Source organism: Nuphar pumila, chromosome 15 (genome assembly GCF_984573655.1).
Source record: "Nuphar pumila chromosome 15, dmNupPumi1.hap1.1, whole genome shotgun sequence".
Taxonomy (NCBI): domain Eukaryota; kingdom Viridiplantae; phylum Streptophyta; class Magnoliopsida; order Nymphaeales; family Nymphaeaceae; genus Nuphar; species Nuphar pumila.
In genome coordinates this window covers 18,771,420-18,832,367 of record NC_143263.1, presented here as the reverse complement: position 1 = coordinate 18,832,367, position 60,948 = coordinate 18,771,420, and the positions used below count along the sequence as shown (strand labels likewise).

General features: G+C 37.5%; 1 protein-coding gene across 1 annotated transcript; it reads left to right on the top strand.

Moving 5' to 3' along the window:
• Window positions 1-16,679: 16,679 nt before the first annotated feature.
• Window positions 16,680-33,806, top strand: LOC149814702 (subtilisin-like protease SBT5.6). Its single transcript, XM_089989626.1, has 10 exons — window positions 16,680-16,825; window positions 17,089-17,183; window positions 17,278-17,375; window positions 17,774-17,950; window positions 19,037-19,148; window positions 22,241-22,805; window positions 24,026-24,126; window positions 24,793-25,150; window positions 31,794-32,007; window positions 32,871-33,806. The coding sequence occupies exons 1-10, from the start codon at window positions 16,697-16,699 to the stop codon at window positions 33,407-33,409; spliced, it is 2,388 nt and encodes a 795-aa protein (XP_089845752.1). The 5' UTR covers window positions 16,680-16,696; the 3' UTR covers window positions 33,410-33,806.
• The last annotated feature ends 27,142 nt before the right edge of the window (window positions 33,807-60,948 follow it).

Below are 60,948 nucleotides of genomic sequence, written 5' to 3'. Positions count from 1 at the left end.
TTTCTTGACCAAATCACTGACTAGTATTTTGGTTAAACAATGGTTCTGGGGCTTCAATCCTCGTATAATTTACATGGCTTTATTCCTTCTGACATGAAAGCTCACAATTGCACCAACTTTGCTACTAAGAGATGAATGATATTGTAAAAAATGCTGGGAAGGGGTTATTGTGTGAAACATGACCAAGTTCATGAAATTCCTCAAAGTTTGAGGAAACTTGAGCCCATGAACTTGGTTACTTTCCACATGATTTCATATGTACCATAAATCCAAGAAATAAACTGAACTCTCTCTCTCTCTCTCTCTCTCTCTCTCTCTCTCTCTCTCTCATGCATGTATAGTGCAAGTGCCCACGCACAAACACACACACATGCACTGACACAAAGATGGTCCCCAATGCATTGTATGTAGGGGTGTCAGCGGGTCGGGTTTGGTTCTGACCCAGGTGGAACTAGACCTGGCCCTGATTTTCGGGTATGGTATCAGGTCCGGATCTGGGTCTGGATTTAATCAGACCACCATAAGAGAAACCATAGTAGGACCTGATAAGAACTACATGAACCAAACCCAAGCCATACCCAGTAAATTAATATTTTTTTATCATTTTTACATTGAAAAATTGCGGGTCTCGGGTTGGGCCTGGGTCAGGTATAAAATTTCACAAACTATACCTGGCTCCACCTATTAATTGGATCTTCAGGTTCGGACCCGGTCTTAATCAGGTCTTCTTATTTATCATCATACCTGGACCCTGTAGGGTTTGGTACGGTCGGGCCGACCCATTGACACCCCTAATTGTAAGTCTTAAGACAAAACAAATGACTTGCAAGCAAGTTTCTACTCTGTTACTTGTCACCTTGCCCTTTTCTTCTTTCTTTGCTTGCTGCTGCTACATTTCCTTCTGTCCTTAATATTAATCTAATTCTTTTCTTTTTTTTAAAAAAAGAAAAAAAACAAGGACACTTGCAAGTTAGAAGTGCACTTTAACCTGCAAATACATAGTCAAGTGCTGCTTTTTCCGTTCTGAAAGTTTGGGGCATCACAACAGATTAAAGTAGTTTGGTCATCTTTTCGCAGAATAAAAGAAAGTCGCTTGGTCATTGGATAGGTAAAGGCTGAAGCGGAAGGGACGCCTTTACAAAGGGGAGAGGTTCATAAAGTTCATGCTTGCACCTAAGATTCCTGGTCCAAAGGCTGACGGTAGGGCCTTGCCCTAAAAAGATAAAGACTGCCCTTTGACCAAGGAAATCCTCTCTCTCAAAAGTTGGCAAACGTGCGCAGTTGACCCACATGCTCATCTTCATCATTATCATTATGCTTAATATTACCACATTCTAGGCTCTATTCTCTTGGAAATCTACTAGAGTAAGTTCTAACTTTACTATGCCTAGGCTGTTAGGGAATCAAATCATTGCTACGTGTTCAAGCCAATGTCACAAATCAGCCTCGAGAAAGTCTCGGTGATCTTTTTTTTACAGGAAATATCAGCCAGAGACTATATATATATATATATATATATATATATATATATATATATATATATATATATATATATATATATATATATATAAAAGGAAACTGGAATATGTAAACCAACAAAATATATATGTAAACTAGTATGAACGGAGATTTTTATAAGGTTTTTTGCAAATCTAACCCTGCAAATGAATTCGGCGTGGTCCATTTGCATGAAATCGATTATTGGATCATTGTAATCGAATAAAAAAATGTGATTTTGTATGCTTAAAGTATTTACAAAAATTTTAAGTTATTGATTTTCAAGCCTTTAAAGATCCTTCTTGTACATTGGATGATCTAAGAGTCTGTTTCTATAAAACCAAGCATTTAGATTGCATTTGTACATTGAAATTTTAAAAAAAATAAAAAAAGTATGAAAATCTTAGTGCATACTAGTTTATATGTTTTGTTGGTTTACATATTCTAGTTACCTATATATATATATATATATATATATATATATATATATATATATATATATATATATATATATATATATATATATATATATATATATATATATATATATATATATATATATATATATATATATATATCATCATCATTGTTTATGCAGAAACACTTTTAGCGGCGACTTTTGTCGCTGCTAAAGGTATGGGACCTTTAGCGGTGACTTATCATTGCTAAAAGTTTTATTGCAGATTAAAAGATGTTGAGCGTCCATCTCGCCGCTCCTGTTGCGCTCCTAGTGATTGCGTTGCTACCACCCACTCTCTCTCTCTCTCTCTCTCTCTCTCTCTCTCTATATATATATATATATATATATATATATATATATATATAGAGAGAGAGAGAGAGAGAGAGAGAGAGAGAGAGAGAGAGCTGAACATATTAGGCCCCATTTCTTGTTCTCTGTCCCATAGGTTTTAAGTGTTTTATGATAGATCTGAACCATTAGATGTATTCAACATGCTTAATTTAGTGGGAATCATGACGAAAAACACATTTTTTTAGCTGGAAAAAACTGATACCTTCCTAGCCATTGATTTTGGATCACCGAAAAAACTTGTATACAGGTCAGATTCCAGAGATCCAAGAGCCAATTCCCACTAAACAAAACCTATACTTTAAACTACGATTTTTGAAGGGGCCTAACGAGACCTAACAAAAAACAGTGGCCTAAGGAACACATTACTCTCTCTCTCTCTCTCTCTCTCTCTCTCTATATATATATATATATATATATATATATATATATATGAGAACAGAACAACCCTCTTTTCTCATTTTGCCCTAGGCCCCATAGTTTGAAGTGTTTTATGATAGATCTGAACCATTAGATATGTTTAGCATGCTCGATTTAGTGAGAATTGACTCGTGGATCATGTTTTTTCGGTGAAAAAATATATTTTTATGAGTTAGGAAAAATGATGCCTTCATAGTCATTGAATTTGAATCACCCAAAAGACCTTTGTACAGCCGGTTTCCACTAAACAAAACCTATAGATCACATCTACAACTCTTTGGATTGCGCAGCTACACCCTACTCTCTTCTCTCTCTCTTTATATATATATATATATATATATATATATATATATATATATATATATATATATATATATATATATATATATATATATATATATATATATATATATATATATATATATATATATATTTGGTATACTCTCGTGAGTTGTGATTGGAATTCATAAGCAAAGGTTGTTTTAACTAAATATAAACTCATGAACGTGTTAATTAAGCATGGTCAAAATAGTAAGAATTGACTCTTGGATTGTATTTTTCTAGGGAAAAATACGATTTTTGAGGATTTAAAATTTGGTGCATTACACATCGTTAATTATGTAACCTCTAAAAAGTCTAATATACATCAGAAAAATATGATCGAAGATTTGTTTGCTACTAAAATCAAACCTTTAGATCACATCTGGAGGATCAGATGTGCAATAAAAAAACATTAGTTTTTAAACAAAGGGTTCCTTACCCATGATGGTAGCAAACATTACACCTAATCTATACATATAGAATGGCGTAACATCGAACTCGCATAGAGTTCGACATTACGTCGGAGGCGCATGCATGTACTTTCATATAAAATAGGGCATTTAGCAGCGGTTGCGACCACCGCTAAATTCATCTTTCCCACCGAGGCATTTAGTGGTGATCAAAGACCACCGCTAAATGCCTGTATATACAACAATTGAATGCCCCAGCGCACCCAATTTTTTTTTATGAAAGGGTGTCTGTGGTTACACCCTACCATATATATATATATATATATATATATATATATATATATATATATATATATATATATATATATATATATATAATATAGGAAAACTAGAATATTTTTACCAACCAAATATATTTGATGGTATGAAATGAGATTTTCATGTGTTTTTTGCAAATCTAACCATGCGGATGCATTTGACGGATCGACTGTTGGATCATTGTAATGGGATCAAAAAATGCAATTTTTATGATTAAATATTTATGAAAATTCTAAGTCATTGATTTTCAACCCTTAAAAGATCCTTATTATACATCTTAATCGGATGATCGAAGAGTCTCATGTTTCTATAAAACCAAGCGTTTAGATCACATCCGTACAGTGAATATTTTGAAAAAAAGTAAAAAAAAATTATGAAAGTCTTGGTTTATGCCAATAAACATATTTGGTTGGTAAACATATTTCAGATCTCTCTCTCTCTCTCTCTCTCTCTCTCTCTCTCTCTATATATATATATATATATATATATATATATATATATATATATATATATATATATGTGAGTGTGTGAATAATGTGTTCCTTAGCCCCCCTTTTTCATTAGGTCTCTTCAAAAATCATAGTTTTGAGTAGTTTTCTTACGTCTAACACCATAGATATGATCTATAGGTTTTGCTTAGTAGAAACAAACTTTTGGATCGTCGGAATCTGACCTGTATACAGGTTTTTCCAGTGATCCAAAATCAATGGCTATGATGGTACCAGCTTTTCCAGGTCATAAAATCATTTTTTTCATAAAAAAAACATGATCCAAGAGTCAATTTCCACTAAATCGATCATGTTGAACACATCTAACGGTTCAGATCTATCATAAAACACTTAAAAGCTATACAACAGACGAGAAATGAGGCCCAATATGTTTAGTTCTCTCTCTCTTATATATATATGTGTGTGTGTGTGTAAATATACAAATTGTTCTTAAAATGTTATTATGGTGATAAAATAACAACTTTTTCAGAATATGGAAATATTTCCTAAATAATTTCATTTTTAGGATCATATTAGTTTCTCAACGTATGTTGTTAAAATCGTGGTATTTCAAATTGTTGCCAATAGTTGTTATAGGTATTCTAATTTTGTTGAAAGAGTTATAAGTATTCTAATTAAGGTCACTAATTTCATTAGGGTTTCCTTCTCGTAACTTTGGTCATTGTGGGTAGTGTATCCAGTTTTCTCATCATGAACTTATGACTGCTTACCGTTTGTTTGGTAATATAAACACCAGAATTCTTGTGGACCAAAAGGTAGCCAATATAATAGAATCAGCTTTTCAATTGGAAAAGGGGATAAGATGGAGAACTTTTACACACATTTTCACGCATGGAGCATTTAAGACAGTGTCCAAAGAATATCATGAAAGTGATGCCAAATATGGGTCATTTCAACGATAGGACACGTGCAGGTTGACATCTTGGACTTAACCATCATAATGCATCTAGGCTAGGGACAAGCTAGACAGATTTGTACTCTGCAGCTTCACTAACTTAAAATGAATACTATATAACCTGTCCAAGATTAAGCCAACCCTAAATTGCAAATGACTCACTAGTTTTTTATGACATTGCATCTCAATTTTAATGGGTGAGTTATGCCACTAGGGAGCATGTTGGAAACTCAAAGCGTCGACTCTTGGTGCCGTGCGTTTAAGTATATATATCAAATGCTAGCAAGTTTTTGCTTAAAAGGCCTCCACGAGAAGACTTCATATCATTTGATAAATTTAGCAGTTAAAAAATTTCCCTTAATCAAAGAAAATGGGTATGCGTCTTTTTTTCCCATTTTTTCTATTCATCAAGTGGCAGTTCCCCTAGAGTATTTAACCGTGCTATGTATTCTAGACAATTAGCTGCTGGATAAAAGGCAGCTCTAGATAATACGATAATCAAGACAAACACAAGCATCCTTTCTTTCAAAAAAGGAAAAAACTGACAAACATAAGCAGCATTTGCTCGCCACATGCATGCCTCTGCTCTTAAGATTGAGCTGTGTTGAAGCTCTAGTATGAACCTTAGCCTAAGCAAAAGCACCCTCAGTGACATTCCTGAAATCCATATTTGACTAGCTAGGAATGGCCCGTTCCCAGGAGTCAACAATGCCTGACTATAGCAGGAGGAAACAAAGGAGGCACCTGATTTAAAATCTTTCTAGCGAAGCGAATTAAGAGTGATCAGCAATCGATATCTGCAATCTTTTAACAGCGATAACAAAGCAAATGTATCCTCCAATTCCATTAATCTAGGTTGATAGTCTTCCACCGAAATACTAAGAGCTGTGCTCAATCAACATTGATGAAAATTTCAACCTCCATTGATTTTGATTACTGTCTGTGCTAAATGGCAGCAGAAGCGATGGTGAGAGATGAAAGTGAGAGAGAAGATGACACCAACATGTACGTGGTTCGATCAAGTCTACATCCACGAAGGACCCTTGTGGAAACTTTACTGATAATACACAACAAGCCTTTTCCTCATACATATATAGCACAACTGAATCTTTTCCAATTTGATTGAATGGCCAAAAAATATGACTCTGCTCTCATAAGAAGGTGGATCATGATGAAAGAGTAAGGAGATAAGTGTGGATGTAGGATGATCGCCTTGGTGTGCATGAGCTGGCAGGATAAGATAGGGAAAGGCATGTAATTATTTCCAACTCCCTTTCAAGTAGGAGTGAAGATTATGATCAAGCCTAACTTGCTGAGAGTTTCCCAAAACTAATTCCCGGGTACAAGATATCTGCTTCTACTGTAGGGTGTGCATGTTTGTTTTAATTGAACCTTTTCTCATATGTAGTGACAATCGATCTCCTTATTGTTTCATTCTTTCATGAAAGACGGAGTTAGTGGCTAGTGAATAGCCACCTCATTATCACAATACATTCTCATATGAGTAAAAACATGAAGTTTGATTTCTGTAAGAATAGCTTCCTAGTTGTTGATGCAATGGCTCTGTATTCAACACTTACACTCGATTTGACAATTTCAATCCGTATCTTGATTTTCTACAAAATGAAGCTTTCTCCTGCAAACATGCAATATCCAGAAGTTGATCTTCTATTCGTTTGAGATTTCGACTCATTAGACATCGAAATATTCAACAATTTGGGTGTGTCCATTTTCTCTTCATCCAGATTCCATGCCTGGGAGTTCCTTTAATGTATTAGAGAATTCTGTCAAATGCCTTCCGGTGTTGCCTTAGGGGTGAGTGCATGAATTGGGTCACTATGCTAATTTGATGGAAGATGTCGAGTCAAAATCACAGTCAGGTATATTAGTTCTCCCACTAGGCACTGGTACCTTTGAACAATGTCAGAAGGCTCTCCCTCATTTTAAATGAGCTTGCTGTTGGTTTCCATCATGGTATCGATGACATTTTCCCTAGTGTGCTGGTTTCCTTGGCATACTTTCTTTCGGATATCGGATAAGAACTGTCCCTTTTTTGAGTAACTTGGATGCCTACAAAGTATCTTAGTTTTTTCAGATCTTTGATATTAAACACCTTATGAAAGCATTCTTTCAACTTTGAAATCTCATGACTGTTATTTCTAATGATGATAAGGTTGTCTACGTATACAAGCACAATTAACGTGTATGAGTCTGTCTGCTTAAGGAACAATGAGCCATCGGCTTTGGTTATCTAAAATCACTTCTCTTGAAGTGTTGAACTTAGCCTGGCATATTGGATCCTAAGAGGCTGTTTCATGCCATATGTAGCCTTCCTTAACATGCACAACATTTCACGGTTTCCCTGTGACTAGGAGGAAGTTGCATGTGCACTTCTTACAAATCTCCCTATAAAAAGGCATTTTTGACGCTGAGTTTGTAGTTGTACAACTCCCAGCTTGTAATTACAAGCTACTAAGAGAAGGACCTTTAAGGAGTTCATTTTAGTGATTGGAGAAAAAAGTCTCCTGTGAATTTTTTGTGTGATTGTGTGAAACTTTTGTCACGAGGAGGTGGGGCTTTGTATCTTTTTATAGCACCGTCACTTTTATCCTTTTATGATATAGTCTCATTTGCAACCAATGACCTTTCCCTTCAGGAGGATGACAAGATCCCATGTGTGGTTTTTTGTGGAGAGTGTCGAGCTCTTCCTGCATAGCCTTCCCAACATTTGCTAGGGGACGGTGATATTTCCAAACTTATGAGGTGATATTTCCCTTCGATGATCCTGTTTTGCTAGGGGACCCAACATTGGTAGTTGTACGATCTATTCCTTCTTGACATAGAAAGTCTCCAAATGGCTTATTGATGTATTCGGACCTGTTGTTAGGTTTGAAGATATTTTTCATTATTGGGTCTCAAACCTTTTTGGAAAAATACTTAGAGAAAAAAACTCATTTTTAGAGTTCATGAAGTAAATCCACGTGGCCCTTGAGAAATCAATAAATGTCTCGTAATATTTAAAGCCAAGGGTGGGTCCCCTCACCCCAAAACTAATAAGTTAAAAACATTTTTCAGAGGTTCTTTGAGAACGAGGGATGGTCCAATCTATGGTGACATTCTGCTATCATCTTTTACCAGTGTTGCAAGATAACTTTGGCATCTTCCTCCAAAAGATGGAGACCTTTTGACTGCTTTTCCTTCACTAATCGTCTTCTCCGTCTCCCAATACTGATAACTAATGTTGGTTGGAAAAAAAAATTTGTAGTTGTGACTTCTTGTGATCTAATAAACTGACATAACTTTGAAAGACAACTTAGGCATATAGAAAACACTGCTGACACTATCTTTGTCATACAAGTGTGTCACCTATGCCTTTGATTGGAATCGTGGATCTATTAGCAGTGGTAACGTGTCCTTTAATGCCAGGCGACATGATGTTGGTGACGTTTCTTTTATCTCCGGTGGCTCCAGAATCGACAATCCTAAGTAGATTTGAAATAAGAGGAGGTGGTAATTAGATTACCTATCTTACCTGAGTTTGATGGAGCCCAGGGATTCAGACCATTCCAGCCTTGCTGAGTGTAGACACTTCAATTTTGATCAATATTCCAAAATGTTTATTTTTTTAAAACACTTGTCTTTAGTAAAAAAATTATTGGATTTATTTTAAATTATTGTTTGGCCTAGAAAATGATATTTTCAAGCCTTTCATTCAAAAGAATAATTAAAGACATCATAAGCTTTTAACACACTAAAAACATTTCAAATGGTTGAGATCAAAAGTTATGGCGAAAACAAGGTTTGTAACCTGTTTGGATATAGTTTTAAATACAAATTCATTCCAAGTTGTCACCCAAATTCACTTGTTGTTCTTATATTTTTTGCACATTTTTGTTTTTGGGGTAAATCTAATCTCATAGATGTGATATGCATGCAACTTTTGGTAAGAACTAGCCTTTAGATCATTGGAAAAACACGATCTATGGTAGGGATGTCAATGGGCCTGGTTTACTTTGACCCAACCCGAACCAAACCCTAGAGGGTCTGGGTATGGTGATAAATAATAAGACCCGAGTCCAGACCCGAACGCCTGATGAATACATGGGCTGAGGTATAGTTTGCAAAATTTTATACTAGACCTGAACCCGAGACCCGTAATTTTTCAATATAAAAATGATAAAAATATGATTTTACTGGGTTTGGTTCATGTAGTTGTTATTGGATCCGGGTATGTTCTTTCATGTAGTGGACCAGATTGGACTCAGGTCTGGACTCGATACTATACCCGAAAATCAGGTTCAAGTCTGGTACCACCGGGTTGAACCAAACCCTACCCGTTGATAACCCTAGGGGTCAATTCTCACACTAAATCCACTATGATAAACATATTTATAAGGTCAGATTGAGTCAATATGACTTGTACAGTGACATTTCAGCTAAATGGTACAATCGATGACAACAAATATATATCTGGTTTAAAATTTTGAATGTTCGAGAGGTGTGCAGTATTATTACCAACAAGAACTGCAAAATGGTCTTTTTTTTGGTGTTATACAGTGATAAACCACACGAAGGAGATACGAAGAAAACAAGAGAAGGCACGATATTTACATAGCGTAGGAGCAAAAAATCCACTAGGAAGATGTGAGGAAATACAGAGGGGAGATACATAGCTCTCAAAACCTTAATCCTCAATGGACCCCAAACTCTAGTACCCAACTCTCAAATGAAACAACTGTATATAAATGATATATAAAAATGATGAAAGGCATAAATCTCTAGCTAGTACAAAAGAAAAAATTACAAAACTAGAAAGGTCCCACATCGAGAGGTTTGTGGTGGGCTCTGGTCTTGTGCTTAATGACCTGATCCCTCCACTTCCACCACATCCCTATCTTTCTTTCTGCTTCCACCACAAACCTATTGAAAATTCCCATTGCACAAATATATTTTTATATCGAAACATAGATCAGAACGGGTACAAAATTCGAGACACCCAAAGAATAGAAAGGTTGTCAAAGTAATTTATCCACAAATTAGCATCCTTTACATTTGTCCCAAATGCATGTCGAACCTAAAGTTGCAGGCCCATCCTACTACAATGGCGTGCTGCTGCAATTTAAAGGTCTTCTTTGCCTTTTCTTACTCTTGAACATATATCTATAGTATGGTATGATCAATGCTCGCCCATGAGAGCAATCCATTGATTGAAAGCCGCAATGGAGAGGTCTCTACGAAGAACAATATCCCAAGAACCCAAGGTATTAGACCACACCTTGGAAATCTGACAATATTTACCTTGCACAACATTGTACAAGTCTGAAAATTGCACCGTAAGTGGCATATTACCCTACCACCAATCTTGTCAAAAGTGAGTTTTATCACCATCACCAACCTGAATTTTTAAAAAGCATATAGATTATAAAGCTAGAATTCACCTCTTCCAAATACAGGCGCCTCTCTTCTGCACAATTTTGAGGCCAACCAGTTAGGTCATATTTTTATCACAAAATAATAGGAACAACTTGCCTTCTCTCCTACCTATCGACCATAACCACTTGGCCAAGAGTGCTAAGTTAAACATGTGCAAGTCATGAAGCCCCAGCCCCTGAAGATGGAGTTTGGATATCTCCATCCAACTCACCAACAATTTCTTCTTCTCCTCCATATTCCCATTCCAAATGAACTTTTGAAAAATTGCGGCTTTGCGCTTCTCAACTTTCTTTGGCATTTTGAAAATAAGTATAAAGTTCATGACCAAGCTAGAGGAATTTAACCATACCAAATTGATCCTTTCCACCTTCGACAAGAGGCAGGATACACAAGATTAGGTTTTATCTCTAATACGGTCCTCCACCATGCATGGCCCAATTTGCCTCCTTCGAAGAACCCAAGCATAATGGAAGGCCTAAATAATTTGTAGGAAGAGACCCGTCCACAAAATCAAATATGATAGAAGCCTTCTTTTGCATTACACCCATAGGATCATTCATTACCATGACTTGGCAATTGTTGCCATTCATATGCAACCCCGAGATCACCCCAAAGCATCTTAAGATGATCCAAAGTGCCCATATGTTTTCCTCGAATGCCTCACCAAACACCAAAACATCATCGACAAAAAATAGGCGAGACAAGATAGCACTATTAGAGACCTTGCAACCCCAGAATTTACCCCCTCCTCCATGGATAATATTATCACTGATAAGGTCTTCATTGCCAAGATGAAGAGAATAGGTGAGAGTGGGTGCCCCCTTCCTCAAACCCCTCGGGGGGTAAAAGGCTCACCTTTCTCACCATTAATGAGATCATGATTGAGGCAGCTGAGAGCAACCCCTCAATCCAAGAAATTCATTTCTCCAAACCCCATATTATAAAGACAACAAACCAAAAAGGAGTCAAAAGCTTTTTGTAGATCAATCTTTAAAATAAAAGAGCATACACCTGAGATTTTGATGGAATGAAAAACCTCATGAGCCATTATGCATGATTCATGTAGCCTCCTACCTGGGATAAAAGCACTCTGCGAGTCCAAAATAAGCTTGTCCATAAGAGTTTTAACTCTCACTACCAAAGATTTTGATATAATCTTGAAAATAGAATTCAGTAAAGAAATGAATCTCAATCTACTAATCTCTTTTGCACGGGCATCCTTGAGAATGAGAATAAGAATGGATCTGCCCAAAGCCTTGGGTACCTTTGCATTAGAATGCAATTCATCCATCATTTGGAACAAGTCCCAATTAACACAATCTTAGTTGTACTTAAAGAACTCAATTGGAAACCCATCCAAACTCGGTGATTTACTATTAGGAAGAGAGACAATCACCTTTTTAATCTCATCCATAAAAAACTTGCTAGAGATGACCAGCCTCTCAGCATGAGAGATAGAATTAAAATTCATTAACGACATGTCATATCCGCCATTCGCAATGCTAGAGAAACGTTTCTTGAAATAATACGATGCATGTGATAGTATGAGAGTATCTTCATATCTACTATGCTCAATGACCATAGAGACCATGTTATTTGCTTTGTGCTAGGAGGATGCACATATATAAAAAAATGTGTGTATTTTGCTCCTCAAAATGAAGCTAAGAAACCTTTGACCGTTGCTGCCATCTATTATTCTCCTTCACCCGCCACTCACAAATATTTTTAACAAGCTCTCACTCCAATTTCAGCCCCGTGTTCACCTCCCCCTCAAGTAAATTATTGTCATTATGCTTTAAGAACCATAATCTAAATTCTCCTTCATCTAAGTCTTTAAATTTTTCCGCCCCATGCTCTTATTCCATTCAATGAGCTTAGAATGAACAAATGCAAATTTGGAATTCACCCTTTGAGCAGCCCATCTAGCCACAAACGGGGCCGAGTCCCACCAATTGGCGATGAGTTCCAATAATTTAGGTGCTCGAAGCTACCACATTTCCATACGAAAACCACGACTTGTGTGCAGTACCGACATTCCTCATTCCACTCAAACTAATGAGTGATCCGATATTGAAATCGGATCTGCCCTAGCCCGTATATCATGCAACCATCATACCATAGCTGATGACACAAGAACCTGGTGCAGCTTCCTCATGATGGGTGGGGGAGGGGGGGGGGGGGGGGGGGGATCTTTTATTAGACAATGTGAACCTCACCCCTTGTAAAGGTAATTCTGATAGTTTTTTCATATCCATGAAATTTTTAAACCTCCACATATTACGAGTAAATCGTTGAGGAGTATTTGAATCCTTGAGCCTTAGGATAGAATTAAAATCACCTCCTATACACAAATTTAAGGATATGCAAGGGGCAATTTCATTCCCAATTTTTTGAAGCTCTGCCCAATATTTTTTTTCATAGAACCCGTACGTATATGGTCCATATGCAATTGTGAGTAAAAAGGAAGAAACCAAAGACAAGTCCAAAAAAAGTATAGAGATAGAGAATTCACCAATGAATGCAACTGATCCTATTAGATCTTCCCTCCATGTGAAGAGAATACCCCCAACTCTGCCCCGTGCTGCGAGGTATGAGAACTTGCAAAATTCATCCAAATATTGTTTATAAGTATATCTGATCCGAAAAATGCACCTTTTCTTGAATACACATTATATCAGACCTTTTATGGTGAACGATATCCGCTAAGTATTGCTGCTTTTCGAGGCCATAAAGGCCACAAGCATTCCAAGATACTACTATACACATTGTAACCACTGAACCCTTGCATGCATCCTAGGAATGTGCCCCCTAAATATATAAGACCTCGACTGCACTAATTGGAAGGGTGTGGTGCTTCGATTTCATCTTCCCAACGATCACTGAATATGATGAAGATGAAAATTTCAACTTTATTGCATTGAGTATCTCCCTCGACGTGCACTCACCATCAAAGGAAATGCTACCTTCCGTCTATACATTAATGGATGCCTGCAATGATGCATTGTCTTGTGTTGGGGTTGAGTTAATTAACCAGCTCCTGAATGTTGGGGTTGCAATCCTCTTTATAACTGCTTACAGAAACTGTGGCACTAATTAGCTTGAGCATGTTGTGATTGAACCATCCAACTATGCATGGTGGTCAACGTCCCCACTACCCATCACCTCCCCCATCCGATGAGAGGCATCAATATCAGAACTATCTTGTCGAACAAGAGAACACATTGCAACATCCCCACTGCTAGATCCCACAGACAGACCCAAAACCGTTTCAACTTCAAAATATTGAACTGGTTCAGCATCATCATGTGGGAGGAAGTTCATCTTTAATAGAACCGACTCAGCCCCAGTTAATTGGACCAGGTCATTAATTAGTAGATTGAATCATATCTGTTAACCCTGACCCATTCAGATTTGGTTTTTGGCAGTGGACCGAACCAAGGTCGCGCGATCCATAGATCCGATATCAGAACGGTTACTTTCTTAGTAGCTGGACCTGGGTCTCTAGCTAGTTACCATATTCGTTTGAGGACCTTCTAGCATTAGAGTGAAATCCGAAAAGGTAGGAGTGATTACCTTTCAATATTGTGGGAGATTGAGGAAGGGTAAAGATTGAAAACTGTTGCATGCCTTTCCCATGTGAGGAAAGGTGTCCCTTGAAAGCTTCAACAGAATGATTGAGGCTCCTCGTTTCACACAACTCCAGAGAAACCCCCACTGGTTTGGCGACCGGCATGAAGCTCCGTCTGGTAGGGTTCAGGCGACCCACTTGGTAATACGGAGATGAAGGAATGAAAGAAGCCGATGAGCAACCTTAAAACAGTGTTTGATCCACCCCCATCCACGATGTGCAGGACCTTGAGTGAGTAGCATAGCCGGCCGAAAAAGATAGCTCCATCCCTATCTACAGCATGACCTCCATCACTGGCAAGCCCCCTCTCTCTTTCATTACCGCCCCTCCCCTCTCTTTCTCACCCTCCTATTCCGCTCATCAAACTTGAAATAAGTGAAAGGTCATGATGCAATCACACCCTGAGACTTGGCACTCATTTTACTTGGCCAAATACATGATTGTTCGGAGTCATCTGATCTTCTCAAGTCAAACTAGTATAATGGCATCATTGCTCAGACCATGTTATGTCAATGCGTTCCTTCTTGATGAATTAACCATTTGATCATGTTATTTTCAGTGTGACAAATATCTATCGCGATAATATCGCGAGAAATTGCCTGAAAGTTTAAAACGGCAATTTCTCCCAAGATTTTCAAAATATCGCCAGATTTATGAAAAAACATAAATACCACAATTTAAAACGTGATATTTTTAACGGCTATTTATCACAAAAAAATTTGTGTATTTTTATTTTTAAATAATTTTTATTAATATTTTCTTATAAAAAATATTTTTTATGTTTATTTATTGCCGAGATTTTGCCAAAAAAAATTTGTGAGATTTATGGAATTTTTTCAATTTCTCGTGGGTATTTGAAAAACGAAAAATTGCCGATAAAAACGTTTGTCACTATGGTTATTTTATCCACAATGGAAGTTCCTTTCTGTGACACATTACCCTCATTTGAACCCTGACTACCTTTCTCTAATTAATTTAGTGGCATCAAACAAAACAAACTATTGGATCTCAGGTAATATGTGGATATTTCTTAGACTTTTTAAACCACTTACAAGCTAAATACAGCTTTAAAAAACTGCCAAGCTGCGTGCGTCGCTTCCCTGAGTACCTGCGTCGTTGTTGGCTATTGATAGAGAAATATGCGGACATTCAACGAATGCGCTAAGCCGATGGTATGATACAATGGGAGCTACGACAAAGGTGTAAAATGAAATTACCCGATTCATATTTGAATTGGATTGACCTCCCCAAGTTCGGAGGTCCGTGACGATGACAGAACTTCTTGGCATGATTTAATTTTTCTGTGATTTGTATTATTTGGCCTTAAGGTGACATCTCGTCCCCTAATTAAGAGATGTAATGATTATTCTTATGCCAATAAATTGATATTTTCCTTAAAAAAAACTGCAAGCTGCACATTTTACATTATTCATTATCCTTAATGATCCAAACAAAACAATGGAGCTTGAGCAGATCAGGTCACCGATCAATCCCAACACACATTCCACTTGGGAACCATGAAAGTGAGATGTGAAATGATGATTGATCAGTTGATATATATTCAAATGGTGATAATGATGATGATAATGACAAACTATCTTTCTGCAAGGTCAAAGCTACATGTACTCCCCAGTCCCCAGTGAGGAGTGGGGCATTGAAGATTTTACCAATGGGAGGCATATATATATATATATATATATGCCAAAAATTCGAATCTCTTTATAACCTTTTTTTAATTTTTTGTGTGTCATAGGAATGCAATTAAAAATTTGTTGGGGCATGTGTACTCCAAAATAAAGTGTTACTCACATAGTGACACACTTGTAATTTTGAAAAATTCTTTCTCTTCTCTCTTTATATTATTTAAGATTTTACCTCCATCTTTAGATATGGCAGCTCTCTGGTGGTCATGCTGGAAGAGTTAAGATTGCAATTCTATATCTATTTTAGGTAAATCATTTTACTTATATTATCTAGGATTTTACCTCTGGAAACTACTTTAACTATTGCTTGATAATTACTTATACTATTCCAAATTTAGCTTCATATTTTTTAGATTACTTAACTTATTTTATCAGTTTATTATTCACAACTCTCTGGTCACTTTTGAACAGATACCATGCTTTATCTAATGTCTATTCTTTTTGAATAAAAAAAGAAAAGAAAACAAACATGACTTATCCTGGCCTATTCATATGGATGGGTGTTAAACTTTGCTAGATATTGTAACTAGCTACTGTTATTATATCTATCAGTTTAAATTGATAGAAAAGGTAAATAAAAAGAATCCTTCCCCGAGTAGGTTCTCCAAAAAACAAGGCACAAAAAAAGGAGGCCTCCTTGTTTGATTGAGAGTCCAAACACCAATGCCACCTCTCCTACATTTGCACATGTCACCAATCATCTATAAAAGGCGCTTCCCCACCCTTTCTCTTGAGCGTCTTGGGCATTGTGGAGATGGAGAAGCAAAGGTCCTCCTCCCTTCTCTTCCTTCAGCCTCGTACTCTCGCTTCTGTCTCTTTCCTATTGCTATTATTCACTTTTAACACATCGGTTGAAGCCCATGGTTCACCAGATGAGCACAAGGTAAATGTGAGAAGATTTTTTTTTCACCGTTTTTTGTCTGTGAGATCTCTTGCTTTCATCCAGTTGTCAGAAGAAACCTTGTCTTCTGGTGCTTTTCTTTTTTGATGGTTGTCTCAATTATTCGTATACAGTTGATTTCCATGCACAAACTCAACGTGGGGTTTTCTCCTCTGCGTATAACAAAGTGGTTTTCCATCTTTTGGAAATCTACCTAGTTAAAAAACTTAACTACAGCGTTTAACCTGAAATATAGCTTTATTCAGGTTTATATTGTGTACCGTGGGCATCACAGAGGGGTAAAAACTGCAGAAGAGATAAAGGAAGACCATCACTCACTTCTTATTTCTGTGAAGGAGAGGTAATTCGTTTAATAGAGTCTGTTGCCTATTTCCATCTTAATTCCGAAGTGTGTTTCTTTAAATATCTCTCTCTCTCTCTCATGTAAATTGCAGTGAAGAAGAGGCAAGGAGCTCCCTTGTTTACAGCTACAAGCACAGCATCGATGGCTTTGCTGCACTTCTCACACCAGATGAGGCGGCCAGATTATCAGGCATTACCCCTCCTTCCCTTGAGATAACTTAGCATTGGGAGAATCATGGGCTTTTTCTTTTTTAGAGGGAAAGAATTCTGCTTGATCTTGAACCCGATGTCTTTTGTACGCCCCTAACATTCTAAACGTAATAAATTAAAAACTAATTCTTTCAAAATTATATATATATATATATATATATATATATATATATGTATGTATAAAAATAATTGTGAGGTTTTCAGTGGCACATTTATTTTTGCTAATGTGCGTTTCAGTTGAAGACTCGAATCTTTGCGCATATGGATTGAGCACTTAATTTTATTATTAGCAGGAGTAGAAGGACGGTAACTATAACTTAGATACTGCTGTGTGAAATATTGGATTTACTTGTGCCTGTTGATTTATTATTGAAACAGAGAGGGACGACGTGGTTTCAACCTTTCCAAGCCAAGCAAAAATCATGCACACAACGAGGTCGTGGAAGTTCTTGGTAGGAGAGGAAGATTTTAGTGGTGTTGGTTACGAGTGGACAAAGGGTTTGCTCAAGAAAGCAAGGCATGGAGAGGACGTAATTGTTGGACTTTTGGATTCTGGTACATTTCTTGTTTTTATGACATAAGTCAATATGCATTTGTTTGTGGAGAGAGAGAGAGAGAGAGAGCTTTGATCTTGTTCCTAAAAGTATACGGCTGGCCTTGAATTTTCTTAATTCATAATCTTGTTTTTATTCAATCATGAAAGATAAATTTCGCCATCTTTGTTGATTTAGTAGTAAAGGAGGGGTCTGCGTTTGTCCAATATAGGAAACTGCTGCTTTTTCTGATTATTGTTCTTTTTTCTGTTGTTTTATTCTAAAATTGCAAAGGCATTTATGGAATACTTTTAACCCTTGGATGTGAAGACTAGAGTTGGTAAACAAACCGAGAAGCTCGTGACTCAGCTCGGTTAGGCTTGTCACGAATCAAGCCTGAACACAGGGTGTTCAGCTCGACTAGGGAGAATTCTATCAATAATATATATATATTTTATGTATAATATATATTATAACTGTAATATATAAAAAAAGAATGCAATATATATATATATATATATATATATAAAAGAAGGATGAATAAAAAATATATACATAAAATACAAACTATTAAGTGTAGTATACATATATATATATATACATGTATATTATATATAAAAAAATATTCCATGTAAAAATAACATGGAATGTTTTTACACGAGCCAGCTCACTTTCCGCTCGGCTTACTCAGGGATGACTTGGCTCAGCTAGACATGAACACGAGCCAGCCATGAGCTCAATCCACTGGTAAATGCCCTGTTCCGTTGGTTCGGCTCGTTTCACCAGCCCTAGTCAAGACTACCCTTGCAAAACAATGCAATCACTGTAATGGAAATAGTCAAAAGTACAACAAAATAAATTATGAAAGTCCTGGAATTACTGTTAAAAAAAAAACTATGAAAAAAGTTACATAAATCTTAGCTTTTTATATTTTTAAAAAATTCATAATAATTCGTTATTTATTTTCCTTTAGTCCTAAAAGGAAACTACGGTTTGAATAATTTGCAAAAGAAAAATTTTGATGGTGCAGAAAGTTGACTATGTTCATCTTATTAGGACTTTTTTACTATTCCAATGTCCTTATCTACTCTTCTTTGTTCTTTTAAAGGTATATGGCCAGAATCAAAGAGCTTCAATGATAAGGGAATGAAACCAATCCCCAGTAGATGGAAAGGGATATGCGAGGAAGGAGACTCTTTCAACTCTTCTCATTGCAATAGGTACATACAATTCCCCACAACTACTCAGTTTCGAAATGGTAAAAATGACATTATAATGTTTTAATTGTTCATAAATCCAAAGGCAACTATATATAATGCCAAATATTACTTTGTCGTCCTTGCATAAAATGACAAAAATATTTAAATATATAAAAAACAAATAACTTTTAGCTCATTTTATTACTGAATCCAATGTCAGAACAAATAGTCTTAGACTTTCTCTTACTCCAGCATTTTTCCTGACCATGTTTAAAAACTACCATGTACCTCATAAATGAAATGCTACTGTGATTCAAGTGGGTCCCACCATCTGTTTCTGAAAACTCCCAGTGGTGAAGTTGGTATCTGCTAATGACACCAGAACTGTTGGTTCTCAAATGCAAGGTAGAGAGGGACATGATATTGGAACCACGTGAAGAAGTTAGCTAGTTCAGGAAATACAAGAAACTCGTTGATTTCTACCATGGGTAATTAGAGTATGATACCATGAATAAAAATAAAAAAGAGATGCCTCTAACAAATATCTGATAGTATAAAGCTATAGATAAAGACAAGGACACCGTGAGACAGTGTAGGAAGCACATCCTGACTTGTGATGTGGCCAATCCTTGCAAAGAATGGGCCTGCTGTCGATGAAGATGACCTTTTTCCTGAACAGCCAAAAGTCCTTAAAAGCTGTCATTTGAACGGATTACCAATCTGATTTCATCTCCAGGAACATGAGCACAATTTCTTGAAAGCTGCTTTTAGTATATGATTTAATTCTTTAAGACATTAACAGGCTCAATGACCTATACTGCCCCAGCAAATTCTAATTCTTTAAGAGTTGCTTTCTGTGAACAGAAATGAAGCTCATATTGTAATTTTTTTTTACTCCCACACTTCCAAAAAGCTTAGTTGCATGTGTTTTTTGTTTAAGTAAATGTTCATCATTGGTTATTCACTAAAATCCTGCTTTGAATCTTATTGATTCGATGAGAAACTTTGATTTTTAATCTACCAAATTTCAGTGGAATATAAGTCATCGATAGACTGTGCATCTAAACATAAAAAATGTCTAATCTAATAAATGGTTTTTACTTAGCAAGCTATCAAGAATATGTCTATAAATTCAGATTAAGCAAACCTTCAAAATTTTATCCCTTTGAAACCATTTAGGATGGTTTAAGATATAAGATTGTTCAAAAGCTACTCATTACTCTCTCTCTCTCTCATATATATATATATATATATATATATATATATATATATATATATATATATATATATATATATATATATATATATGAAACGATGTAACAACACTTTAGCCAGCCAAGATTGAAACCATCTTTTGAAAACTTGTTGCTGCCGCCGTCTATGTTCCTTCAAAATCTGACTATTTATTGTTAAATTCATAGGTTGTAAATCTTTAAATTTTCTAATATGTTTGTTTTCACTAAATCAATTATAGAAATCTGGAGGCCCCGTTTGGGAAACATCACCTAGGCCTCAGAATTTTTTGAACAGTTATGGTCAGTCACGCGCTTAGGACCTACTCTCTCTCTCTCTCTCTCTCTCTCTCTCTCTCTCTCTCTCTCTCTCTCTCTCTCTCTCTCTCTCTCTCCACACACACACACACAGATTACAATATTCACAGAATCATTCTTTTGTATGAAAGGACAAAGCCAGCCTTCCAATTCATTTTCCTGGAGCATTTTCTTGGATTTTATTTCAAGTATAGAATTAACTCTAATTATTGCTTAGAACACAAGCGCGAATTCTTATTTTCTATTCATGCACAGACAATATACCTTCGCATTTTTCTAAGGAAAATTATTCTTAACCACTAGCATAGGCCTCCAAAAGCAGACAAGCCTATCCCCATCAACCTCAGAGAGAAGAAGCTGCCAATTACAACCAAATTGTATTATAGCTCCCATATGCACCTTAGGTGAACCCGTGACATGGACCATCAAACCTGAAAAATCCAATGGTTTTGATTGCAATCTTTTTCAATATTGAGCAAGGAGACACTGGGCCAGGCTTACTTTTGGTAGGGCGCGTTAAAAAGCTTTTTTGGGGGAAAAAGGGCTGAACCCCACCACCTATCCGAGCCAGCTCATGCTAGCTAGGGCCATTAAACAGGAACAACACAGACTTTTTAATCTCACAAACTGTTGAAAACTATTACAAAATTTGCACCCCAGGACTTGATCCCAGCCAATGATCTATCAAACAGCCTAAACCTAGAGCCAATCAGCTATCAGCTTCATGCTTCAGAGTCACTCTCAAATCCCATCCTTCGAATCTAGGCTAGTGTCCCGTACCATGTATTACCTTCATCTCTACGAAAAATTTGACACATTCATGAACATATATCAAAAGTAAAGGTTAGGTTGGAAATTTCGACCAAAACATGTAGTACGTACTACATGTTTTAATCAAAAATTCCAACCTAACCTTTTCTTTTTACTTATGAGACCTGCTCGAATGCTCGGGCTGAGTACTTAGAAAAGTATCCGGCCCACTGTATGGGGCCATGCATCCAAGGGCGGATTAGGTGCAATCACATTGCACACAAAATGTGTGCAACTGCATGCACCTGGCCAAACCAAAGATAGGTGCTTACCAAGAGAAAGCGGGGTTTTTGGGAAATCTGACCTTGCAGATGTGTTCAGCATATAGTCGATTTGTTAGAAAACAACACCTGAATTGTATTTTTTTGATGAAAAGTGTGGAATTGTAAGCTTGCATATTTATGAAAATTTTACACTGTCACCTTAGTAAAAAAAATATAATACTTCGATTTCTTCAGTTTTTTTTTTGCACATCCGACCTCCCTAATGTGATTTACATATCAAGTTTAGTAGAAACTGAACTTTGGATCATGTTTTTTCTGATATATATGTTGGATTTTACTAGGTTGAAAAATCAACGGCATACAGATATACCAAAATTTTGGGCTGCATCACTAATTGTTGATTAGAAAAAAAAGTTAATTATGGTTGTTTAACTCAATTGGATTACAAATACAATATCTTAGTGAAACATCCACTGTAATCATAGCTCATAAGCTGGTTTGTGCATCGTTGTTTTGTTTCTTTTACCAGGAAGTTGATCGGTGCCAGATACTACATCAAGGCCTACGAGGCTCAGTATGGAAGACTGAACACCACCTTTGAATACCGGTCACCAAGAGACCATGATGGTCATGGCTCCCACACTGCCTCCACGGTCGGTGGCCGAAGAGTTCAGCATGTCTCTGCTCTCGGCGGGTTTGCCTGTGGGACCGCCTCCGGCGGAGCCCCCCAGGTTCGCCTAGCGATGTATAAAGTGTGCTGGCCGATACCCGGAGGCAATCCAGCACTTGAGAACACATGCTTTGAGGCAGACATGCTTGCTGCCATGGATGATGCAATTGCTGATGGAGTTGATGTGTTCAGCATATCGATTGGCAATACTGGCACTCAGCCTGCATACGCGAACGACGGAATAGCCATAGGAACACTGCATGCTTTGAAGCACGACATCGTGGCAGCATGCAGTGCTGGCAACTCCGGCCCGACCCCGGCAACTTCGTCCAATCTTGCACCATGGATTATCACTGTGGCTGCTAGCAGCATTGACAGACGATTCGAATCACCAGTTGTGCTGGGAAATGGCTTGGAGGTTCAGGTATGCACTGCAAGGCTTTCTTTTAACATGTGTGTCGTGGCCTGTTATTAGTAAATTAATGACCATCTATTTTTTAAAATTTTTTTGGGGGTTTATTACAGGGAAAAACTGCACCCAGGACTGGAGTCCTGACCGTGCTGGTCTTAGCCTGACATACTTGTGGTTACCATCCTTGTGCCGTAAAACCCCTTCCTTGCTTTGTGTTTTGGAAAGGACTACCTACTTTCTCACTGGAGGCGTGGTTGTGAAAACTTAGTTGAAATCAAAGGAGCGGCTAAATGCGATGGTTATGTGACACTAGCCAATCATATGCATTGCATGGGGGCCCACAGCTACATAGGTCTGGCCCATATGACATGCTGTCATGTAGGGGTGGCAATCGTGTCGGGTTAGCGGGTCAGCATACCTCAACCCGAACCCGACCCGTTTATTAAACGGGTCGGTTGTGGCAAACACGAACCCCGCCCGTTTAATAAACGGGTAACCCGACACGACCTGCCAACCCATTTAATAAATGGGTTGGGTCAGGTAAACGGGTTCTCAGGTTGGCGGGTCGGGTTGGCAGGTTGGCAGACGGGTTGGCCGGTCTGCCTAACCTGTTTATTAAACGGGTCAGCCGGGTTGGCATACCCTCAACCCAAACCCGACCCGTTTAATAAACGGGTTAGGCGGGTCGACCCGTTTATTAAACGGGTTGTCTTAAGCCCAACCCGAACCCGCCTAAGAGTCGGGTTGGCGGGTCGTGTCAGGTTTTTCCACCCCTACTGTCATGTGATTGCCAGTGTCAAATAAGCATCACACTTAGCCGCTCTATGGATCCCTGCTCGAAACTTTGAGGGTCTGTACACTGGGGCCCGGGCTGGGCTGGGCCTTTCTCCCTTTTTATATGGCTTCCCCTAGTTGGGCAGAACACTTAGGATCTACTTTCCTGATACTCGGGTAGGGGGAGACCTCTTTATTCATGAAGAGTTGGGGTTTAGGGATGTGAGTGTGACAAATAACAATCACATGACAGCATTTGCATGGGGTCTACTTGCAGGCCCCACATTGAATGCTGTTATGTGATTGGTTGTGTTAGGTACTCCCGGGCACTTAAGCTCTCCCTGGATCCGCTCTCACTTTCCTGAAATCACTCATCTAATCTACCTTTTAGATTTAATAAAAGTTATTTTAATAGGGCATGTAATTATGTTTTCTGTCTTCTGTTTTATTTTTTGCAGGGTCAGACAGTCACACCATACAAGCTAGAGGACATATTTTACCCATTAGTTTATGCTGGAGACGTCTCCATTCCGGGAACCCCAAAGAACCTCACTGGCGGGTACTTTACTGCTACAATGCTTCAATAAAAGAGAGTTGGTGTCGAGTCGACCAAGTGTTTGTTACGGAAATCGGATCAAAAAACTTTTTTTTTTTTGTGTGTGTAGTTATTTGTGGTAATGTACCTATGAGATGTGAGAGAAGAAATAATGGCGACGCCGAATAGTCTAATAAGGACCCACCAATCATGTTGCATTGATGGTGGTCTTGAACCAAGGACCACATGCAGCTATGTAAGATCCACTAGGTGCAAGTTCACAGGATGAGTTACTACCCAATAAGAGAGAGCATATGGCAGCATTTGATGGCAAGTGCATTGTTGTCAATGGGTCGGATTTGTATCGGGTAACTCATGACCCAAAGAATACCTGAATATCTTAGCCATAATGAGTTTTAGAAATGTTTTTTAATCGGATATCTGACTAGACCCAGCTGAAGTATTTTATGCACTCTTATATATATAAATGCCCTTTAGAAATCACAAGTTAATTAGATTTGGGATTTCATTTCCTCAGCCTGTCATAATTTCCGAACCCAAGCTGGCTACTTGTTATTTGGTTGGGATGCACCTTGATGGGTCCCGTTAAGACATGCTTCTCAGTCTCTCTCAATGTCCAGAATGCCCCTCACATTTTTTGGAAAACTTAAGTGCTCTTTTGGTGCACAGGCAATGTCTCGCTGGTTCACTGGATCCTGCAAAGGTGAAAGGTAAGATAGTGTTGTGCCTGCGAGGTAATGCAGCCAGAGTCTCAAAAGGGTTGGAGGTGCGGCGAGCAGGCGGAGCGGCCTTTATCCTAGGCAACATTGCCACGAATGGAGCTGAGATTTCAGTTGATGCTCACGTTCTTCCAGCAACTGCCATAGTCAGCGATGACACGAACACGATGCTTAAGTACATCAACTCAAGCAGGAAGCCGGTGGCCAAGATTATCCCTCCAAAGACAGTCTTAGATGTTAAACCATCTCCTATCATGGCTGCATTCTCGTCTACGGGACCAAACTCACTTGAGCCTAACATTCTTAAGGTATGTATAGGACTTTATTTTATAATCATCAAGATATTATCAACATTGCATGAGACACTCCTCTTTTTCTTTTTTTGCGTGAGACACTCGGTGTTAATCGTTCAGTGCTGTCCACCCAATTCGATAAGTTGTCCAGCATTTGGCCCAACTGCTATGTTGAGCACCATCCATCGTATAGATGGCATCATAGTAACAAATGTTTAAATGACAATTTATTGACTATGAAGTGTAACACCTGGATTCATAGGTATTACTTTTTTGAGGGAAGAATCCAAATGAGCATACTAAAACCATGGTATAATTGTTTTTTTTTTTTTAAATCATGTCATAGTTTCATAATCACAAGTCCTCTCAAGCGACATCATTCATACATGTAAAGAGTTCAATAAAATAAAAACATAAATGAAAATCTCATCTCGATCTAGTAGCTTAAAGATACTTGCAGGAACAATAGCGACTCTAATTCGTTTCTTGTCAATCACCTACAACCTACTGTTGTAATTATTAAAAAGAGAGCGAGTCTACAACTCAGTAAAAAATATTTATAAACAACTAAATAGTTTGACTTACAACTGTAGTGAGCTATAAGCATCTAGTCTTAGTTTAGTTTTACACCGCATAACACACATGTTTGTTTCTTTTAAAATCTTTTTATTAATCTTCTCAAAACCCATAGCTTGAATCCACTTGATGCTAACTATTGTACTAAATTGGTTATACCGGTAATAACTTATTTTGAACATAGTAACCCATGTAGAATACCTCAATTCTACGGTGTTGGTCAGACTACAAACCATTTTGTATGATCTCACAAGAGTCACGAGGCACTGTAGTGAAAGAAGACACAATGGTAGCTAGTCGTAGAGTCAAACTAGTGAACTATACCTGCTCACTAAGGTTCGTGGTTCATGCTATATTTTGGTCTGCCTAGAATCTTAATTGTTATATGAAACATAATTCCTAAGATGCATTAAACAACTCATTGATTTTCCATATGAACTATTTTGAGTTCACCATTTTCTCTATAACTTAGCAAAGTTTCTCAAGTTCTTCTTAGGGTTCTGATATTCACCAAAAGATCTAAGCATATAAACGATGTAATGACACTACACCAATAAATCACCAATGGCTCATGATTATGGCAGCTCTCACTCTGACGACCATCAAATAGCCCTTTCCAACCGTCACCTCTTCCGGGATTTATGGGTTAAATCTATCATGATAAGTTGACTTAAACTTCTAGTAACCTAACTGAAAGAAGGGATTCCAAGTACATTACTCAAGTACTCAATTTTGTTCTCATCCATATAGTACTACATTCTCTATATGTATTTTTGTCTAAAATACTATAGTTTTTTAACATGCAATTTTTATTAAGAACTTATAAATATATGAAATTATTCTTAGCAATACAACAAACTTATATGCATTCATTTTATCTCTCATGTAACATGAAACACATTCTAGAATGCAATTGTATTAAATACAAGATGCAATTATGTTCTCAAACATATATGATTTCATATAAGCTAATTCCTACAAGTAACAAACAAACTATGTATTAAACATGTTTATAATATCCTTTACCTCGAAATGCAAACATTGAACTTCTAGCCTCTAGTTGAAGCACTCGTTGATGTATTAGGATATGTTCAGTACATAACACTTAATTGCTAAAAATACATTTCTCATATTTGGTAAAATTATCAAATTACCTTTTCCAAGAATGGTCTATCGATACTCATTTTTTTGTGTTGTGTGTTTGACTATAGAAGTAGGTCAGTCAAATTTCTCTATATGTCTCAAATCTAGCACACTAAAATTTATCCAATTCTGAGCTCAGAGTGAATGATTAACTAGGGATGACAAGGGATCAGGGGAAAATGAGGCCCTGCCCCATTTGAACTGGCGATGGAGGACATGAAACAGGGATAGAGGTGGGGATGAAGGTTAAAATCAAAACCCATGTGGGGATGGAGGCAGGGATGGACTTACACTTTCCCCTGCCCCGCCCCATCCCCAATCCTTCTTTAGGGATGACAATGAACCGAGGGAAACGGGGCTCCATCCTGCCACGCCCCGTTTGGACCAAGGATAAAGGACAAGAAATGGGGATAGAGGCGGGGATTGAGGTTACAATCCATACCCGTGCGGGGATGGAGATCCAGATTTTGAGATAGGATGGGGGTGGAGACCTCGTCCCCTGCCTCGCCCTGGTTCACTGTCATCCCTAGTATTATCTTCAATTTACCGAAGTAGGTAGAATAAGGGCAAAATGGTTATTTCACTCCTTGGACGGGTTTGGATCCTCCAAATCTTAAACTTCTCTCTGACCTAACCCATCACTAGTCTGGTCTAGGTTTAATCTAAATTGAACCTTCTTGATTCAGTTTTGGGTTCCTCAACTTAGATCTAGATCCAAATCCACTATTGCGGATCCCAAACTAGATAGAGCTCCAATCTCTATTTTTTATACTGGATCCAAATCCAATATGACCAATCCAAACCCTAGTTTTCTCTGGGTTTGGTACAAAATGGAACCAAATCATTTCAGTCTGGGTTTGGGTCTGAACTGGATCCAAACCTGCTCAATTTTGGTTTGGTCCTACTAGATCCAAATATGATAATTGGATCCAAATCTGACTCAGTTCTGATTTTGTCCAATAGGATCCAAACTTAGTCTGGTCTGACTTGGTCCTACTGGATTCAGTTTATGTTAGAAAATCGAGACACTCTTTGTCTTAGTTTTCTCCACACACACACACACACACACACACACACACACACACACACACACATATATATATATATATATATATATATATATATATATATATATATATATATATGTGTGTGTGTGTGTGTGTGTGTGTGTGTGTGTGTGTGTGAAAATACACACACAGACAACCTGACCCCGTTTGGTTGGACCCAGGCCGGGGTTCTTGCTAACTCAGTGTAGTCAAACTTAAATCAAGTTGGTCCTAAGCCCAAGAACCAAGATAGAGCTACTCTATCTTATCAGTTCTGCTGACCAAACTTAGTTTGGGTTACACCCAAACTAAGTCTCATATCTCTGGTGGCCAGGCTCGTTCTGGAAGAACCTAGACCCAGTCAGTCTGCTTAGCAGGCCGAGACAGTGAGCCCAAAGCTCATTGTCATGTCTCCCTCTTAACTTGACTCGGTCTAGGTGATCCCAAATCGAGTTGGTCCTACCAACATATCGGGACAAAGAATTTTTGCTCTCTGTCTCGCTTTCTTCAAACCTGTCCCGGTCTGAGCAAAAACCTAGATTGAGTCAGCTTGCTCATTAGTTGAGACAAAGAGTTTAACTCTATGTCTCACTCCCAATTTGATCTGACTTGATCTGGGAATGACCAGTTCGAGTCGATCTAGAATATCATCGAGACAGAGAGCAAGCTGAGTTGGTCTATCTTGGCAATATTCTAGGCCGACTCGATGACTAGACTGAGTTAGATCGGTTTGGGAGCAAGATAGAGAGTTAAAACTCTCTGTGTCAGCTAATGAGCAAGCTCACTCGGTTTGGATTTTTGCTTAGACAGAGTCAGGTCTGAGGGAAGCGAGACCCGATATGTTGGTCGGACCAACTCGGTCCGATATCACCTAGACAGAGTCAGATCAAAAGGGAGACAAGACATTTAGTTTTGGGCTCATTGTCTTAGCCTGCTAAGCAGATCGACTCGGTATGGGTTTGCCCAAACCGAGTCTGGTCACCAAAGATACGAGACAGAGAGCTATCTCTTTGTCTCAGGTAGTTGCATAGACTGACTCAGTTTGGGTGTAACACAGACCAAGTTTGGTCAGCAGAACAAATGAGACAAAGTATCTCTATCTCGATTCTTGGGCTTAGGAGCAACGCAGTTCGAGTTTGATCAGAATGAGTTAGTAAGAACCCTGGCCTGGGTGTAACCAGACCGGGTCAAGTGAGTTCACACCCAGACTAACTTGGTCTAGGTGAGTTATATATATATATATATATATATATATATATATATATAGAGAGAGAGAGAGAGAGAGAGAGAGAGTCTTAATTTTCTACGATAAACTAGATCCAGTAGGACCAAGTCAGACAAGGCTGAGTTTGGATCCTATTAGACCAAATCGAAACCAAGTCAGATTTGGATCGAGTAGGACCAAAACAATATGGAGCAGGTTTGGATACAATTTGGACCTAAATCCAGACTAAAACTGCCTGGTTCCATTTTGTACCAAACCTTGAGAGAACCAGGGTTCAAAACTGCATGGTTTCATTTGGATCCAATATTCGAAACGAAGACTAGATTTCTATTCAGTTTGGGATCCACAATAGTGGATTTGGATATGGATCTAAGTTAAGGAATCCAGAATTGAATCGAGAAGGTTCGGTTTGGATTAGACCTAGACTAGACTAGTGGTGGGTTAGATTAGGCAAAAGTTTAAGATTTGGAGGATATGACCCATTCAAAAAGTGAAATGACCATTTTGCTCTTGTTCTACCTATTTCAGTAAAATAAGGATAATACTTCACTCTGAGCTTGGAATTAGATAAATTTTGTTGTGCCAAATTTGGAACATAGAGAAAAATATGATTGTCCTACTTTCATAGTCAAACACAATACAGAAAAATGAGTATCGATAGACCATTCTTGGGAAGGGTAGTTTGATAATTTTACTAAATATGAGAAATATATTTTTAGCAATTAAATAAGTGTTATGTACTAACAAAATCCTAATACCCCAACGAGTGATTCAATTGCAAGCTAAAAGTTTAATGTTTGCATTTCGAGGTAAGGGATATTATTAACGTGTTTAGTTAATAATACACAATCTCTTTATTACTTGTAAGAGTTAGCTTATATGAAATCATATATGTTAGAAAACATTGTTATATCTTGTATTTGATACAATTGCATTTTAGAAGTTATATGAGAGATAAAATAAATGCATATGAATTTGTTGTAATGCCAAGAACGATTTCATATATTTATAAGTTATCAATATCAATTGTATGTTAAAGAGCTATGGTATTTTAGACAAAAGTACATATAGAGAATGCAAAACTACATGCATGATAACATAATTGAGTATTTGACCTTAGAGTCCCTTCTTTCAGTTGTTTAAGTCAACTTGACATGCTAGATTTGACCTCATAAATCTCGGAAGAGGAGATAGGATGGAAAGGACTATCTGATGGTCGTCAGAGTGAGAGTTGCCATAAGCGTGGGCCATTGGTGATTTATTGATGTAGTTCCACTATATCGTTTGTATGCTTAGATCTTTTGGTATATATCGGAACCCTATGAAGAACTCGAGAAACTTAGCTTAGTTACGAAAAAAATAGTGAACTCAAGGTAATTCATATGAGAAATCAATGAGTTATTGAATACATTCTAAGGATTATGTTTCACACAAAAAATAGAGACTTTAGGCAGATCAGGATGTAACATGAATCATGAACCTTGGGGAGCAGGTATAACTCTCTAGTCTGACTCTCTACCTAACTATCGGTGTATCCTCTTTCACTGCAGTGCCTCGTGACTCTTGTGGGATTACAAAGGGTGGTTCATAATCTAACCAATACCATAGAATTGAGATATTCTACACGGGTTGCTATGCTCAAAGTAGACTATTGTCAATACAGCCAATTTAGTACAATAGTTAGCATCGAGTAGATACAAGCTATGGGTTTTGAAAAGATTAATGGAGAGATTTTAAAAGAAAAAACATGTGTGCTATATGGTATAAAACTAAACTAAAACTAGGGGCTTAGAGCTCACTACAATTGTAAGTCAAAGTCTTCAGTTGTTTATAAATATTTCTTACTGAGTTGTAAACTCACCTTCTTTTTTAATAATTACAACAGTAGGTTTTAGGTGATTAACGAAAAACTAATCGAAGTCACCATTGTTTCAGCAGGTGTCTTTAGGCGGTTAGATTGAGATGAGACTTTTACTTTTATTTTATTAAACTCTTTATATGTATGAATGATGTAGCCTGAGAGGGCTTTTGATTATGAAACTATGACATAATTTAAAAAAAAAATATGCCAAGGTTCTACTGTGATCACTTTGTATTTTTTCCTCTGGAAAGTTATACCTACGAACTTGGACTCGACAAGTCCCGGATGGGGGTGTTACATGAAGATATCATGATATGTTAAAATTTCTTATTTTTCTCACACTTATATCAACAAAATTTCATAAAAATAATTAAGTTAAACTATGAAAGATGTAGTGAAAATAATAAAAATATTAAATAATGTGCAGAAGAAAAAAATAACCAACTATTTTATCAGTATTATGCCAATATAAATGTAAATATCATGATAGAATCATGATATTTTGGAAGAGATAACAATATCACGATATATTGACTGCGACTAAAATAGTTATTTTTTGAGATATTTTTAAAATACTGCTGATATATATTTGTCCCACTGGATGATATTCAATGTTTCCCAGATAAGAACAAAGAATCCTGTCTGTTGTTGATGCTTAATAACAAAAACTACAAAGATTACTGAAAAAATGTGCAACATGACATGTAGAGCTTATGACAAAATTAACTTTATACCATTGATTTCCTTATATTTGTGTAAACAAAAATCTTCTTTTTTTCCATCTTCCTTGGCCATTCTGTTCAACAGCCAGATATCACTGCTCCCGGACTTAACATTCTAGCTGCATGGAGTGGATCATCGGCTCCAACAAAGCTCGAAGCCGATATGCGAAGGGTCGACTATAACATAATCTCAGGAACTTCCATGTCCTGCCCTCATGTAGCTGCAGTAGCTGCACTTCTACGGGGTATACATCCTCAATGGAGCTCTGCTGCTATAAGGTCTGCCCTAATGACCACAGGTTAGTCTACTGTTATTTTCAAAGTTGTTTTCAGATATAAGGTGTGGTCTCATTGAACATCAGAACTTTACTAGTGAATAACTGATGGTTTTAGTTCCCTTAATGCAGGCTGTTTTCTTCATTTATTTTAAGGATGTTTTGATATACTACAAGGGGTCCAGGATTTTTTGGTCGTACCAAGTGCGTGCTTAGGCAGAGTGATTTTGTGAAATGCATGTCTTTTCTAACTAAAAGGTTTTACTGGGCCTATTCATTGACCAATTAACCTCAATGCATAGGGGCTGCTTAATGGGGCTATCTAGCAGAGACTTGGTGTAAAGCTGGTAAACAAACATGAGATAAACTCACCATGTTCAAGCTCAGCTTGTTTTGGTGCAATACAAGCTCACAATGTAACGGGCTAGAGCTGACTCATTGACAGCATGAATGGAGCTCAATATGGCTCATTTGGTAAAAAAATATTTATCCAAAGAGGGACATGGAGAAGAGTTGAACACCTAGGTTTTTGTTAAGAACTGTAAAGTCAAGAAATGAGCTCCCAACCTATTGTATGTGACTCCTGCCTAGCAACCAATTTATAGTTACACCATACATTTCCTACAAAATTACACATATATTTCATCTTTAGGGCCCTACCTGAGGAAATCTGAGCTGAGCTGAGCTGAGTCAAGCATCTTAATCAAGTTTGGTTCATTACGGGCCCAAATGCGGTCAATACTAAACTGCGCTAAACTGAATTACAAGAAACATGGTGCATTAGCCAGCCCTAACCCAGTGGGCAGATTCAGTTTTTTGTGGGGTTTTCTTGTTTATGCCTATAGTTTTGGAGGCCTATCCTAATGTGTCCCCTTGTTTCTTTGCAGCTGAGTGGACTAACAACCTGGGTCTGCCATTGGCCAATGCATCTGGGAGCATTGCCAACCCCTTCAACTATGGCTCTGGCCACCTGAATCCAAAGAGTGCAGCTGATCCTGGTCTCGTGTATGATGCTTCGTATGAAGACTACCTCCTATTCATCTGCAACTCAGGTGTACAATATGATGCATCATTCAGGTGCCCGGCGAACCCGCCTGGCCCAAATGAGCTGAATTATCCCTCCATAGCCATATCCGGCCTCAGTGGCACAAAAACTGTGACGAGATCCGTAATGAATGTTGGCGGCACTGGTAAGAGCACCTACTTTGCCAGTGTCATCCGGCCGCCGGGTGTTAGTGTCAAAATCCATCCAAGAATTCTCCACTTCAATGGCATCGGTGAGAACCAGAGCTTTACGGCAACCTTCAAGGTCGCCAGACATGGCAGCAGCACCGGAGTAAGGAAAGGCGACTATGTTTTTGGATCATATACTTGGACTGATGGCTGGCACAGGGTCAGGAGCCCCATTGCAGTTTCGCTAGCATAGTAGCCTACTCTTAAGGTCTTAACCAGGGTAGCAATAAGGTGCAAGTGATCCCACATGTGCAATGAACACATGCAATTGACTATGTAATCAATATAGAGCACGGTGATCTTCAAAGAATAAATTCAAACTGTAGATAGATAAATGATGATATAGTCACCCTTATTTGAAGTGAAGAAGGAAACAGTTGATATCTTGAAATGCCATAATGGAGGAAGAAAGAAATGCTACTCTTATGTTACTACCGGACTAGGAAAGACTTCTTGGGAGAGTTAATGCATGAACTATGAAATGGTTACCTTTTTTCCTTTTTATTTTACATAGTTATGCTAAAGCATTTTATCATGTTAAGTCCAAAATAAATGCTAGAAATAATCGATGGCTCTGATTAAATTCTTGCTCTTTTTTCTTTGCCTTGTGCCATTGAAAATCCAGTAGGTGTGGGTTTTTTTTTCTGAAATTCATTTGAAAAAAACATAGAAGTCTGCACTTTATGTTAAATCCAAACACACAACTGAACAAACCTATGCCATATAGACCCTAATATAGACAATGAAGCTACGGTGCATTATGGCGCTCTGTAAAAGGGCATGTTACACCCCAGGACGACAAAGCAGGTTATATGCCCCCCCCCCCAAGACGCACTATTTGCTACAATGCATGTTTGGGGTCCCAATGAGCGCCACATATGTAAGCATGTGCAGCTCTTATTCCCATGTTTGTCAGCATCAGTTAGCATTGAAGTCTGATAAGGTTGCAAAGACTTAAATACCCTTTTCGCCATTGGTGTCATAAAACGACGATTCTAAAAAAGGAGCGGTTGCAAAGACTTAAGTACCTCAGAGATGGTTATTTAAGACAAAGTCCCTGCACTGCAGGATTATCCGAGAAAGGAATCCCCCCCTGAAGAAGACCATGAACATCACTCTCTCTCTTCCTTCTCTTTCTGCCTCTATGCACATCCAACATATGATCCTACACTGCTCCATCAAGCACCGAGTGACCTGCACACTGACTATAGTGTGATTCAACTTAATGAGTTGTGGAGCCTGATTCAAGGTTTTTGCCCCTACATAAGAGGGGAGGGGGGGTCCCCCGGTGTGGGTCTCACTGCGCGTTCAGCAGACGGGGGTTTAGGGGGGCAGTGCCCCCAGAAGATTTTTTTTTTTTAGCCTTGTATAAATTCTTTCTTTTTTTCTCCTCTTGTAATTGTCGAAAAAGAGCAATAAAGTTTTTCTTTTGGGTGGCCATGGTTTTTTACTCCCTCTCAGATTTGAGGAAAGGTTTTTCCACATAAATTTGTGTCGTGTTTTGTTTGATCATTCTTGTTTATTGTTTCCTTTGGTTGTTTCTTGCTCGCGATTTTCGTAACACCCTTTCCAGTCATTTGTGTCATGAAATGACGATTTTAGAAAAGGATAATTTTTTTTTGCTACGCGATTTATGAAAATCGCATTGCGATTTGACCTTTTTTTTTTGCAATGCGATTTAGCAAATTTTTTTTTACTATGCGATTTTCGTAAACTGTTACTCAATTTAGCAATTTTCCATTTTTTTTTTGCTATGCGATTTTCGTAAATCTCTACTCAATATAGCGATTTACAAAAATCGTGTAGCGATTTGTCACTTATTTATTTTTTTGCTACGCGGTTTTCATAAATCGCTACTCATTTTAGCAATTTGCCATTTTTTTCCGCTATGTGATTTTCGTAAATCGGTACTCGATAGCAATTTGTCATTTTTTTTGCTACACGATTTTCGTAAATCACTACTGTGTGTAAATCGTAAATCGCGATGCCGAACTCTAGCCCCTTGAGCACGATCTTTGTTGTGATCAGACTGTAGTCGTTAGCCGTTCTGATGGCAGTCTTGAGGTCCGTGACAGGGAAGCCGAAGTGGAATGTGTCATTTTCGACGTTGGCGGGGAGGTGGGTCACTACAAGGAACCTGTGGATTAGCGACGACCTAAATGCGTCGCTAATCTGACGCTAATTCGTCTTTAAACTGTTTAGCGACGGATTAGCGTCGGATTAGCGACTGAAAACTTTCATCGCGAATTTTTCGATGCTAATTCGTGCCAGAACTTATCTGCCGCAAAGTTCGTCGCTAATTTGTGACGGATTAGCGACGGATATGATCCATCGCGAGTCCTTCGCTATTTTAAATTAGCGATGGATAATATCCGTCGCTAATCCGTCGTTAAATTTTTTTAAAAAAATAAAAAAAAAAATTGCTCGCTGCCGGCGCGTTCTCCGGCAAGGAGCAATTTTTTTTTCATAGAATCGGCGCGTTCCGGCAAGCTGCGACTCCGCGCGGATCCGGGGGAAGCTCCTCTTCAAGTTCCAGGTCTGCCACAAGAACCAGCCGAAGAGCTTCACGGCAGTGGCGCGTTCCGGGGGGAGCTCCTCTCTTCAAGTTCCAGGTCTGCCACGAGAACCAGCCGAAGAGCTTCACTGCGGGGGCACTCAGCTTCAACTGAGACTCTGCGCGGATCTTCGCGACCTGCAGGGGGAGGAGCAACGAGTACGACATCTTCGCAACTCCGACAGGCTCTTCGCGACTTCGCGCGGATCTTCGCGACTCCGGCAGGCTCCCCAACAACAGCCACCTCTTCGTCGCCACTCTCTTCGACTCCGGCAGGCTGCAGTGGCTCCCCAACGCCTCCTCTTCGTCGCCTCCTTGACGTCTTGGCTCCGACGAAGCCACAGCGGCTCCATCTACGACTTCTCGTGGGGATCGACTCTTTGTGCGTGTGTCGTCAGCGGAGCTTCGGGGATGGTTTAAATTGAACGGGGGGGGGGGGGGAACAAAGGGCGGAAAATTTTTGAACGGAGGGAGGGAAAATTTCGCGCCTCAGGTGGGACGAAAATTAGCGAGGGAATTTTTCTGTCCCTAATCCGTCGCTAATTAGCATTTTTTGTAGTGTTTTGGTGACAAAAAAATATTGTCGCTAATCCCTCGCTAATTAGCGACGGCTTTAGCGACAAAGATATTTCTGTCGCTAAAGTTTGCAAATATTTCAAACGTTAGCGACAAATAGTTTTCGCTCGCTAATCCGTCGCTAAGTGGCGACGAAAAAAATCCGTCGCAAATTTCCGTCGCTAAGTAGCATTTTTCTTGTAGTGGGTCCTGTCAGAGAGCACGACGCCGGAGGTCGAGATGAGGACCTCGCAGTGCCAGAACCCGACGAATGCCCACCAGGGCTTGAGGGTGCGAACGCCCGTGTTGAGCAGCGTCAGGGTGGCCTGGAAGGCATAACTCTAATCGGAAGTATTGCTGACATAGGGGTAGACGGATTGTACTTTGAAAGACTCTGTTATAGGTGTACTGGATGAAGATTCTATTGTAGGTGTCCCTCGAAGGCGACAGAGGAGCCGTCACAGTCGGTTGCCCACTGGACGAGGGCAGCATTCTGGCCACTGCTAGCAGGAAGAGGACGACGATCGTCATCGGATCGTCAACTCTTTGCCTCCCTTAATTTCTTATCTAGAGAGAGAGGGGGTTTTATAATGTTTCACGGAGAAGGAAGAATAAGAAGATGACGACAGAAAGTTCAAACGGAAAAGAAAGAGAGAGCGCTCTAGGTTCGTTTCACTGTTTGAACTTTGAAGAGTTAACATCATCCTCGACTTTCTGGATGAAGGACATTTTTGTCCTTTTCTCGAACCGTCGTTGTCCAACACCTGAACACGTTGTCCTTGTCCAGCACAGCCAATTAAGGACACTCATCCCAATAGTATTTTTTTCCTTATTGCTAGTGGGGTGAGGGTGTCAACGAAAAAATAGCATCCCACGAGATGCGTGGAAACGCCCTGCGTTTGACTGCATGCGCCTCCGTTGCATCGTGCAGGATGCGGCAGTCAAACGGCCCCTATATGTTCTGTAATTTATTAACTGATTTTCTGTAGGAGATCCCTACATGGCTGCCCTGGTACCTGCTGGATCAGATGGGTCCAAAATATGGGCCGAAGTCACTCAACCCTGGCTTATAGATATGGCCTAACAAGTAGTCAGGATAAAGCATGAAATTTTGTGGAATGGACTAGCTCGACTAGCTCTGTGGGCGTCAATTACGTTTGTAACTGGACAATTCTGTGCGGGATAGACAACATTTTGAACAAAGACATATACAAAGCCAGAATTAAGGCCAAACAGCGTTGGGCCCGGTTTTTACACCTCAGGATGAAAGGGACCCTTTTTGCAGTCCAACCCAAGCCTGGTCCTGACCCAGCCTGCGCCAACCGCTTACGTTTTGTTAAGATTGCCCCCAAAAGGTCCCGTTATTGTTCGTTAGAGGCCTTGATCATCCTACAGATTGAAACTACTGAAAACTCGTCCAGCGCTTTTCGTTCTCTCTGACTGTTTTGGAAGCAATGATGCACTGCATTAGGAATGCCCAACACATGTCAACACCATTCCTAATGCTAGGATAGGAGGCAATTTCATCATTTTAGCAAAATCATATTTTGGCAACACGTGGAGATGGTTTTTCCATCCCAATGCAATGCTGTCAAACAGAGCCATAATTTAGAGAAGAGCCTGTGTTAACGTAGTAATTTACCCTGTCAAACAGAGCCAACTATATATGAAACAGTACACACGCAAAAACATCACCAAGGGATAGTGTCGCTCTTCTTTTTTCATGTCACTGATCTAACTTAAGTAACAGATCATGCTGCTTCATCTTTTCTCAACTCATTTAAATTGATAGCAGGTGCAGTCTTAGTATGTTCTTGGGGCCATGTGTTTCATTCTCATGGAACGGAAGTAATGGGAAAAGGCACAGATTTCTAATAAAGTTTTTTCAGCTCAGCCTTTGCATAACAGTCCTTATAAAGGGAGGGTGGTGTATGTTCTTCCCCGATGATTCATTGAATCTCACGTTTGTGTTCGGGGGTCTGAATGAGCACCACGTATACAAGCACATGGGGCTTGTATTCCCGTGTATGTTGACATCACTTAGCATTGGAGTCTGGTGTGGTTGCAAAGACTTAAGTACCTTTTCTTGCTATTTTTCTCATAAAACGATGATTTAAGAAAATAACAAAAATGCCTTTCATTCAAAAAAGAAAAAACAAACCGTTCAAAAAAAGGACAAATTAACATGTCCTCCATCCATAAAGTCGTATAGGAAATGAAATCAGGTGCAATCACATTGCATGCCGCTCCACTGTTATTGGACCAAGCAGATGGAGGGTGATATGGTGCAGCGGCACATTGCATTTATGCAATGCAATTGCACCTGATCTGACCCTCAGGTTTAGAGGAATTTATACATGAAAAGAAGAAAGTGGTGAAAAAAAAAAACTATGGCCTATTTGTGCCAGCATAGCACTTTTCTACCATGATGGTTGTTGGATGCAAAGTGAAGCACAAGGAGAATATAGAGACAAAGCAACTAAGTGGGCCGTATAGAGAGGCTCTTTAGCAAGGTTTGTTTAGTCAATCGGGATGGCTCTCAACACTTTCTCAATTTCCTTTTATGGACCAGCCCCGCTGAAACAAAACAGCCCTCACAATGGCTCGTCTTTAATGAGAGGAAACAGAAAATGCACGGATTTCCAAAAAACTGTAGCTCATGCAAAATGGCCAAGTTAATTTTAAATTGTGTATGTTTATTTAAAAAAACTGTAAGCTTAAAACTATTGCACGTAATTAAAACTGTAAGCTTAAAACTGTTGCATGTAATTAATGCTTGGAGTGATGCATATGAATGAGATATGAGACTTACATGCATGCATGAGGCCTCATCTTGGCCACATAGGATACGTGTGCCATGGCTCCAAAGGTATGCCAACACCTACCACTTGGTCATTAGGGCCGAATGCGTACACCTTGATTTTATGGAGCTCTCACCATTTGCAATTTTACAAAATCATCATAGTGATCGTCAGAACACTACGCCTACGTTAGTGGCTCTCTTAATCATGACAGCATATACGTTTCATCATCTATGTCATGAGGTTATCTACTCATTCATATGACATGTATTATCTGTTTGATCATGAGGCTGTTTGTACCATCATGATGCATACCGTATTCACTTAAGTCCTATTGGGCGAATATGTTTGATAAACGTGTCTTCAGGAACACCTTTTGTCAAAGAATCAGCAAACATATTTTCAGATGGAATTGTAGCTCATAGTCAGCTCACCCTTCACTGGATGGTACGAGTTCTGCAGATCTATCTTCGGAACCATCTGTTGCAGGAAAAAGTCTGGAAAGAGAAATATGTTTCAGATCTAGATAGGCTCTACATCAAATAGGGCCAACAATAGGGAAGAGGGAGAATATCGATCCCAGTCAGTGGGTTACTGCTAAGGGAAAATATAAGAGACTAAAGGGAGAAAGAGCTTTCTCTCAATAGAAAAAAAGTTCTTGAAATAAGGTGAATGAAGAATATCTCAACGGCCAAGATACTTCATTAATTCATTTAAGCTAAGCATACATCTATATATAGACTAATAAGAGGGAAAATAGGCAAAATACATAGGAGCGTTCTCCGATAGATCTTATTTGGCTGAATTTGCAATAGTCTGTAACAATTCACCCCTCTCAAACTCGCCTTGTCCTTGTCCTTGTCCTTAATGTGAGAACTCGCTGTAACAGCTGCAACAACCGATCCTTATCAACTCTGGGGTCAAACACTAGACGCATGGTTTTTTTTTATGTGTCTTGATAGGATTGGGTATTGAGACATGTAAAGTCTGGGTCCAATCTTGGCTTGAACATGGGTTGAGTGATGTTAAGGTTAGGTTCTAATTTGGATCATGGATTGAGTTGGAGCTTGGATAGGTAGGAGAGAGGTTTTGGATATGATCTAATTGAACTTGGTAAGTAGATAGATGGGTATAAGTAGGATCCATTTGGTTTAAAAAGAATTTTGGGTTACTTGAGTCATTGTGGGTCAGATTTGGACTTAAAAAAGGGTTTGGGGCAGGGATCTAGTTAGGAACCAATTTTGGCTAGCTGAACCAATTTTTAGGTCTGAATCAAGGGGGATTTGAGGTTGTGGCGGTGAGCCGGTTCCCACCCACCCATTTTGAGTGGGTCTCTCAGGATGGGGAGGGGTGGCACGGTGAAGTTAGGGTTAGGAAACCCTTCATCCACCTCCCATTGTGGGCCTCCATCGAGGGTAGCAGCCATCAGTGGCTCGCCGACCATTTCCCAGTTGACAGTTAGGCCGTTGACTGGTTGTTGGCCGATCTACCTGAAAGAGAGATAGAGAGAGTCGGTGGTTCCCTCTATTGCCAGCATGCTACAAGTGTTGGGTGTCTCTCGCTAGCCAGCCATGGCAAACAAAGGGGCACTGGATATAATCAAGCTAGTGATGCTTCCATCGGCCTGACTCTGGTGCAACAAAGGGAAAGGGTCGGTTGGGGTCTCAAAGTGCTTCCATGCTACTGGCAATTTCAGTCCTACGTGAGGGGAGATAGTCGACCAAGTACAACTAGCAGGAAAATGTCAGGTGGGTACTTGTCGCCCATGCCTCCACATCCCATCAGATTAAACACAGGATGGAGAGGGAGGCTATAAGGCTTTCTACCATTCTCATCTACCATCTTTGTTGGTTTGGCAACCTATCAAGGCTTGCTCCAACCCGGTGATGTGAGTGGGTGGAAGCCCGTGTCCTGGCCGATAGGAGATAGGCTGATGGTTGTTTGGTTGGAAAACTCCAATGAAAGGCGGGTTGACGATTGAGATAGACCTAACCCTAAATGATGGTCGTGTAAGGCAGAGACAAACGGTAGCCCGATGGTTATTGCAGTTGATGGCTGACCTAAACAACTATCTGGTGGTGACAGAACTGGTCCGTCGATAGATCTTTGGTAGCAAGTTGGTTCCATAATAGGTTGTTCAAATTAGATAACACCTAAGGACCTAGGCTAACTTTAGATAACACCTCTTTGACTTGACAAAAATTAACCAATCTAATTCAAGCCACTCTCTTCCATTCTTGTACCCCCCTCACACATCCTTCTATGATAAAAAAATAGGGGAAGTTGCCCCCCTTAGGTGGATCCCACATGAGACAGTTGGTCCTAGGTTGGGTTGGCGGATCCAAGTCTAGAAAGATTTATATCAAGTCCATATCCAAAATTGACTTGAGATATTATCATGAAGTCCAACGTATAGTAAAAAAAAAATGATTTTCATGCAAGCTTAAATAGCTCAAGGAAAACCATGGGTTATATAGGATATGACTGTTATCTAAATTCATATCCTTAGGTTTCCAATTCAAATGGATTCATACAACATATCCAACATTATACTTTTTTTTTATTCATCTCTTGATTTATATAATAAGAGAACCCAATAAAAAACTATCAAAAGTATACATGCATAAAAACATATGTAGTCCCACATAACCAATTTAAATAAACTTCAATGCTATTATACTAATCTAAAACAACAATAGATCAATATATAATAGGAACTAACAAGGGCTATCTATAAGTACATGCAATCGTATAAAACATTCTTAGATCTCATAGTGCCAATATGGATCCAACTCACCTGTATCATGTACAAATTTTATTCCGACCATAATTAGGTTCATATCATACCATGAGTTTTGAGTCAAAATCAATTCTAAAATTGGATCTCCATACTCTAATCTATATTGAATTATTTGACTCAATACTTAAATAATCTCAAAACTCATAAGATGATCCATTCAAGTATGATAATTATGCAAGCAAGTCCAATAGGTTCAACCAAATCCAATGATGTTGCTAGAAACTAAAACAATCAATTGGATCTTTTCTAATCCATTCAGATTCAACCAAATCCAATATTATTTTATTGGATCCAATCATGTATTAGAATTTGACCTGATCCAACCTGCTCCCATGTTAGCTTTACTCAACCAAGCAACAAATCCAATCTGGTTTAGGTAAACGTATATGGTCCAATCCAACTTAGTCCATTTGGATCCAGTCTGGCTCAATTTGGACCAATGTGATCCAATATAGATGACCCAATCCAAACATCATGATACATCCTACTTATATTGACCCCATCTAAATGGATCAAATCTGGTTTGCTAAACCGAATCCAAATAGTCGATAATATGTGAATATATTGAATTGATTTAAACAATATCTATTATAAAAACCGAATCAATACTAGGCCATACCGGATACATATATTAATAGGAATTGAACATGAATCACTCACACCAAGAGCAGGTCCAGGCTATTACTACCCTCAGGAGGAAAAAAAAATAGAAACAGGGAGACTGCAAAAGAAAGAGAGACAGATTGTTGAGCAATTAGTCCCTATTGAGACATCCCAGGAAAGTGGGAGGGCTCCTCCATCTGAGCCTTTCAGATCTTATATACCAAACACCCCCTTTCCTGAGGCTTTAAAGAGACCAATTTTTTTTGGTAAGCAGGGAGAAAAAATGCAAGAAATGCTTGAGATATTCAAGAATGTTAACATAAACCCCCCCTGCTCGATGCCATCCAACAGGTACATGCCTATGCAAAGTTCCTTAAGAAACTTTGCACTAAAAAAAAATCAAGATCATTGCCCAAGAAGATCTTTCTGACTAAGCAGGTAAGCTCGATGTTTCGGCAACAAGCCCCACCCAAAATGAAGGATCCAGGGGCACCAATCATCTCTTGTGTTACTCGAGGTGGTACCAAGACTGCATGAACTCTTTGGTTCATAATATAATGTATATCACTCAAGGTGATACCATCATTGTCTACCATGATGAGCGTAAGTCCTGAAAAGGTTTAACGTCAAAATCTTTCTTATTAGGATGTTGTTTGTCACATAGGCAATCCAGTGCATTCTGCAAGAAGGGAACAATTTTTTGAAGCATGGGCTGGTTCCCGTATGGTCAGTGTCTACCGTTATATTTGTTTATATGCATGTAGAACCTCACTCTTGGCATTTACGACCTTCATGAGAGCTTCACCTCTTGTGGGTAGATAACCACCTCTGGCAGAACTACCGTTACGAGTGTTATTGTAGTATATTATTTCATAGCATCATGCATAGATAAGTATCACTTTGGATCGACTGCTCAACATACTTAGTCGTATCGAGCACTAGCCTAACAAGGTGCATCGGCCCTTATGAATATGGTGCCTTTGAAGCTGGAAATGAAACAAGACATCCAAGTAGGGTTCCAACAACAAGGTTCATCATCATGTCATTCATACTAGCTCAGGTGAGCATTTTGTTAAAAAATTTGGTATCACCTCCTATGTTTGACATTGAAAGAATGATGATCCTTTTTGCTTGTAAGGCATCTTGTCAAAAATTTTGGCAGCATGTTCTCTGTTTAATAGGAAAATAGCCACATTCCTTCAAACTTGAAGTGCATCTTGTCAAAAATTTTGCTAGCATCTCCCCAGTTTAACTGGTGACTTAGATGTTTATGTAAAAATAGTTTTGCATAAAACCAAAACCTTTTTAATAGGATTTCTTCACCAAACAATATTTTGAATGAGGCAAGGCATTTAAAATTGCTTTGGCGATAGAGATCAGTCACCATTTATATGCTTATTATAGTGCAACTATATCTAGTAAAAACAACTGCCTATGCACATAACACTGCGATGGAAAAGTAAAGTGCATAAACAAGGCCTGGTGAATGAAACTATGTATCAGGCTAACTAAATTGCATAAACCAGGAGCCTGTACATATAACAGCGCGACGACAAAGTAAAGTGCATAAGCAAGGCTGGGTGAATATAACCATGCATCTGGCTAAGTGATCATGCATAATATTTTGCATTTTATTCATACTATTATATGTATGATCTGTCAAAAAATTGTATTAAAAACTTATTCTTATCAGTGTTTTTAAGAAACTGCTTTTAAATTGAAAATAAAGGAAAATTCGCATATTCAAGCTCTTCTCTTCATTTTTCAATGTTTAGATTAGTTTAGGATTGTTTGAGTTATAGTATAATTAGATTAAAAGTTAATTAATTATTTTTAATCAGTTTAGAAGTAGTCTTTTTTTGAAAAACATGTTTTTAGAGGAGGACCCTATTTTGAAATTTTTGAATTTTTTTTTGACTTCTATAAAAAAATGTGTTTTGATTTAGAAATTAGTATAAATAAAATTTTTAGACTTGCATCCCACATTTTTTTCTCTTAAAAAAATGCAAACCTCTTCTCTTCCTCCTCTTCGTTCTCAACGGATTCTCTCTCGTTCTCATCTTTTGCCCATTTTGATTCATCTTGATTCTGATCTTTTTGTATTGTCGGTTCTCCTTGTCCCCATCGATGCAGGTGTGCACTGCTCAAGGGGAAGACCATATTCTTCTTCTCAACCCCTCTATCGGAGGTAAATCACACAGTTTGCTTCTTCTTCCCCCATCTCTTTGTAGTTTCATAGTTTTAGTTTTTGCATAGCATATATCATATCATTGCATATAGTTTCATTTGATTATTGCATATTCATTGCATCTAGATTAGATTAGTTTTAGTTTTATCATCTGAAAATATAAAAAGAAAAAAATAAAATAAAATAGCTTCATCGATTTTCTTGATTTTTGTGTAGAATAATAAAATTTTATTCGAATTAGTAGATTTAGTATAGCATTTTTTTATATTTTCGTGAGTTTTGATTCAGTTTATGATAGATCTAGGTTAGATTTAGTCCAAACTAATTTTTTTATATAATCAATTTTTATTAGATCAATAAATTGGACTTTCTTTAGTAGCTGATTAAGGTTTTTAATCATAATTTTAATTATTTTTGAAGTTCGGCCCTTAGATCTAATGTTTCCAGTCATATTTACTAACAAGTTAGTTTTTATTGAGTGAATCACGCCTGGATAGTTTTCATCATGATTAAATAGTTTTAATTAATTTTAATTATCGTTATTTAGTGAATAATTAGAGATCGATAGAGTATAGTAGATAGAATAATTAGTTATTTGATTTTTTTTAATTCAGACGAATAAGATAGTTTAATTTTTTGTTAATTAGTAGTTAGTTAAGTTTACTCTAAATTCCAAAAATTTCAATTCCAGTGTTTAGCTTAGGATTTTGTTATTTTAATCAATATCACATATTTAGTGTATTTAATTCTAGTCGATTTACATAGTTTTAATTATATTCTTTTATTAGCAATTTTAGTTTCATATTTGAATTCTTGTTTTCACGTTAATTAGATCAGAATTAATTTAGTTTAATTTCATTAGATTAATTGACCTTAGTTTAGCATAATTAGTTTGTTTGATTATTCAGCCGATTTCCATTAGTTTTATATGCATCAATAATTAGCTAGTTTAAATATTTTCATTCATTTTTGTTATTGATTCCAGAATTAATTAGTTAGCTTAGACTCTTTTAATTGTTAGTTAGTTTAGCTTTTAATTTCATGTGTAAATCGTTTAGATTAGACTAGAAATCCAATAGTTGATTCTTGTTTCGTGTGTTAATTCATAAAATATGTTAATTAGAATAGATAGTCTAGGTTAGTTTTCTTTGCCAGACTTTGCAGTTAGTTAGATCTTAAAATTCGTACAACATGTTTGTTTATTTGTTTATTTAGTGAATAGTTAGTTTAAATTCATATTAGTCGGTTAGATATTTGTTGCTTAGTTTAATTAATTAACTCGATTAGGTTTAGTTAAGTTCCATGTTTTTAATTAGTCAATTCCTTTTTTAGTTAGATTGGATTCACGATTTATTGATTAGTTAGTGTCTTCTTGTTTTAATTTAGTTAATTTGTTAGTTTGCTTCTTATTCTTGTTAATCAGTTACTTGTTAATAGTCAGTTTAGTCAATTCTTGATTTTCGGTTAGTCTAGTTTCTTGTGTTTTTAGTTAAATTGATTCTTAGTTGTTAATTAGTAGTTTGATAGTTAGTTAGTTTTGCTATTTTGTCATTTAGTGCATTAGTTTGTTACATGTTAGTTCATATTTGTTGCATGTAGTTAGTTTTTTCTTAGTAGTAAAATTCTTGTTTTTGTGATTTTTCTTTTAACTAGCCTTGAATTTTTGTCTAGTTTTTCGTTGTTTTATTCTTGTTTTGTATTTGTGATATGCAGGAAAGTGGTCAAATGTGCGGTGAGTCCTCAAAAGTGCTACAAAAGAGCCCTCTGAGGTCCCCAAAAGGTCTCTTAGAGCCCTCAAAAGGTCGTTCAAGCCCTTCAAGAAAACCAATGATGAAGAAACAAAGAAAAGAACATAACCAAATGCAAGGAAAGGACTAAAAGCTCGAGCACTGAAGGCCTTTTCTTTTATTTTTAGATTAGAACTTATTTTATTTTATTTATTTAATTCATTGGGTCTGTAATAAAACCGTTTATTTATTTATTTGTAAGCCCTCCTCAGAGGGTTGTACTCTTAGTTAATTAATTTATTACTTCTTTTATTTTTCAAGGCAATAAAGAGTAGATTAGTTTTCTGTGGAATACAAAGTGTTTCTCCTATTCTCTGAGATCAACCCGGACTCCACCAGTAGTGCGAGCCGGTTTTTAGTATTTGGTGTCTGGCTTTCACATTGTTTTTATTGAAAATATTGTTTGAAAAAACTATTTCATAAAACTTACACCACTAAGTAAATTGCGTAAAGTAAGAACTTGCGCTCATAGTAGTGCGACATCAAAGTAAAGTGCATAAGCAAGGCTCAATGAATAAAACCATGCATCGGGCTAAGTAAATTTCATAAAACAAAGTATATATATTTTTAGATATATAGTAAATGAAGAATTAGTCGCAAGGATACATGCATAGACACTGAAGCAAGCTTGTGGTGCTCTAGAGGGCATAATCCAATGACTAAGAACCTATGGCACTTAGTTCATCGTAAATAACGAGCGATAGTCGCTTTCACATACATGATACAATGCTTGCACAAAATAATCCTAAAATCAAAGCATAAATAAACATGTATTATTGGAATCCTAATCCTAGCCAAAATAAAATTTGGGATTTTGCATGCATTCACACAATAAAATGCCAAAACAAAAACTAAAATATAAAAGACCCTAAATTCTAGCCATAAATAAACAAATATTTAGCAAAAAAATTGGATTTTTCATGCATTCACTCAATAAATAAAAAAATTGGGGATTAAAATACAAAACCTATAAAATCTAAGTATACCCCAAAAAAATACCCTTCTCATGCATTTCACTCAATAAATTATAAAAATAGAGATTAAAATATAAATCTTGCTAAAATACAAATCATACATGACAAGACCCAATTGTATTTAGCACGCATTCCCAAAAATGTTGCAATAAAAAAATTTATACACATTTTTACCTGCTTAGAGAATGATCTGAGAGAGGAAGTCAGTTGGCAAGTACTTCTTCTACCCTTGTTGCTCCCACAATGTTTGGCCACCTCCAACTCTGTAATGATACTATCTACCACAAACTGGTGGTAATGTGATAATCAAAGAGAGAGAGAGAAAGGGGGCTAAAGTGAAGACATGCCAAAAAATCATCATCGTCGGTCGGAGAACCACCAAGAAAGGGAGAGAAGTCAAATGTCGAGGGCTAGCATAGGAGAATATGCGAGAGTGCACCGGGCATAGCAGAGAGCACACACACACACACAAACATATATATATATATATATATATATATATATATATATATATATATATATATATATATATATATATATATATATATATATATATATATATATATATATATAAGGCCCATCAGGCCCTTGGGCCCTTTTTATAGACGTCACTCTATAATGGTAATATAACTATCATCGTTATAGAGTAAAACCCTATAACAATAAAAGCCAGATCTCACGTTATTGATCTATAACAATGAGATCTTCTAGCCGTTAAATACAACCATTAAAGTGTTTTAACAACAATATCTAACGGTCAGAGAATCTCGTCGTTATACATATGTCTTTAATGACAAGATGTGTGCAACAACAAGCATTCTCGGGGATATCCAACTCATCATTATTGATGAAGCTAATAGTGGTGAGATTCATGTCCATTGTAGAGTAATAACAGTGAGATATTTATGTGTCTACTATTACCTATCAATTAGTACAAACAAAAATCTCGTCATTATTACTTTATCAATAGTGGCAAGATTTTTTCTTGCTAGAAAAGAGTCACCGCTTGTAGTGACATCTACTTGATTAAGATTCATTACGCTAAGATGTGTATTTTAAAGAGGTAAAAAAAAGAACCGGTGGTACAAACCATACTAAAATTTGATGATAAAATATTTCTATTTTTATATCAAATCAATTTGAAAGAAAACTTGTTTCTTAATAAATGAGCAATCATAAACACATTTAATAGATCGAAGAAAAAATACTTGAAAGGTTGATTTTTAAAAGGTCCTAACGGGACCTAATGAAAAGGGGTAGGAACACCCCCCTTCTCTGTGTAAGTATATATATATATATAGAGAGAGAGAGAATGCTTACGAACTATTGAGGGTTCAAATCCCTCTCTCCTTTTGCTCGTTTAATATATTCGTGTAGGTATTGTTTGTTTTGGTTTGCCCTTGCTAGCTCAGTCTTTGTCATAAGGGAATGGCTCAGCTATTAGGAAGAATACTTTTTGTATGACTCGATTACAATATATACAATGGACAGAAAATCACTTTCTTTTCATATTTTTAAGATCTTTTTTGTAGATCAGACCCTATCGATGTGATCTACAAAGTCTGTTAAGTAAAAAGTGAGTTTTAGTTTTGAATCGTGTGATTGTTATAGGCAGAGCTTTTAAGGGCTTCAAAAATCAACACTTCATAATGTAGTAATTAAATTTTACGACGATCGAATTGAGTTCATATTGTTGAACCTATAATTTCCAGCTCAATAGTTCTGTACCATTAATAATACCAAATATTATCATGGCTTTATTAATGGTTTGTCTTGCTTTAACCTTATCAATAGAAATGCACATCCTTGTCGTTGGGCTAAGTTTAATCTCATTGGAACTTTGTGAATCTTGGTAGAATTTGAAGAGTAACTATTTGATATTTGTGCTATATAATCATATTCTCTCATGTTGCAGGAAGTTGTTTCTTGATTTGGTGCAGAACTGAGTTTGAAAAATCAACTGCCAATTGTAAAATTGGCACAAAGTTTCTCTCTAAAATATCCTTCGTCCTTTATAGCAACTCCTAACTTGATTGCGTCAGTAACACGTCATTCTGGTGGCATGTTCCTAGTGAAATAACCAGGCATGTTACAATGCATTTACATGGACAGCGACACGTACATATATTATTTCAATAATTTTAAAAATGAGACAAATGTATGCATTTCGATTAGGGTTGTTAATATTTTTCAATATTTTTTAAATGAAAATATCAAAAAAGTTTGATTGATGAACAAAAAAAAAGATGTGTTGTTCTATCCTAATTTTCAAAAGATTTTTTAACTTGTGTATTAAACCTGCACCGGCATCTTACACCCGTGTCTTTGTGACATGGCCTGATTGTATAACCAGCAGGATGACATAACCAAGAGTTTCATTCTTGGTGAACGTAGAGATGCTTTTATTTATTTTTGTTTGGGTCATTAATCATAATTCTATATGAAAATAAATGCATGGGAACTGGTAGTCGGAAGCATAGTGACAAAAGTTTTTATCGGCAATTTCTCGTTTTTCAAAAACTCACCAGAAATTGAAAAAAATCCATAAATCTCGCATTTTTTTGGCAAAATCTCGGCAATAAAAAATTAATTAAAAAGTATAAAAATGATTTTTATAAGAAAATATTAATAAAATTTATTAATATCACGTTTAAATCGCAATAAATAGCCGTTTAAAACGTAAATATTGGGTTTAAATCACGGTATTTATGTTTTTTCATAAATCTCGTGAGAAATTACCGTTTTAAACTTTCAGGCAATTTCTCGCAATATTATCACGAGATTTTCATAAATCTCGCTATATTTGTCACTAAGGTCGGAAGACGTTGGCAGCTAGCAAATCCAGTTTTAAGTACAAACACAATATGTTTATTATAGAACCGATGTTTTCTTTTCAGAGGTTTGCATTGTATGATGATTTCAATATAGTGCACGATGCTCTTTCTCCATTTGATAGGTTGTATATTATGTGTTTTTGAGATCTCCTTCAAGTAGAATGCAATGATATTCATGTGAACGATGGATTTATATAGTTTTCGGTTGGAGAAAAATTGAATAATTCGAGATTTATGGTAGCCGGGTTGTACTTGAGCAACCATTACGTCCACCGGTCCCAGCAGTTTACTGCTCTCTTGGCCACAATGGATGCCCGCCCTCAGCCGTGGGTCCTTATTTCTGCTGGTGGGTTGGTGACCCTAGTGCTAGATACACATAGACCAATAATCACAGAGGGGTTTTAAAATCTGAGCTTGCATGCTTTTCTGATCCGTATGTTGAAACCTGCTATAAAAAAAAGAATCGGATTGCCTCTTGCTGGACTGGCTCTGACACGGCCTGAACCACCTATTGGTTCAGACCAGGTCTGAACCCAGTCTGGTTAGACAGGGCCTGAACTGGTTCAGACTAGGTCTGAACGCAGTCGGGTCAAACCGGACCTAAACCACTTATTGGTTCAGACAAGGTCTGAACCCATGGTCAGACTGGGGCTCAACCACTTGTTTGTTCAGACCAGGTCTGAACCCAGTCAGGTCAGACTCGGCCTGAACCATTCGTTGGTTCAAACCAGGTCTAAACCCAGTCGGGTCAGACCCGGCCTGAACCATTCATTGGTTTAGACCAGGTCTGAACCTGATTCAGCCTAGACCAGGTCTAAACCCATGTGAGTTCAGACCTGGCCTGAACCGGCGCTCACCTTGTGAGCATTCAAAAAAAAAATAGGCTAAAATTTTACATATTTTAAGTTGGAAATTTTGCAGCATTACATGCATGCCAGGGACGTGACTCTTCCCCTCCTGCTGTGACTCTGTCTTCCTTATTTCATGTGGAGTCTTTGTCTTACAACGGCCCTTTGTTGGCCATGGGCTATATCTTTCTTTTGTTTTTGCCTTCATGTAATTTTCTGGTTTGGAAGGACAAGCCACTGGATTGGCTTCTTTCATTGGGAGATCACTTGTAATTTACTTTCTTTTTTATTAATAGCAATTGAGGGTAACCTCCAACATTTTCTGTTAAAAAAAATAATGATAATCACATCTAATGGTTCAGATCTATCATAAAATGCCTAAAATTATGATTTTTGCATAGTCCTAATGGTTAACAAAAATGGTGCCATCTTTATATATATATATATATATGTGTGTGTGTGTGTTTGAATTTTTTGTTGATCAGACACTATATATAGATATGATCTACATGCATTGTTTAGTACAAAACAAGCTTTGGATCATATGTTTATAACATATATGTAGGTTTGTTAAGATCTTCAAAAATCAATGGCTCACACTGTGAAAAACATTTATGATTTAAAAAACCTAATTTTTATGTCCAAAAAACATTATCCACAGCATGATTCCTATCAAATAAACTATGAGAAGATGCAACCTACACCTATGATTTCTAGCAGGTGGTGTAGGTGCTCCTCTCTCTCTCTCTCTCTCTTATATATATGGGGACAGTCCAACCCAAGGAAGGTCCAAAAACTATAATTGATGACAATGCATGGCTCCCCTTCTCCAATGCTTGAGCACCTCTTCGATCAAACTTCATATATTTGTTCTTTATAATTTATTTAGTAAGAAATATATTTTACACAAACTTTATGATATACAAACATATTTTTTGAAACGTTAAAAATTGATGGCTCACTCACAATGCATTTAAAACATTACAATACAAAGTATTGTGGGCTTTCAAAAACACATCTAAACATCAAAAATTAATAATCTAAAACATGTTGCTTACTAAATGAATGATAATTCAATATTTATTAATTAATGAAACTCTTGATCGTTAGAGAAGGACTGCCATTAATTATCATCGGTTGTAGATTTTGAACATTTCTTTGGTTATATATATGGAAACTGAAATGTGTTTACCAACCAAATATATTTGCTGGTGGATGACCCAAGAGTTTGTTTCTATAAAACTAAGCGTCTAGATCACATCAATGCCGTAAAATTTTTGAAAAAAAACTAAAAAAAAAAACTATGAAAATCTTGATTCATTGGTTGGTAAACATATTTCAGTTACCCTATACATATATTGTTTATTTATTATAAGTATAATAGATTTATCAGATTTTTCTCAAAATTTGTCACCATCATAATCCCAAGAACGAGGTCACATTGGTTCATACAAAGTCTAGTTGGGTAATCGATCACTGTTTGCAAATGCTTGAACCTTTTGTGTTCCGAGCCCCCACAGTGCTGCTCCATAATTGTCGCAGATTTGATCAGAGGTGAATCAAACTCGTGATGTCTTGGGCCTCAATTCATTAAAAAAAGTAAGCCTGACATCATATGAAAGTAACGCAGCCAGTTGCATTCCACTTGCAGAGATTCCACAACCATCTTCGAAAACTTTACAACCATTGTTTACTTTTTTTAAAGTTCATGACATGACTACTAGCAATGCTTTTTGGTACGCGTTTGGCCTTCTTTAGCTAAATCTCTATCACTCCATATGTCAAATGATACCGTGATGCGCTAGGTCAATAATTTCCAAGAAAAACTTCAAAGTTTAAGAATTGCTTCATAATTGAAAATGGAAGATGAGAAAGTGAGGCTAATTTTCAACATTGCCCCTTTCTTAATTTTCCTTTTATATATTTCAAAATTGAAATGTAACTGATGGATTTACTGAACAAATTCCAAATCATCGGTTGACTAGAAAGTTGGACAATTGTCCGAAGTCTTAACTTCGTTTGATAAGATAAAGTACCTAGTGTTGGTCTAAAGATTCAATAAAATGTATTTGATACAAAATTAACGTGACATTTATTATTTTGTGATCATTATGTTTATGAGTGTATTAAATAAATTGGCTATGATATGAGATATCTTAAGGGTAGAATAACTAGATAAGGGAGAAATTGTTTTTTCAGACGAGGCTAGGCAACTCATTTATATAGTGTTATCGAGTATGATGTTTATGTTAGAAATGAAATAATTAATTCTTGAGTCATAAAGTAGGGATCTCGCATCAACACAATGATGCTTAATTGTACATTGGACGATTGCGCATGAGAAATTATCTTGAAAAAAAAATTTATTTAATGTCAATAGATAATTTACTCATATAGAAAAAGGATTCAAAATATCTTTTGGCCTGAGCTCATTTATTACTAACTGATCTAATTAATCTGATTGCACGTAAATAACTGTAATAAATTTATTGAAGGGTGCATATTGAATAGTTAGTGAAATATTTGAGAAATGATGAGTATCTATCATGGGATCCAATCCAATCTTGATCCAATGCTCTCTACCTTAACATAAGGTTTGAAATGGATGTGGATTTTTTAATCCAAATCCAATTCAAACGCACACACTATATATATAAGTAGGATTGAGTTGGGTCCAATCAGATCCAACCCGGATCCAAATAACCTAACCCCCTACTATATATATATATATATATATATATATATATGATAGGATTGAGTTGGATCCAAATAGACCCAATCAAATCCAAATATACCATATAACACCCCCTCTCTTAAAGGAGTTTGGATCAGAGTTGGATCCAACCCAGATCCAAACATCCAATGCCCCACCCATGCCTATTTAACCCCCACCCCCACCATGATCTCTCAGGGATTATTCCTAGTATTTTTATGAGAAATCCATTGATAGTTAATAATCGATGAACTTTAAGATGTTTATCAAGTTATTTAACTGATACGAGCTTTTTAAACACTTTTGGATATGAATCTCCATAGAGGATCCATGAGGATCAACCCCCACGAAACCTAGTTCAAGACATACATTTGATATAAGTAGGATCTACTGAATCCCCTAATTAAACATATAATATCACGTATTTTCGTACTTAGTCATTTTCGAAAAGTTGGTTAAGTCTAAGAGAAAAATTATTTGATTCTCGATTTTAGGCCGATGCTTTGGAGTATGGGTTTGGCCCAAGTCTCATCGACAAGGTCTAGGCGAGCCAATCGAAATGTGAGAAAAGTTTAATTTTTGACTTTTAAATTCAAGCAAAATTTGGGTTATTTACAGGTGAAATTTGAAATTTGATAGTAGTATAATATTTCTTTGGATTTGTCTCGAAATGCCGACCGCAATGGTATGCTACTTTGCTGAATTTGAGTTTCGGTTGGCCCAAAAATCACGTTTTTCCAAAAAGAGAGCAGTTTGTTAAACTGAATCCAGATTTGGATTGGATTGGACCCGATGGGTTTGACCCAAATTAATATGGATCTGGACTCTATCCAAGACCCATATTAATCTTGATTTGGTCCAATCCAAAATCTACTGGGATCTATGGAGTTGGATCTTGGATCCAAATCCATGCTTAATATTTTTACAGCTATAAATTCAATTAGGAGCTTTAAATTGGAGTTAATTAAGTATAAAAAGTCTTCCTAGTCAATTTGACTACTTTTGGAAGCTTTTAAATAATTAATAATTATTTAATAATTATTTATTTGTTTATTTAATTTTTATTATTTTCGAGTTGGTAATTAGGGCTGATTAGGGCTTCCAAAAATGGGTCATCATACTTACCTAAGAGGGCTTGAGAGTTTTTAAGAAAGGAGGTTTGAAATATATATATATATATATATATATATATATATATATATATATATATATATATATATATATATATATATATATATATAGAAATTTTCAAAGAAGTCAAGTTTTAGGAAATGGAAAACCTTAGAAAATGGCAAGAAAGGAGAGAGTCCAAGAGAAAAACCCACCCTCTCCAGCCCATCTAAAGAGGGCTGGAGAAGCAGGGGGAGTCACCCCCTCTTTGGCATCCCCTACACAAAAAGAAAAAAGAAAGAAAGAAAGTGAGAAAGAGGGAGAAAAAGAGAGGAAAAGAGAACAAGAAAGAGAGGAAGAGGGAAAAGGAGAGAAGAAGAGGAAGGAAGAAGAAGAGTGGGAGAAGAAGGCACCTTCTCCACCCACATTTTACACCTCATCTCCTTTTCCTCGATTCTTACAAAGGTACAGGTCTTCTCTCTTGAGATCGAGCGAGATATTGAATGTAGATGTGTCATGTTTGATTTGGATGGAATCTCATAAGAAAATGGTAGATTTATATGCATATTCTAACATATATGGAAGAGGATCTTACTTTATTCACCTTTTTGAAAATAAATTTTTCTATATGCATCTTTTTACACAAAAAAAAAAGAAATTCTTTTGATAGAAGATATGTGTATTTAGGTATTTTTGTGGATGGGTATCGATTTTGATGGATATATTTGGATCCGTTCAGTCATTCCTCATAAGGGAAAATTTTTGTTTTAATTAACCGCGTAATACTCATGGTAATCTAGATCAGCTACCTGTCAAGAAGAGATGATTTATCTTCTAGATGACTTGCTGGATGTTTTTGTTACTCTCAGATTTATTGGTTGAATATGAGTGTACTGCTGTAAAAAAATTCTTAGAGCATTGAACCATCATATATAGTATGTTAGACAGTTTGCTTTCAGCCTGTATTTTCCTGTTTTTTTATATTTAAGATTCATAGCTTTGTTCAGAAGCAAAACTCCTATATGTGTTGCTTCATGCTAAAAAAAAATCTGGATGCAAAGGCATGTGCAAGCCTGTTGGGCTATGAGGTGTAAATGGCCGGGCTGGCGTCTGGTAAGGCTGAACCAGACCCATCTCGGTGTCGGCGGGACACCTGGCAACCCAACCGAGTGTGTCGGCTAGCATGCCAGGCCCAGTCTAGCCCAGTTGGACTAGTGCAGGCCTGGCAGCATTCTACCAGGCCTTGCCAGGTTTTGACAAACTTGCCAGGCCCAACTGAGTGGACCCTGACAGGTAGGTTTTTGAAAAAAAAAACAAAAACAAAAGGGGTTGGCTGCCAGGCCTTGGCAGGGTGCTCACAGGCCCAATTGGGCTTGTGTAGTGACTGTCAGGCCCAGTCGACTGGGTCAGCTGGGCTGGGTGTTGTTTGCAAAATATATATATTTATATAATTTTTTTTTGTTCTAAGAACCCTAGTCGACTGACAATCGACTAAGTACTGTTTGGGTTTAGCCCCAGTCGGCTGGGTATATATATATATATATATATATATATATATATATATATATATATATATATATACATATAACTGCATTGAGCCGTGTATTTTGATTTTCAGATTTGGCGTGCTAATTTAGTTAACTGCACTCTGCCTTTCCAAAAGAAAAAGAAACTGAGTTTTAAAAACTGAAGTTCATTTTAAAACAAGGTGATTTGGGCTGGCTGGCAGCCAGCCGAGTGGAGCTCGGCTGACTACAAAGCCTTGGCAGCCGTGACCTGTGGTGCACAAACCTAGTAGGGCTGAGTGGCACCCATGTCAGGCCCAGCCGATTGGATTGGCTGGGTGTTGGCCTAGTCATGATATAGTTTAGAATTTTTCTAGTGGTAATGGATTGAATTTTGTGCACGTAATGGATGAGATATTTACATGCTTATGCTTTGAAGATCATGCTTAGTTAAAATGTTAGGGTACAATTGTTGCACATATATGTGCATATGTGAAACTTACAAGTTGTTGCATGTAAATGATTGTATGATTATTCATATGTTTTGGTTGAAATGATTCATGATTGAAAGTATGTATTGACATGAATATGTACACTCAAAGGAACATGCATCGACGTGAATATGTGTACGAAATGAAAGTATGCAATTGACATGATTATACCTAATGAATGGAAGCATGTAGTTGACTTGAATGTGTGCAATAAATGCAAGTGTGCGCTTACATGATATGAATGGGTGCAGCCATTTAATTAAATTTCTGGATCTGGGTTATGTACATGTATGTTGATGCTAATACATGTTATGAATAAAAAGTTTCATATGCTTAAACTGATGTGACATGCTTAATTATTATGCTTTATGAAGTTTGTTTCAAATGAATGTGCATACATGAAATTGATGTATGTTGCTTATTGTACCCAAATGCATAAGTGCTCACTTGTCTAAATTGAGGTGATTCGTGAATGAAAGCATGTTTATGAAAGGGTTTCATAAAAGCACATGTACTTAAATAGTGAACACATGCATATGAATGTTATATTTCATGCATATTGTTAATTGGTTAAATTGGTATATATATGAATGTGCATTTGAAAAGCATGTGATTGATTTCATATATGACATATTGTTATGGTTTTTGCATATGGTGCATCGATGATCGAAATGAATCATCGTGGGCCTCGAGCTTTAGTTTGCTCCTTCTTTATTTAATTTATATGCATCACAAAAACTATATTAATGTTATTGCATTGTTCTATGCTTTCCGCGGGCAGTGGTCCTGTGATGGTTCTCGCAGGGAATATGTGAGTTATTGCTCTTGTTTGCATGCTGAATTGCAAATTAAAGAAATGGGATAATAATAATCAAATAAAAATAAAAAAACAGTATAATATATGTTCTTAGAGCTCCCATCGTTAGAATGAGAATATTAGAGTATCAGTTTTGGGGGACCACGAGGATACAAAAACTTCGTGTGTGCTATTGTTACCCCTGAACCCGATATTAAAGTTCTTTCTCCTTTCCATAGTTTTAGGCAGAGTCTGGCACTTTGCCTGAAGGTGGTGTATAGACACAACTGTTGTTTTGGTATACCAAGAAAAGTGGCACTTGTGGATGGGTGGTCCTTGGTGTCTTCGACATTAGATGGGTGGTCTAATGTTTTGAAAGTTGTTTAGTCTAGGGCTAAGTTTGGAACCCAGTAATAAAATACAACTTGTGTGCTAAGTTACCCTGGAAACCCTATTTAACCTTAGAGATTTTAGTTGTTTGATGTATCCGTGGGCAACGATAATTAAAAAGACGAACTTAAATTATGTGCATTTAATAGGGGCATGCATATGAAAAGAAATTTCTAATAAGAGGTAATAATTTACTCATGCATTGCACTGAAGTCATGCATATTTCTGTTATGCATTAGATCATGCATGTTTACATGTTCTCTAATGCATGTTAGATGATTGTATTGCTTAATTTGTAATCTCTATTATTTATTAAATGTTTCTTATTGCATGAATGCTTAATTGAATTATGAATTTGTCATAATTGTATCCCACTAAAGTATTGCATGAATTCTTATATGTATTCTTTATGCTCATTTGTTTCATTATAGGAATGTGTACGTACAAATCCTCAGATTTTCACACCCTATTTCTGTGGGTTTTCGCAGCCGCAAAGATCAATGAAGTGACTTGCTTCTAGGAGAGCTACAAGTGTTACACATTTGCTAGATAGCTTCACAGATGGACAATGTGGCTCTGCTTTGCTTTACTTTTTATTTACATTTAATTGTTCATGCACTCTGGATTTTCTTATGTTATTGTCTCAAGATAATTTCTTACTTAATTAATAAAAATTTTAGTTTGTTATGGTGTGGATGATAAATATAAGATCTATGGTGGTTTGTTTGGTTATCCAATTAAGAGTGAAACTGTAAAGGCCTCGGGTCTCTGGGAATATTTCTGTAATGGTTTAAAAAAAATCTGTATTTTTAAGGAGTAGGAGTTGGGGTTGTTACAAAACAGGTTTGGATCTAGTGTATAATCTAAATCTGTGAAACATCGTAACAAGGCTCAGATCCATTCATTGGACTCAATCTCGGTTTAGAATAATTTAGAGTTGGATCGCTAAAGAAATCCAGGTCACTGAAAACCTTTAAGTCATAAGACTAGATTGATTAGATAGATCTAATCTCTTAAACAAGTTGGATCCAAATGAGAACCATATTAATAAACATTATTTGTCTAGAATTGGATCCAGAAATATGGACCAATTCTCAAATATATGAAGACCTTATTATTATTATTATTATTATCATTATTATTATTATATATATATCAAAATAGATATATGAATGGCTATGTTTGGATCCGGGATCCAAACAAGTCACAAAGTGGGTCTCATATAAGATAATTTAGGGTTTAAGTCCATTTGGACCCAACCCAACAAAGAACACAGCATGATTTACATTGAATTGGAATTGGATTCAATTTAATCTCAATCCAATGCGCGCTACCTTAAAATAAGGTTTGAAATGGATGTGGATTTTTTAATCCAAATCCAATTTGCAAACACACACCATATATATATATATATATATATATATATATATATATATATATATATATAGATATAAGTGGGATTGAGTTGGGTCCAAATGAACCCAAACTAATCCAATCCCATAACCAACCCCCCTCTCTTAAGTTTGATTTGGATCAAGGTTGGATCCAATTAGATCCAACACAAATCCAAATAACCTAACCCCCTACTAATATATATATATATATATATATATATATATATATATAGGATTAAGTTGGGTCTAAATGGACCCAACCAATCCAAATACACCATATAACACACACCTCCTCTTAAAAGAGTTTGGATTAGAGTTGGATCCAACCCAGATCCAGACATCCAGTAACCCACCCATGACTAGGGATGGCAGTGGGGCGGGCCCCCCGCCTTGCCTCAAGATTTTATCCTCCACCCCCGCCTCCATCCCCAGCGGGGAATGGATTTTATCCTCCATCCCCGCCTTCATCCCTGTTTCATGTCCTCCATCCCTGGTTCAAACGGGGTGAGGCGAGGCGGGGTGGGGATATTGCGGGGAAAAGTGGTCGGGCGGGGATCATGGCGGGGCGGGGAAAAGTGCACGTCCATCCCCGCCTCCACCCCCGGACGGGGATGGATTTTAACCTTTGTCCCTGCCTCCATCCCCGTTTCATACCCTTCATCCCCGGTCCAAACGGGGCGAGGCGGGGAGGGGCCCCGCTTTCCTTCGGTCCACTGCCATCCCTACCCATGACTATTTAACCCCCCCCCCCCCCCCCCACCACCACCACCACCACACACACACACACACACACACACGATCTCTCTCAAAGACTCTCACTCCCCTCTTAGTTTGCATTTCCCTCTCTGTTCTCTCTCAGCTCTCACCTCACCTACTTGTCGCCACCCATCTACCCAAGGTGACCCCCGTCACCCCCCGGCTAAGGTAAGGCCCTCCCCTCCCCTTCTTCTTCTTCTTCCTCCAGCAAGAACGACTAGCCAGAGGTCACCCGAACATAGGGTTCCCTCCGCCACCTCTTCCTCCTTCTATTTCTCTTGAGAACCAACAACAGTAGGGATGACAGCAGCTACTGGTCTGCCGGAAGGGGGCCGATCGGAGGCCACCCAATTTCGGGGTGCCTCTGCCGCCCTCACCCAAGCTCGTTTGCGGTAGCTAGTCAATGTGCCCACTGCCCCCCAAGCCCAGCTTGGTTTCTCCCAAAAAGTTGAGTCACCAAACCGAGCCCAGCTTAGGCTTTGTTTCAAAACCGAGTCAAGCTCAGTTTCGACTCAGTCCATCACCCCTAAGCTCGGGCTAGTTTTCCCAAATCGAGTTAAGCTCTGGTTTTTGTGTCAAAACCGAGTCAAGCTCGGTTTCCTTAAAACTGATCTTGACTCGGTCCATCACCCC

Excerpts from the sequence above, each read along its gene's own strand:
- LOC149814702 (XM_089989626.1), top strand. The coding sequence starts at position 16,697 with ATGGAGAAGCAAAGGTCCTCCTCCCTTCTCTTCCTTCAGCCTCGTACT. Across the intron at positions 17,184-17,277 it reads CTTATTTCTGTGAAGGAGAG|TGAAGAAGAGGCAAGGAGCT; the intron begins GTAATTCGTTTA and ends TGTAAATTGCAG. Across the intron at positions 17,376-17,773 it reads TGAGGCGGCCAGATTATCAG|AGAGGGACGACGTGGTTTCA; the intron begins GCATTACCCCTC and ends TTATTGAAACAG.